The 72089-nt window shown below is 42.0% G+C and overlaps 1 protein-coding gene and 1 pseudogene across 1 annotated transcript; one reads left to right on the top strand and one right to left on the bottom strand.

The window, feature by feature from the left end:
• The first annotated feature begins 16425 nt into the window (after window positions 1-16425).
• Window positions 16426-41187, top strand: LURAP1L (leucine rich adaptor protein 1 like). Its single transcript, XM_073345392.1, has 2 exons — window positions 16426-17408; window positions 40791-41187. Exons 1-2 carry the CDS (start codon window positions 17175-17177, stop codon window positions 41166-41168), a joined length of 612 nt encoding a protein of 203 aa, XP_073201493.1. The 5' UTR covers window positions 16426-17174; the 3' UTR covers window positions 41169-41187.
• A 14828-nt stretch (window positions 41188-56015) lies between these two features.
• LOC140911954 (interferon beta-like) lies at window positions 56016-57472 on the bottom strand (annotated as a pseudogene).
• Window positions 57473-72089: the final 14617 nt, after the last annotated feature.

Raw genomic sequence — 72089 nt, forward strand, 5'->3', positions numbered from 1 at the left:
AGATCGGGTGTCTGCCTCAGATTGAATTTTCTGGAAAATTTCAGCCAAAATGGTAAGTCATTTCCAGGAGAGGCTAGAAGAAAATACATTATTTTGCCCATGTTTAAAAAAAAAAAGTGGAGACCTTTTCTTTGAAATTCTTTAGTGCTCTTATGCTTTGGAGGAGGCACTCAAAATTTGGGAAGGCATGGTTTTTTGTTCTAGGGATGTGCTTTTTGCTGTCCCTATGAAAACCTGCCCAAGTTTGGCCAAGTTCTAAGCCTCTGTAAAAAGTGTAGCTCATATGTTTAATAAAACTTCTTTGATTTTTAGCAACTAAAATCTCCAAAAATTCTATCTTCACTGAGCATGCTCAAGCCTCTCCCCCTGGAGACTAGACAGTGCATGCACCATCCCATAGGGCAACTGAGCATACTCCATGACCTCACAGATCCAACCAGTGATTGGACTGTGCATGTGCCATCCCTATAGAACAAATGATCATGCTCCAGCCGAGAGCTATTGGGACAAAGCCAGACTTTTTCCTTAATGGCCCCTCCCAGTTGCTCTGTGCCAGGGCTGGGTACTGGAACTGAGAACAGGGAGTCTGCATTTCCTGTGCTCTTAATGATCTCCTACTGGCACTGAGATAGCATGGAGGATTTGGGGGTTAGGAAGGGGAGGAAGAGAGGAAATTGGGACTGGCTTAGTAAGGAGACTGAGACAAGGAGCTATGGGGCAGGGAAGGATTTAACTGGTTGGAAAATAAGCCTGGGAGCTGGTGAGCAAAACGGAGGAAGGATTAGTAACCAGGCAGCTAAGGGAGAAAAAACACTGAGATCAGATCAGGAGCTGGGGAAAGGGAGGAAAACGTGAACTGGCTGGGCAAAGAGACTGGGACAAGGAGCCAGGGAGAGGGTTGGTGGAGACTGAAATTGGATGAGGAACCTGGAGAGGAAGATTAGGATTGGGAGCCAGTGGAAGAGATAGACAGTTCAGATGAGGAGACCTGGGATGAGAAGCCTGAGGAATGGAGACTGGAATGAGGTACACAAGGAAAAAGGGATTGGGATAAGGAGCGAAGGTTGGAGAAGACACAGGACTGGGATGTGGCTAGGTTGGAAGAGATGAGGCAGATGGGATCAAACTTGGGTGGAAACAAATAATATGTGATCATGATCATTACATATATGCAAAGGGGGGGTCAAATTAAAGTTATACAGAGTATGTTAATTTTGGAATTTCCTAATTTTTGAGTGCTTGACTTTGCAACCTTAATAATGTACTTATAAGAGGTTTTTGTGTGTGTAATATGATCAGAACATATATCTCCTACAAAAATAAATCATATGCAGTAGTAAGACTTATAGGACTAAATTCTGCACTTACACTTCATGGAATCCCAGGGACTACAATTAAAAAGTAATAGGCAAAATGAGAAAAGATATGTTTTGAGTTAAGATTTGAAATGAGATTGAGAGTCAATGATACAGTATAGGGTTTTTATTGTTCTGATATACACAGTTACCCTTTGAAGTTTTGTCATGAATTGTTGGTTAACTGTACAGCTTGAAAAATTCATTCTCTTGCAGCCTGTGTTCTGGACAATCACAAACATTGTCATCCCAGATCCTTCTTAGCCAAATACATATACTGTAAATATTTCTGCCGTGTGAATGACAGAGCACCACTCCCACACAACACTACACAACAAAGATGCTGGCTAGGGATAATGCATTGTTTTGCAGGCCACAAGCCACCGGTGGAATGTTTTTCAAATCTGATTTAGGGCCTGTTTACATATGGAAATTATTCCAGAATAGGAATAACTCTGCAGAAAAGGATGTGGGGATTACAGTGGATGAGAAGCTGGATATAAGTCAGCAGTGTGCCCTCGTTGCCAAGAAGGCCAACGGCATATGGGGCTATATTAGTAGGAGCATTGCCAGCAGATCGAGGGAAGTGATTATTCCCCTCTATTCAGCACTGGTGAGGCCACAACTGGAGTATTGCATCCAGTTTTTGTCCCCGCACTACAGAAAGGATGCGGACAAATTGGACAGAGTCCAGCAGAGGGCAACAAAAATGATTAGGGGGCTGGGGCACATGACTTACGAGGAGAGGCTGAGGGAACTGGGGTTATTTAGTCTGCAGAAGAGAAGAGTGAGGGGGGATTTGATAGCACCCTTCAACTACCTGAAGGGGGGTTCCAAAGAGGATGGAGCTCAGCTGTTCTCAGTGGTGGTAGATGACAGAACAAGAAGAAATGGTCTCAAGTTGCAGTGGGGGAGGTCTAGGTTGGATATTAGGAAACACTATTTCACTAGGAAGGTGGTGAAGCACTGGAATGGGTTACCTAGGAAGGTGGTGGAATCTCCATCCTTAGAGGTTTTTAAGGCCCCACTTGACAAAGCCTTGGCTGGGATGATTTAGTTGGTGTTGGTCCTGCTTTGAGCAGGGGGTTGGACTAGATGACCTCCTGAGGTCTCTTCCAACCCTAATATGCTATGATTCTAATAAGGCAGGGTGTAAATTTAAAGTGTAATAGCTACTGCAGAATAACTTTGTGTGGACCCTTTTATCCTGGAATAAAAATGCCTTTTTTCTGATTTAGTGTAATCCACTTCCATAGAATAAAGCTCTCTTAATGCTGTTTGAGTATCCATCCATGGAGGTATTCTGGAATAGCTATTCCTGAGTAACTTCATGCATAGAGAAGCCTTACACTACGTTCCATGTTGCTGCACCGCAGGCTAAACTACAGCCTCACGACAAGAGAAAGGGGAAATAAGCATGCACCACTTCAAGAGGGAATAACAATAAAGAATTCAGGGCAAGTCCACACAACTGTTACTTTATTGTTGCTTTCTTTGTTCTCTTTCCCCCACCCCATAAAAGTGTGATGTGGTTCACAGAGGAAACTGGACAACGGAGATACAGAACAGAGATCTTTGCTATGCTGCCCATGTGGGGGAAAGAGAAGAAAGAAAGCAACAATAACATAAAAATTGTGTGGACTTGCCCAGACAAAGAATCAGTTGGAAAGTAATTAAATGGCATCATTTAATTACTTTCTAACTGATTCTTTCTCAGTAGTCCCCACCTCCCCCAGCATGTCTGTGACCGGGTTAGTCAGTCCCCTTATGGGTAGTACAGCCTAGGGGTCAGCCCACCCCGTCCGATAGTGTGGCCCTTTAAGATTTTGTGTATAGGTTGGATGTATAAAAGTACCTAGGAGATACTGGTAGAGAGGAAGTGGTCCTAGGAATAAGTAGTGTTGGGAGGGTTGAGGGGGGTTACTCTTTCTTTAAAGATCTGAAGCCTTTCAGAATGGTGGGGCAATACTCCCCGCTCTCCCAGCTAATTAGAATAAGCTTTGGGAAGGGGACCAGCATATATACTACCTCTGTCCTCATTGTAAGGGATATACTAGCAGGAGAAAATCTGCCTGCTGAACTTTCCACACCTGAAAGTGAGAGGGCTGATTTTGGGGAAAGGCCCAGCTGGAAGAGAGGCTGGCTGAGGGCCTGTAGTTGGCCTGAATTAGAACCCAGTTCTAAGAGGGGAGCTGAGGAGACGTCTGATCTAAGGAGAGAGCTAATAACTTTCTGAAGTAGAGCCCCGCTCCTGGAGAGGGGGCTAAGGATGCCTGCCTTCTGGAGAACTAAAGAAACGGCCTGAAGCATAACCCAGCTGTCAGAGAGGACTGAGTGAGAGGAAGCTCCTCAGTAGCCACCTGAGAAGAATCCACACTAGGAAACCAAACTGCAGAGTGGGAGTAATGAGTCTGCAGCCCTGTGAGAGATGGTGAGTGTGCCCTGTTACAATGTTTAGAGAAGCCTCGGCATATTCATTGATGATCACTGCAATAAAAAACTTCTTATAGAGAATAAGCAGTGGTACTTCCATTTCCTGCTTTGCATACCATACTCCCGACTTGCCATACAATTTTATATTGAAAGCAAGAGTTGTACTGTACATGCTGGAGAAGGAGTGGTCTTGGCACCTGAGTAGGGTGCATTTGGGGCTTTTGATACCAAGGAAAGTGTGGTTTTTGGCTCCCAGAAGGTGGTTGAGCCTTCTAGCAATGTGAAGGGGAAATATCTCCTACATCTATCTCCATTATGGAAAGAGGTAAGGTTACTTAATATCTTTTAGGGGTATGCTCTTCTCTTCCCCCGCAGTAAATTTTGACAGCAATCAGCTGCTTCCCTGCCTCCATCCCATATCCACCATGTTATGCTGCCCATATAGATAAGAACTTTAGATGGATGTCTTTACTAATGTGATAATTAGAGAAATAGTTAATGTTAAAATGTGTGTTGTCATCCATAAGTTTGAATAAACATCCAATTAAGAGGAATATGTATTTAACCCTCCTTAGAGCTATTGTTTCTAGATGATGACACTTTGTTAGGTTACACTTTGACAATAACTTTCCAAGTATGGCCTATCATGAGAGCTGCAATATTAAATGAAAGCTTACATTTTGATCAATACTTGAACCTAAAGTTAATATAAAGAAATACCTTCTTAAAGTAATGCATAATAGCCTGTGGAACTCATTGACATAAGGTATTCAATCGATGCCAAAAGCTTATCAATCAGGATTCAAAAAAGGATTACACATTTTTATGGATGACAAGAATATCCAGAGTTACAGTAAAGATTATAAATAAGAGTTTTTGAAGAGAGAGAAGCCTTCATGCTTCAGGGTATATTGCAAATTCTAACTAAGGAAGTTAAGCAGAAACTTACCCTTGATGAAAATCATCCCATGACTGCCTACGGCAGGGCTTCTTGCAGCTGCTTCAAGGGAAGGTGCTACTGGCCACTGTCAGATGGGATATGGGACTAGGTTGATCACTGTCCCAATCCGATATGTCAATTCCTATGTTCTTAATTCCACAGCAAGGGCTGGATATTTTTTTTCTAACAAGCTCCATAGCCATGGAACTGAGGAATCCACTGGCCCAGAGTACTACTATCCCCTCTTCTGCAGAGAGGAAAGCTGGCAGGAAGGTACTAGTGTGACTCACTTTGCCATTAGGGAGTCAGTGTAAACAGTGGGATTACAAGACAGGGTTTCCTAGCTCCTAGGGCTGTGCTCAGACCTCTCTGAAATGTGCTCACAACAGCCTTTTTAAATGTCCATAGCTTTATTTCAAAAGCAAGTTTATTCACAGAAGGTAAAGGTACAAGTCCTCAATAAAGTGCAGCTAGATTGGTAGCTGAATAACAGTTTAAAAAGTGAATGAGCTTACATGGGGGTGACCCATAGGATCCCAAATTGTGTAGCTCCCCCTCCCTTCCTCCCACGCCTTAATAAAAAAAGGCATTTTGGCTTCATCCTGTACTCCTACTCCTTATTGTCAGGCTCAGATTTTGGGGCACTACTATGCCTCACCATTATTTTTATTGTTACGGTCATGCCTAGAGGCCACAACCAAGATTGGGGCACCAGTGTGTTAGACGCTATAGAAGCAGTGAAAGACAGTCCCCACTCTCAAGCTCTTGCAATCTAAATAGACAAAAGAATTGCTATTCTTCCCATTTTACAGATGGGGAACTGAGGCACAGGGGGTAAAGTAATTTGCCAGAGGCTATGCAAAGAGTCTATGGCAGAGCCATAAATTGAACCTGGGTTTTCTGAAGCCCGGTTCAGTACTTTAACCACAAGACCATCATTGCTCTCTTACTTTCCCATTATACTTTTTCGACTAGTTCATCTTATTTCTTCACTTCCTGTTCCACTTCAGGAGAATGTCTACTGGCATCTCTCCGATTTCAGCCTGACATTTGTGTGGCACCCAGTGAAAATTGCCTTTGTATGGATTTTCTTCTATTGATGTAGAAAAACTAGCACACTAGAAATGTTGCATCCTGTGGTGCCATTGGGAGTACAATGCTGAGTAAAATTCAGATCGGTGGGGTGCTTATGGACACTAAAAAAAGTGATGATGCTTGACTCTTAATTCCACAGCCAGTCCTCATGAGGAGTAAATAACATGAGGTCTCCTTAGGAGCCAAAGCATGAGTGGCATGACAAAAAATATTTATTTTAAAAAGGAAGGCGGGGAGGAACGTGAGAGAAGCAGTGGCCTCATAGGGAGGGGGAATCAAGAAGAAAACCTCCTTGTTGTGGCAGAGGAGGAGGACTGAAGGAGTTGAACTTCCCCAGGTAAATCTCACCCTTCCTGTGAGAACCCATTTGACCAGCAATGGATAATTAATAGTTATCCCATTAGCAGCTGCTGCTCCCTTACCACCTAACCTCCCCCAGGACTTCCTCTATTTTTATACTGAAAGTGCTAGATCCCAGCCTCCGGCCTGCTCTACGCTTAAAAAATGTGGCTGGCACAGCTATGTCAGTGAGCAGTGTGAAAAAAATCATTGCCTGACTGACATAGCTGTGGCTGCAAACACTTCGACAGTATAAATGTGTGTACAGTAAAGAGTCCTTTTGCCAATATAATCTATCTTGTTTTGGGGAAACTGGTATGAGTGATACCAGCAAAAGAACTCTTGTCAGTATAAATGTGCCTCCACTCAGAAGGTTTGCTGCCCCACCCCTTGTGAGTATAGGCCAGGCCTCAGTCTGTACACCATCACTGACTGACGCAGGGTGTCCTGGGAGACTCATACACACTTGTTCATAGCCTTCCAGCTGTTTATATTAAAGTTCATCTGCAGGTTCTTTTGTTCAGTGTATTTCCATTGCAAATACTTGTTGTGTCCTTGTATTACAGAGGTAGGGCCAAAGCCCAGTTTACATAAGCAGTGTCCCTGATTTTTGGGTTGGGCTATAAGTACTGAATAAACCAGAAGAGCAGGCAGCAGCAACAGGGGCAGCTGCATAGCAGCAGTGGCTGGGTATCTGGAAAAAAAGACTAACATGTTAGGGAGAGTACTGCAGTCCTTACTTACAGTGAGTACTATTTATTCATATGTGTAGTCTCCCTGAAGTCAGGGGGACTACTGATGTGAGCTAGTATTACTCACTGGGAGTACTCTGCACCACTGGGCCTCTCCCACATAAGTGTAGATTCTGATCGTTGTAAAATATTGCCAGCATCTACTGTCTGCCATTCTCACCTTCTCCCCTAACAAACTAACTTAACAAAATAAAACTCTGTTTGACTATGTTCCTCTTCATCTAGCCTGTGGCAGTGAGCTAGGGAAACGATGCCATCAAGCACTTTCAGAAAGCACTTCTGATGCCATGTGTCACAATTGACAGAAATACGATACTCTCTCTGCCTACACATGCTTCACAGTGTATAGAGCTGTGGGCATGGAAGAATACAGTGGACCAGTATTTCAACTGCTATGATGACAGCAGTTATGCTTGAGCGCTAGGTGCATTTCATGACTGGGTTGTGCAAAACTTTGCAGTTCTCTTTACTGTATGGATGAAAGAGAGCCTACTGTCTGGTGAATTATCTCTTCCTGTCCCTAATACGAGTGTCTCTGACCCAATATAGAGGAGAACAGAACAACAAAAACCCCTTGGGCAAGCAGGATTTTTGTCATATGAAAGAGCTCGAGAGAGTAATATGGTTGTCTTGATCACGTAATTACTAATGGCTTGATTCTACCCAACTCACCTTACTCAGGTTCAGTAGTCTCTTCTTCCTAGAGTATCTTCATTCATTTGTAACCCTTCTGCCCATCAGAGTTGGCAGCAACAAGGCAGAGTTCAATATCTAGGGGATCCATTCCAATAACACAATACAAACCGGCTCAAGCCCCCACCCAGTGACCTGGGACAAATATATACCACCCCTGCTGGGTGCCTCCAAGAGGCAATACTTCCCCTCTCGCAAGCACATAGTCTGAGTGTAGTAAAAAGCCTTTTAATAACAGAGAGAAACAATGTGGCATTATGTTGGGGAAACATCACCAAAAGGATTCATAACACAACCCATGAGCAAAAACCCACCCCAAGCAAATTTGGGGCATGCCCTTTCCCTTTGGTTCTTGAGTCCAGCAACCCCAAATCAGCCAAAGTCCCAAAAGTCCAATGACCCAAAAGTCTCTGTCCCTGGTCAGGGCAGCCCCAGAGTTCGAAAGTTTATCTGCAGAGCTTTACCTCCCAACCTGGGTGGAGATGGGTGTGGAGGGGGGGAAGAGAGGTAAGGGGCACCTTACATGATCTGAAGCTGGCCGCCCCACAGCTCCATAGGCCTTCGCTCCACTCCGCTCCACCAGCCGCCCCACAAACTGCTTTGCTTGGCTCCACTCCGCAGCCCATAAGCAGCTCCCGCCGTCCCACGAACTGCTCCACTCCGCGTCCCACAAGCAGCTCCCGCCGTCCTATGAACTGCTCCACCAGCCTGTCCACAAGGCACTCCAGCCATCCCGCAAACTGCTCCACAATATATCTTCAGGCTCCCCCACTACTTAACACAACGCTCAGTGATTTCAGCTCTTAGCCAGTTCAGCTCTTTCATGAATTCAGCTTGTAGTAGGGGAGCCTCAGTGCTGGTGCACCATTAGCCCAAAGCGAGCTCAGCAGCCTGTAACTAGACTCCTAATGGAATCAAAATTAGCTCTGATATTCTACAGCAGAGAGAGGAGGAAGTGCAAGTAGCATGTAAGACTCTCACCAACAGGCCCATGCCACCAAGTATTAATACTTGTCCCCAGCCTCTCTCAATCCACAGACTTTTGGAACCCAGGACCCTTGCCTACAGAGTGCTACTTAGTTGATGATGAGTCCCTCCATCACAACAAAAGGCCAAGTACAGTTCCAAGCACAGTTCCCATAATCAGGCTAATAACAATTTATTCTTCCTGCCCCAATAACAGAGACACTGGGGATTCCACAGCAGCCAAAGTGACCATTTGGGCAGCTATGGCCTCATTCTAGGTGGGGTGGGTGTGCCTATGCAAATGAGATCGGCCTGTGAAGTTTTTTTCCACAACTTGCCACACCTCACCACCAGATGTCAGGGTGGAGCTCATCCTGACACTGCTTACACATTTAATGACGCAACTTTCATGTCTGTAATCGTGTGACCAGAGAGATTGAAGTGTTCTCCGACTGGTTTATGAATGTTATAATTCTTGACATCTGATTTGTGTCCATTTATTCTTTTACGTAGAGACTGTCCAGTCTGACCAATGTACATGGCAGAGGGGCATTGCTGGCACATGATGGCATATATCACATTGGTGGATGTGCAGGTGAACGAGCCTCTGATAGTGTTGCTGATGTTATTAGGCCCTGTGATGGTGTCCCCTGAATAGATATGTGGACACAGTTGGCAACGGGCTTTGTTGCAAGGATAAGTTCCTGGGTTAGTGGTTCTGTTGTGTGGTATGTGGTTGTTGGTGAGTATTTGCTTCAGGTTGCAGGGCTGTCTGTAGGCAAGGACTGGCCTGTCTCCCAAGATTTGTGAGAGTGCTGGGTCATCCTTTAGGATAGGTTGTAGATCCTTAATAATGCGTTGGAGGGGTTTTAGTTGGGGGCTGAAGGTGACGACTAGTGGCGTTCTGTTATTTTCTTTGTTAGGCCTGTCCTGTAGTAGGTAACTTCTGGGAACTCTTCTGGCTCTATCAATCTGTTTCTTTACTTCTGCAGGTGGGTATTGTAGTTGTAAGAAAGCTTGACAGAGATCTTGTAGGTGTTTGTCTCTGTCTGAGGGGTTGGAGCAAATGCGGTTGTATCGCAGAGCTTGGCTGTAGACGATGGATCATGTGGTGTGGTCAGGGTGAAAGCTGGAGGCATGCAGGTAGGAATAGCGGTCAGTAGGTTTCCGGTATAGGGTGGTGTTTATGTGACCATTGTTTATTAGCACTGTAGTGTCCAGGAAGTGGATCTCTTGTGTGGCCTGGACCAGGCTGAGGTTGGTGGTGGGATGGAAATTGTTGAAATCATGGTGGAATTCCTCAAGGGCTTCTTTTCCATGGGCCCAGATGATGAAGATGTCATCAATATAGCGCAAGTAGAGTAGGGGCTTTAGGGGACGAGAGCTGAGGAAGCGTTGTTCTAAATCAGCCATAAAAATGTTGGCATACTGTGGGGCCATGCGGGTACCCATAGCAGTGCCCCTGATCTGAAGGTATACATTGTCCCCAAATGTGAAATAGTTATGGGTAAGGACAAAGTCACAAAGTTCAGCCACCAGGTTAGCTGTGACATTATCGGGGATAGTGTTCTTGACGGCTTGTAGTCCATCTTTGTGTGGAATGTTGGTGTAGAGGGCTTCTACATCCATAGTGGCCAGGATGGTGTTATCAGGAAGATCACCGATGGATTGAAGTTTCCTCAGGAAGTCAGTGGTGTCTCGAAGGTAACTGGGAGTGCTGGTAGCGTAGGGCCTGAGGAGGGAGTCTACATAGCCAGACAATCCTGCTGTCAGGGTGCCAATGCCTGAGATGATGGGGCGCCCAGGATTTCCAGGTTTATGGATCTTGGGTAGTAGATAGAATATCCCAGGTCAGGGTTCCAGGGGTGTGTCTGTGCGGATTTGATCTTGTGCTTTTTCAGGAAGTTTCTTGAGCAAATGCTGTAGTTGCTTTTGGTAACTCTCAGTGGGATCATAGGGTAATGGCTTGTAGAAACTCGTGTTGGAGAGCTGCCGAGCAGCCTCTTGTTCATATTCCGACCTATTCATGATGACGACAGCACCTCCTTTGTCAGCCTTTTTGATTATGATGTCAGAGTTGTTTCTGAGGCTGTGGATGGCATTGCGTTCCGCATTGTTCCGCATTCTGCTGAATTGGAATTCATTTGCAAATTGGATACTATTAATTTAGGCTTAAATAGAGACTGGGAGTGGCTAAGTCATTATGCAAGGTAGCCTGTGTCCTCTTGTTTTTTCCTACCTTCCCCCCAGATGTTCTGGTTTAACTTGGATTTAAACTTGGAGAGTGGTCAGTTTGGATGAGCTATTACCAGCAGGAGAGTGAGTTTGTGTGTGTATGGGGGTGGGGGGGATGTGAGAAAACCTGGATTTGTGCAGGAAATAGCCCAACTTGATTGTCATGCACATTGTGTAAAGAGTTGTCACTTTGGATGGGCTATCACCAGCAGGAGAGTGAATTTGTGTGGGGGGGTGGAGGGTGAGAAAACCTGGATTTGTGCTGGAAATGGCCCACCTGATGATCACTTTAGATAAGCTATTACCAGCAGGACAGTGGGGTGGGAGGAGGTATTGTTTCATATTCTCTGTGTATATATAAAGTCTGCTGCAGTTTCCACGGTATGCATCCGATGAAGTGAGCTGTAGCTCACGAAAGCTTATGCTCAAATAAATTGGTTAGTCTCTAAGGTGCCACAAGTACTCCTTTTCTTTTTACACATTTAATGGGCTGTGCAAGTTAGACACTATGCAACATGAGTAAGGGTGATAATCTGGCCCCAAGAATTAGCTGCCCAAGTAGCCTCCATAATTTAAACTGCCTCTACCATCTCTGGTCATTACTGGTAGCTGGTTTGGGTAAGCAGGGAATGTGGCCATCCTCTGCCAGAAGCTTTTAGGGAGTAATTATCAGTGAGGTGACTACCTGCATATAGGGCTCTCTTCTGCTCCACCCTGTGTTTTACTGTATCTGAAACTTCTTAAATATTCCCACAATGTTTAAAGAGAAGATTAAAGGCCCGGTTCTGTTGCCTTTACTGTCATTGGCAGACCCTCTTACTTTAAAGGTATTACTTGTGTACTGATTATTTCCTTAAATAGGGATTGCAAGATATGTCAGGACCTAGGTTACTGAAACTTCAGATTTTTCAAGTTATTCATCACTCAGATTCCATGTGTCTGTGGCTACTCACTGAGTATAAATAATGTGAACATATTGTCTCTAACTTGTATTTCAAGAAGAGTACACTTATGTAATCAGGAATAGCTTTGTCATAAAAAAACAAAGAGATTCTGTTACATCACAAAACTTCATCCTTTCAAAACACAGAGTGCCTTCCAGAAAGTCAGCAAACCATTTTTTAAATCCCTACTCATACACAATTCAGCATGATGTAATGTCATGCTAAATCTTTCTTTTAAGGAATCTTTGACCCCAATTTCATCGGAATCCATCTGGAGCTGAAAGCCAGATTAAGGCAATGGAAAGACTTCTGGGGACTTGTGTACCTGCTGGCACTATATCAGGATATTCTTCCAGCCCCATTAGTACATGCAAGAACCAATGAAGATTTAATTTAAATAGGAACACTTGGCTCAATATGATTAAGCATTCAAAATGCACACCAAAGGGCAAATCTTGCTGTCTTTATGGCCTGGTCCAAAGCCCAATGAAGTTGGACAGTCTTGATATTGATTTCAGTAGGCTTTGGACCAGTCCCTTAGTCATCATTATATGAAGAAAACTCCCACTGACCTCAATAGGAGTATTGCCTCACTGGACTAAAGAAGGGCCTGACCTTACAAACCCTCTTTGCATAGAACTCTACCTGACTTCAACAAGAGTGCTACACAGGAGGATTTGTGGTATCAAGTCGTCTACATGTGTACGGGTCCAATCTTGCAAACATTCCCACCTGGAGTAACATATTGAGTAGTAAATGGGATTACTCACTAGGTCCTAACTGACAGGTTTCAGAGTAACAGCCGTGTTAGTCTGTATTTGCAAAAAGAAAAGGAGTACTTGTGGCACCTTAGAGACTAACCAATTTATTTGAGCATAAGCTTTCGTGAGCTACAGCTCACTTCATCCGATGAAGTGAGCTGTAGCTCACGAAAGCTTATGAAGTGAGCTGTAGCTCACGAAAGCTTATGCTCAAATAAATTGGTTAGTCTCTAAGGTGCCACAAGTACTCCTTTTCTTTTTAGGTCCTAACTGTCACCAGTAGGAAGTGTTTGCAAGTTCAGCCTCCAAGATTGTTTTAGATTTTTTTGTTTTTGTTTTTAATTATTGGACTTCAATGGTGATAGAAACTTAGAATAACTGCAATTCTCATACTGCTATTAACGTTTTGATAGTATGTTGTTTATTATACAAATTAAAGTCTTTTGCAGAAAATTTCATTTCATTGCTATTGTGCTATATTGCGAGCGGGGGAGGGGAGTTCTTTTGCCATTCATTTGCTGTAATCCTATTTCAATCCCCTCTTACTTAACAACCTCTATTCTTTCTTCTGTGCAAAGTCTGCTGGGAGTGTGTGAATAATCAGAACAAAACTTATTTGTGCTCCATTGTCAGTAATTGTCCTCCTCTTAGTCTAATGACTTGTACCCAGATATCTCCTGCAAGATTAGCTTGAGCAATCATTTAAGAGCCAAAGTTGAAGATAACTCCCTTAATTTGTTGGTAGTTCTCTTAAGGGATAAAGAGTTGTGAGTTTGCTAAATTATGTGCCTTGAAACATTTTAAATCACTTTGACAATGTGATCTGTGAAAATCCAGGTCTCAATTATATAAAGGGGCTAGCAGCCTCATGATGTCTTTGTTTACAACTATACTATCCTCTGTGACAAAGGGAATATCATGTTCCAGATCTGGGTAGGTTGCTAGGGCACCAAGGAAAACCATGGAGTAAAACAGCTTGTTATAATAACTCCAGTACACTTAAAATAATTAGAGAAGGGATCACATGTTAGAGTGGTTGGTTCTGTTCATGGTGGCCTAGTGGTACTGCTTTGTATGGTAATGCGGGCTGCTCCCAGACGCTCACTCCTCAGACCCAGTATAGACAGGAGACCAGAAATAATGCTCATGCAGTGCTCAGCCCTGCAAGGTACTGATTGCCCTCAACTCCCACTTTATTCAATAGGAGTTGAAAGGACTTGGCACTTTGCAGGATTGTTGTCTGAGACTTTGGGGTGGGGACAGTGCTATGTGTCATTCAACAACAATCCCTTTGCCAAACAAGGAGTGGCACTGACAGGCTCTGAAAAAAGTCTTGTTACTTCTACCTGTAAAAAAATTGTGACTGCAAAGTGAGGCCCCAGGGGCCTGATCCCAAGCCCACTGAAGTTAATGGGAGTGTCTTCAGTTAGTTCACTGGGTTTGGGATTAGGCCTCAAGTGTGGATAGTTCAAAGCCAGGGGAGGAGAAGAGGATGGACAACATGGACCAATTCACTAGTCTCTGAAAATAGCATAGAAGAACCCTTTAACAGAGGAAAAATATAACCAGATACTTTTTAAATGTAGTAAAAATGCATCCCTAGCCTGCATGTATTATTGTTCCTTATTTAAGGAATAAACTATTTTCTTGTGAGGCTGTTGTTTTTTTTTTTTTTACCAGACCATATTGTCATCCAGAATTGGAGAACAACCATTTTACAATAATGGGCCTAATTGTGTTATTACTTGCACCAGAGTAGTTCAGGAGTAACTCCATTAACTTCTGTGAAGTTACACTGATGTAAAACTGTGGGAGACCAGAATAAGGCCCACTATAATTTGAAAAACTCCCCCACATTTCCTTAATCATGTTTATATATACATGAATGACGTTTTAGATTATTAAAACTGAAAATCTTTAATAACTAATTTACTTTTATTTATGTGGCTTGTTTACTTTCTGCATTTCACTCAGTTTGGACAATGAAAAGAGATGGTTTCACTTTTATCAGTTGGCATCAGTGTTTGAAAGGCAAACTTGTACAGGAATGTTTATTTGTTTCTGTCTTTCCTAAACTGCTTAATTTGGAATTGACAAAAGTTTGTGAATATTTACATTGATCCTAGGTTTGTTTAAAAACTTACTTCTTTGGAACCAAAATATGGAGGCATACTGAAAGCAAACCATCTGTCAAGTTTTAAGATTTGATTTTTCTTGTATTATATGAAAACCGGTTGAATGTGATGCTGAAGCATGATATCCTATGCAGTGTCATATGTGAAGACATCATAATGAAACTACCTTCTGTGGGCCAAATTCAACTCTCAGATACAAAGATATTATACCAGCAGTGCTATACTTAAAGTTGTGTCACACTCTTAATAAAGTCTACTTGCTGAAATGGATAATTTCCAGAAAATATCCTCCAGTCTGATACTTACTATAGAGCAGATCAGTTCTCCAAAATTGTGGAGGATAATTAATATAGACTGGTCAGTAGCTTTAAATTTATTTTTATATTCCCATAAAACTAAAACTGACTTTTTTTGTTGTTGTTGATAACTTGCAGGCTACTCACCTTGATAACTTTTTTAAATTTAGAAATGTCTTCTCTGCATACCCAAAGACTTCTGCATGGGAGCTATATACACATTTGTGGCAGACATGAGAGATACTGCCATTAAAAACCATTTCAAACCTAAAGGGTTTTGAGGCTAAACAATTATTAAATACATAATATGGGGTCTACGCTCAAATTAATGTACCCAACTTCTATTAGTGTCCATGAAATTTATGCACTGTTAGACACCAAAAGGAGAATAAACCACTTAAAAAACAAAATGTAATATTGTTTAAAAGTCCTTTTTAATTTTATTGGATACGTATATGTATGGTAAAATATCCAAATACAGTTTTCCATTATGAACGATAATAGCTTTGAATTTTCAGGTCAATAGAATTCAAAACTACCTTGGGAGATACTAATTCTAACGTCCAAAGTGCTTGTAACCCTCCCGGTTTGGTGTTAGCTGCAAATTTTATAAGCATATTCACCACTTTGTTATCCAAATTATTAATGGAAATATTGAATAGTACTGGTCCCAGGACTGACCCCTGTGGGACCCCACTAGATACACCCTCCCAGTTTGATAACTACTCTTTAAGTAGGTTTCAGAGTAGCAGCCATGTTAGTCTGTATTCTCAAAAAGAAAAGGAGTACTAGTGGCACCTTAGAGATTAACCAATTTATTTGAGCATACTCCTACTCTTTAAGTACATTCTTTCAACCAGTTGTGAACCCACCTTATATTAATTTCATCTAGACTGCACTTCCCTAGCTTGCTTGTTAGAATGTTGTGGGACTATGTTCAAAAGCCTTTCTAAAATCAAAGGGCATATGTGCTGCTATCCTGAGCGGCAAAAAGCAAAGTGGCATTGCCACTCTTGCTGGGCTCCAAATTTGACAGACTGTTTTCTTTTGTTCAAAGTTCATGTGATTGTCAACTTTTGAATGCTTCTGGGTTTTTTTTTCTTTAAAAAAAATTCAGTGCCTGTAATCCTGCACATATGAGCAATTGTATGATTTAAAAAATCCTAGTGTATATAAACATGAATAACTATACATCATGGTTATATGCACAAACACCTGCACACATCAATAAGCAGATTTCAGCTTCCAGTGAATTTTTATGAACAATGGAGAGTTCTTTAATGTCCCTTTACTTTGAACTTCCTTGCTTTTATTAGCTCCTGTCAGAACCTTAAGCACTTTGTCCTCTGAATATAATATATGCTAAGTATTTCAACAGCGGAAACATTAAATGAATGCACAAAAATCTAGTTTGTGCCCCCCTCCCTCCTTTAGTCTAAAAGCGACAGCATGCATGCATCATTAAGAGACTGGGCTGGGCAATCAGAGTGAGTCTCTTCTCTGTGCATTACGGTACAAGGGTTGGCCCTCAGCTGGTCCACCTGCCACTGGGGTTTAAAGTTTCAGCCCATCGGGAAATACAATGACTTGGATCAAACTGCCTGGAGAGAAAGTCTGATTTCATCAGGGAAGTGGATAAACTGTAGCTATATTGGGAGAACATGGAGAGACAGCTCCGTAGGCGCGCACATGACAGGCTGTAAGCTGCTCAGCGTGTATCCTAGAAGCCAAAGCCATTAAGGAAGCAGCAGACACATGACTACATGGGGGGAGAGAAAACAGCCAACCTGGGAGTCTGCTGCCCCTGGACTTGACTCCTTCCAGAGGGACAGATTATATGCAATGAACAGCCCGCCGCAATTCACCAGCTAAAGCAACAAGCAAAAGGAGGAAGGGGCAGCCTCTCTGCTGGGCAAAGCGCTTTTTTGCTTCCGCAGTTTCTTGCTTTGCAGCTGGTGACAGCGTGCGCGCCCGGGGGGAAAGGGGAGGGAGAGAGAGAGAGGCAGAAGTGGTTTGCCAATCAAACAATGCTGCTGGCGACCAGCTACTCCTCATGTCTCCCGCGGGTCACCTGCCTGGCTTGTCCGCCCCTCTCGGCGCTGCTGCGGTGGATCACAGAGACGCTGCTGACATGGAGAGGTTGGTGAGCCCGGGCCACTGCGGCTAGTGCTGGCTCGTCCGCTGCGCCTTGCACCGCCCTCAGTCCGGAAAGCCTTGCTGCGCACCAGCCATGGAAGAGGGTCCCCTGCCAGACCTGCGAGACGTCGAGCTGAAGCTGGGGCGCAAAGTGCCCGAGAGCCTGGCGCGCTCCCTGCGCGGGGAGGAGCCCGCTGCCCGGGACCGGAGCGGCGGAGGGGGCAGCGGCTTCTGCCCTGCTTCAGCCCCTGGAGCCTCCCGGCTCAGCAGCAGCGCCAGTGCCCTGGCGAGACTGGAGACCAAACTTCACCTCCTCAAGCAGGAGATGGTGAGTCTGGCACCGCGCCCGGGGGTGCGCGCTGCACACGGCGGGAGGGGGAGCGGGCGCGGGCGGCTGGAGTCCCCATCACCCTGCTGCGCCCCGCGCCTCTCTGCCCCGTGCCAGCGGCTGGCAAACCAACCCGCGCGCCGCTCACCCTGGACTTTGCTCGGCCACCATTCCCTTTTCGCCAGCCCCGTGCCTGTGAGCGTGCGCAGTGTGAGAGGGTGCCACTGAATGCCTTCTTCCTCACCCCCACACCTCTGCTGACAAGCGGGGCGAGAGAGCCCCCCGGGGTCTCTCTATTGCACACGGATCGGTGGCGCTTTGAGTGGATTATGGACGGCGCTAAATAATGGGTGTCCCCTTGGTGGCCCTTGAGATACTTTACAGTTCAGACTTAACTAACTGACAACTCCTATCCTTGCCCTGTTGCTCCTTGAATTCTTGTAATAAAAAAAAAAAAATACAATCTGGTATGATCTGCTCCACATACTTTGCTGAACTCCCCCATTTCCTGGTAGGGAGAAGTGCTGCTGATCTCTAGGCCCCTGTGCAATTAATTTCCATCACTGCCTACCCACACAAAACCAATTCTGAAAACAGCCCTGTTCCTGCTAGGCCAAAGGAGAGCAGCTAAATACATTCCCCGCTCCCTTTCTAGAAAGGGAGCCACTATTATCTTTCAGAATCTTTAGCAATGTCTAGCCACGCCCCTTACACACTTCATTGATGGTTTCCTAATCCCATGTGAATATGGCCCCTTAAGGAACCATAGTGATAGACTCAAGGTGCTCAGTCTATTTAGTTTAACAAAGAAAAGATTAAGGGGTGTCTTGATTACAGTCTGTAAGTACCTATATGCAGAACAGATATTTAATAATGGGTTCTTCAGTCTAGCACAGATGAGTATAACACAATCCAATGGCTGGAAGTTGAAGCTAGACATATTCAGAGTCTATGCAATAAGGCATACATTTTTAAAGGTGGGAGTAATTAATCGCTGGAACAATGCACCAAGTGTTGTGGGTACTCAATCACTGATGATTCTTTACTCAAGATGGGATTTTTCCCCCTCAAAGATATGCTCTAGGAATGCTTTTGGGAATGTTCTATGGCCTGTGCTATACAGATCAGACTAGATGATCACAGTGGTCCCATCTGGCTTTAGAATCTAGGAAAAGTTGTTATAATCCATGCACAGTCAAAGCAACTCCTACCTCCATGCTGTAGTCACAATTGCATAATGTCACCAAAGTGGCAGTGAGCAGGTTTCTCACCTGCTCAAGAGGCTTTCCAACTCCATGACTTCCAGGATATATGTACCTCATACGATTAGCTGGCAGAATGAAGAAAACTGACAGCCAGTGGTGTTTAGGTAGATTTTAGTCCTCTGAGTGATAACTTCTGATGTCTGGGGTATGTTAGCATATTGGTAAACATTTAAGATAATGCCCTGAATTCTATTTATTGTAAATCTATACAAATACTCCATTTTAATGTGACTAATACTTTTCTAAAAGGATGTGAGCTCTTTACTCCTAAAAATTGTCCTGCCATCAGTCATTCAGTTTATAAGACTAAACTTCTGAGGTCTATTTATTTCTAAACTGAGTATACTGGAATCTCTGTATGCTTCCATAAAAACCCCATTTATAATTTGGCAAAGTGGCTGTTTGTCTGTGGTCTGCCATTGGACCATGCAATATTTATTCATATTTTAACTCAACTCTTATGTAAATGGTCCAGCTATATTATGCTAAGTGTTATGTACTGGGTTAAGTCTGTTTTTCATTAGAAGACCAACTCTGTTAAGCAACTGTTTGTTTTGTTTTGTTTTTTAAGTAAAATGCAGGTTTCACTTAAAATAGGCTGTCCTACCATGAAATTCACAGTGAGCACCTAGTGAACAGCATGCATTATCGCTAGTAGTCAGATTCTGATCTCTGTTACATCAATGTAAGTGTAGAGTAACTCAGAAGTGTGTAGACAGCGGGTATTAAGGGAACCTGGCTTTACAGGCATATGAAAATAGCACCAATACATTTTGTAGTAACTCCCTATAGCACTTCTCATACAGTTTTAATATAAACTCTATAGTAGCCGATAGTGTGGTGTGATATGATGGCTTTGTGGGCTCCCATTTGGGATGAGCTGCATAAATAACTTGGGGTTCTGCTACTCATGGGTAAGGCTATGTTTCAGTCACGGGTATTTTTAGTAAAAGTCACGGGCAGTAAACAAAAATTCATGGCCCTGTGACCAGTCTATGACTTGTACTATGACTTGTACCCCTGACTAACTCTTGGGGGGGTGGGGGTGGGGGAAGGACAGGCGGCCCGTGGGTGCTACATGTGATTGGGGGTGGGGGGCGGGAACGGCCCAGGGGGTCCTGCGGGTGCTCTGGGGGAAGCAGCCCGTGACCCCACTGGTGCTGGGGGGTGGGGTGTGGCGGGGCTGGCAGGCTCCCTACCTGGCTCCTCATGGCTCTCCCCAGGCGGAGGTGCAGCCAGAAGGCTCCGTGCACTGTCTCCGCCCCGAACACTAGCTCTGCAGCTCCCGTTGGCCATGAACCATGGCCAATGGGAGCTGTGGTGGTGGTGCCTGCAATCGGAGGCAGTACGCAGAGCTGTCTGCTGAGAGTTGAGGGATGATGCTGCTTCTAGGAAACCCCCTGAGGTAAGCTCTGCCCAGCACCCTCACCCCCTCCCGTACCCCAACCCCCAGCCCTGAGCCTCCTCCCACAACAAAACTCCCGCTGCTGCTGTGGGAGAGGGGCACAGTGGCCCAAGACTGTCCCAGCAGCAGCCAGTGCGGCTGGCCCAGGGGCTGCCCAAGCTCCTCAGCCAGCCCCTGGGCCAGTCGCGCTGGCCCCTGCAGAAATCACAGAGGTCACAGAAAGTCACAGAATCCGTGACCTCCATGACAAACTCGCATCCTTACCCATGGGTAACATTGCAGTCTCAAACTTATGCTGATACTACTTTTATAATCCACCACATGGTATGCTTTTTGTATGTAGTATTCATTGATGGGGGTGGGCTGGAATGAAGCATCTGGTTTGGGGAGGAAAAAACAAGGCTTAATTTACTGACAGCTAGCGACAACTCAGATGCCTATTCTGTAGCCGGAGAACCTAAATTTTAAGAATGGCCATTTCATATCTAGAGCTATCACTCTTGCTTTTATACCTCATTGAATATGGTTTATACAAAGTATTCACCTAAACCAGTCTTGATACTTACTGTAACGATCACTCTATGAAGGTAATGGTGTCAAATTGTTACTTTAGAAGTTCATTAGGTTTATTTGTTATGTGGTACTTAAAGATGCAAACCAAAGTTTCAGTCTAGCACAGCACAGTTACGGAGTGCTGCATGTGCTGTGTTAGGGCAAGATAAAGTAGGTTACAGAGGAAGTTAATTTGGCATTAGTGAGTGCTGGTGCATGGCTATGAAAATACTCCTGCCTAGTGGCATGAATAGGGCCAGATAGGGGGGTAAGATACAATGTTACCATCCCCTTCCCCTCCTCCCCTGTCACACACTGATGCTGGAACAGTTTGTATAATGGGTGTGCTGAGAGCCATTAAACCAAACTGTAAATCTGTATATAATGGAGACCACTTCAAGCCAGGGGGTGCAGGAGGAACCCCTAGTTCCAGCACCTATTCTGTCACAGACACACACACAGGGTCCTCCACCCCTCTGCTTGTCCACTGACCCCCCATCCAGTCCCCTCCACTGCTCTTTCTCCTGTGCCTGCTCTCATTCCCTCTAATTCTTTTGCTTAACCTCTCACTCTCCTGACTCTTTCCCCTCACTATACAAACATGCTTTAATCTCTCCATTTAAAACAAAAAACAAAAACTTGACCCCTCTTGCCTCTTCTGTTATTGCCCATCACCCCTTCATTTCTACATTCATTGATCATGCTGTCTGCAATCTTGTCTGGAGTTCCTCTCCTCCAGTTCCACCCTGGACTCTCTCCAATCCAGGGCCATGGCATCCACTGAAACCACTCTCACCAAAGTCTGTAATGGCTGTTTCCTAGCCAAAGTCAGAACTAGTATACCATCCGCATCCTCCTTGACATGTCAGCTGCCTTTGACACTATTGACCATGCTCCTCTTCTTGGAATTTTGGCCTCCCTTGCCTTCCATAACGGTCCTCTCTTTGTTCTCCTCCAACCTCTCTAATTATTCCTTCAGAGTTGTGGCATACTGGCATGTACTGGCCCATTTATGTTCCTATATAAAATCTCCTTGGAGGCTCTCTGTAGTTTTGTATAAAACATATTGAACACTAAGATTATTCTTATATGGTAACATAAAAAGAGAACTTGCCGTGTTACGCTGCTGATTCATATCCATCCCAAGTCAGTACTCCACAAAGTTATTACAACCCAATAGCTGATCAGTGGCTTCTAGTGATCTCAGTCCCCTTCTTAGTGAACCAGTGTAATCTTTGCAAATTGACTATTGTTGACACTCTAGGAAAAGTGGCCAAGGATTGGTTAAGGCCATGGGCACAGAGTTGTTTTCTCACACACTAGAGGTTGCCTGGGCTGATCAGAGTTGAGGCCCATTGGTGAGAGTGTGAGGAAGCTTGCATTACTGATGTCCATGAGTCACCTGCTCTGTTAATTGGAGGGCTTTGATCTCCAGGACTGTGAAGACTTTTCCGTCTACATCAATCACTAAAAGAAAATATAGTTCAGGGAACATCCAGCACCACAGGAGTAATCCATGTACTCTATACACAAATGATCTGGGGGGGTAAATGGAAGGATCTGTGTTCAGGAGATCAAAACTAAGGGCAGAGCCAGGCACTAAATACTAACTGGGCACCTTTTTATTCTTGATTATTCAGCCTTCTTTCCCTTCGAATACAGCCTCAATAGCAGTATACTGCAATAAATAGCCAGGATTAATTCCCAGACCCTAACTGCTATTGTAAGCAATTATAAAATATTGCTTTCCTCAAAAGCCTTGTTTCTCTTCTCACAATAATCACACATAATTAACCAGGGAAAACATGATCTTAAAACACATGAGAGGAGTAAAAATAAGCAAAGAGATTCTTAGTGGAGACCCTGCAAAAATCAAATTTCTTGTATCTTAGAAGCAAAACAAGAAATCAGACAAGACAGGTTGAGGAGTATTTTGCCTTGGCTGTGTCTACAGTATGTGCAATATGCATCAGTAAAATAATGGGATCCTTTTTAATTTTTCAAGGGAACACGACAAAGGCAGTAGCCCTAGCATTTTTTTGGAGAAGACAAGGCAGGCTAGTAATGTTGGGAGTGTATATTGCACTTAACAGTGGTCTCTCATGGCTTATTTAAGGATGATATTTACAAGCTTAGCCCAGCCAACCCTGGATGTCCAATATGCAGTGCTTTTTGGAAGGAAGGGATAAAGAAGTGGAGAGAATTTTGGGGTTGCCCAATAAACTATTTGAGATGTAGACAGTACAGACAGGGTGGGGGACACATTCAGAAGTGGTGTGTAAGACATTACAGGAGTTAGATGCATAACCTATGTACATGCATGCCCAGCTACTAAGTGGGTTGCAGACCACTGGTGATGTATACAGATCATAGTTTGAGATGTTCTCTTCTAGTTCTTTTTTAAATTATGAGGTTAATTGTGATGGTTGATACTTTATCTAGGTCTTCCCAGTCAAAATGAAGCAGAGCTATTAGTCTTGCCACCTGCTGGAATTCAGTAGGCAAATATATTCATTTTCATAACCTAGCCCTTCCTGCTCCTGGAGTTCCATCTCCTTTCCTTCTCCTGTTTTCTCTCAGGTTGAGAAGCTTTGAGAATGTGTAGGATAAAGAAGGTTAGGGGCAGGGCTGCTTTAACTTTCCTGTTACACCTTTGTATTAGTTGCTTAACTTTTCCCATCTAGCCATTAGTATATTGATTACACCAACTTCAGTGTCACTTATTGTCATACTAAGTGGGACAAAGTTAGGGTCTGTCTAATGAGTAAAAAAGGTGCTTTTTAAAATTGAGCTAACATGAGTTGAAACACCCCATATCACCTAATTATAGACACAGTCTAGCCCCTTTATAATGGTGTTTGCTAATTAGAACTTTCATCATCTTCAGTGGAGATATGGCCCAGCATGTGTACACAGCATCACAAAGCTAAGTGCTGATTTTCTATTAAGTTGGTTATTAGAATTTTTTGGTTAAAATTTGACTGTAAATAAAATAGCCAACTGACGCAGTCTTAAGTCTGGGTAGGAGGGGCTGCTTCACCTTCGTTCCACTGATGAGCAACCGCAATGAGTTGTTGTTGTTAATTATTTGTATGCAATGTTATTGTAGCCATGTTGGTCCCAGGATATTAGAGAGACAAGATGAGGTAATATGTTTTTTATTGGACCAACTTTTGTTGCTGAGAGAGAGAAAAGCTTTTGAGCTTACACAGCAGAGCTTTTCTTCAGGTCTGCAGTGTTGTAGCTGTGCTGGTTGGACAATTTTAGTCCTGAGACAAGGGGGGTGAGGCAAGATCTTTTATTGGCCCAACTTCTGTAGGTGAGAGAGACAAGATTCAGGTTCTGAAGAATGGCTCTATATGAGCTTGAAAGCTTGTCCCTCACTAACAGAAGTCGGTCCAATAGAAAATTACTACCTCACTCACCTTGTCTTAATAATTATTTGTATTACAGGGAGATGGAACAGAGGTGAAGTAACTTGCCCAAGGTCACACAGTAGTTCACTGACAGAGCCAGGAATGGAATCATAGGCCTTTTGATTCCCAGACCAGCACCTTATCTGCTAGCCCACGCTGTCTCCACTATGTCTGGGTCTTCTTTGCCAGCAGGAATGTAGCTGTGATGAGGAGCTTGTAGTCTTGAGGTGGAAGGTACATAGGTTTGGGGAACCAGTATAGAGATCCTCACATCTGACAAGGATGCACAGAACACTCCACAGGGAAAACATTATCTCATATATACATATAGACCCACACACACATACATATCCTACTTGTTGTACAACATAGTCAAGTTCCTCACCCCTACTGCTTATAAGGGCTTGTCTACACTACCGATCGAGGTCAAGCTAAGATATGCAACTTCAGCTATGTGAATAGCATAGCTTAAGTTGACGTACTTAAATCTAGTTACCGCGATGTCTTCACTGCGGTAAATCGACAGCTGATGCTCTCCCGTCGATTCCGCTTGCGCTTCTTGTTCTGGTGGAGTACCGGAGTCGACTGGAGAGCGCTCAGCGGTCAATTTATCACATCTATACTAGACGTGATAAATGAACCCCGCTGGATCGATCGCTGCCTGCCGATCTGGCGGGTAGTGTAGACAAGCCCTAAGACTCCTGCTGCCTCCAAAACTCTATTAACGAACAATATGGACAAGCATTTGTGAAATCCACTTGCATACCCAAACCTCTGCTTCCAGCCTGTAGACCAGCTGTTCTTAAAACCACTGTGTTAGCCAATAGCATCACTATGAAAAATTTGAGGTAGAAATGCTTCTAGATATTGGTATTCAAATGAGTACATCAAGCACTTCACCATGCTTTGAATTCTGGTTGTACTCCCAAAGAAAGTAGCTTCTCAACTGTATTGGAGGTTCCTATAGCATCTAATGTTTAAAACAATTTACAGAGATAAAGACATGTGACTTTCTTCCATGATTGTTATTGTCTGACTGCGTGGAGGAAGTATTTTGGCATCAGAGCTGTTTTAATCCATCATTGCTATCAGTCCCAGGGTTATTCAAAGGAATGTTATACTGTGCACAAAATATATTATCCTCAGATCTCTAAAGCTTGTGCATGAATCCCAAAGGCTTTTTTCAAATCCCAAATGAGGTCACAAAATAAATAGATTTTCAATTTATTGAGGAAATTTGCATACAGTATAGATGCAGAATTTTTGGTCAGGATCAGTGATGAGCTGCCAAAATCTTAACAACCGGTTCCCTCCTCACCCCACGAGGGGGTCGTGGCCCACCCCCACCCCCCAGGACTCCTGCCCCATCCAACCCCCTAGCGTTCCTTGATGCTCCCCCCAACCCCCGGGACCCCTGCCCCATCCACCCCTGTCCCCTGACTGCCCCCAGAACCAGGCAGGAGGGTCTTGTGGGCCACCGTAGTGGGTGCCCATCCCACCCCTAAGAGCCAGAGGGACCTGCCGGGGGGCAAGGTGGGAAGTCCCGGCGGTGCTTACCTGGGGCAGCTCCCAGGAAGCATCCGGCAGGTCCCTCTGGCTCCTAGGGGCAGGCTAGCATAGCTAGGGGGAAAGTAGGGGGAGCGGCTACTCCCCCACTGATCACATCAAAAGTGGCGCCTTAGACACCAACTCCGTGGGTGCTCTGGGGCTGGAGCACCCATGGGGAAAATTTGGTGGGTGCAGAGCCCCCACCAGCAGCTCCGCACCCGGCCCCACCTCACCTCACCTCCGTTCCGCCTCCTCCCCTGAACGCGCCGCCCCACTCTGCTTCTCCACCCCGCCCCACCCCACCTCGCTTCCTGCGAATCAGCTGTTCACGCGGGAAGCCTGGGTGGGCCGAGAAGCAAGCGGCGGCTTCGCGCTCAGGCCTAGGGAGGCAGAGGTGAGCTGGGGCAGGGAGCAGTTCCCCTGCGCACCCCCAGGTTACCTGCTGCAGCGCGGGCAGCCCTCCTTGAGTCCCCCCACCCCAGCTCACCTCCGTTCCTCTCCGCCTCTGTGGGCCTGAGTGCGAAGCCGCCACTTGCTTCTCAGTCCTCCCAGGCTTCCCACGTGAACAGCTGATTTGTGGGAAGCCGTTGGGGGCGGGGGCATTCAGGGAAGGAAGTGGATTTGAGGTGAGCTGGGGCCGGGCGGGGAGCTACCCACCAAATTTTCCCCGTGGGTGCTCCAGCCCTGGAGCACCCATGGAGTCAGCGCTGAAGGCACCACTTCTGGCCAGTTGTTAAATTTAAAAGGGCTTCTAAATTTAACAACCGGTTCCAGCAAACCGGTGCGAACCAGCTCCAGCTCACCACTGGTCAGGATGGATATGACCAACTAGGCTAAAAAGAACTCTTTGCAACTATCCTGAAACTCAAAATATATAATAAATGTGATGGGTTGAAGGAGTGAGCTATGTCACTAATTTATTTTTAAATATAGTAATTCAGATGGATAGGAAATGAGGAAGTCTTCTTGTAACCCTCACAAAATGAGTTAGATCCTCGACTCTTCAGCCTTTAGCTGGTTTCCAGGTGACAATCACGCACACTCTTGATCGTCATGAGAGTGCTCATTAGTTGCATAAATAGTTCCCTACCATCTAAAGAAGAGAGAGAGGGGAAACTTCATCTGTTGTGTGGCAAGTGGGATAATAGAAGAAGGAATGTGGTACTCTAAGAGTAAGGAAGGCAGAGGGGCTGAGGCAGAAATTGGAAAATGTATTTAGGTACCTAATTTCCAGCTCCATGCCAACTCAGCTGCATATTGGGAGTGCAATTGGTGAGTTTTGGGGCCAAAACTCCACCTATCCTTCACCCACTCCCCACATACCTATGGACTTAAACATGTGAATTGTGCTGTGAATCATGCCTCAGTTTGGATTAATACTAGAAATGCATGACCTTCCTCCCCTCCCCTATCTGACTTTCTGTATCTAGTGTGATTATTTCTCTGTTTTAATTACTGTTCTGTTGCAGTCCACCATCTCCAGAAGATGAAGCCAACTGATGTGTGTGCTGAGAGCAAGGTGTGGGTGAGGACAGAATGATGACGTGTGCTTTTTTTATAGTTTGGGATTATGGAAGGACCAAATCCAGCAACTCCCTCCATGGTCAGAGAGGTCTTCCTAATAACTGGATCTGTGTGGTTCAGCTACACAAGAAGAGGGTGCACAATCCACAGCCCACAGGGTCTCCTTGGATAGCAGCACAAAATGGGCAGGTGGGATTGGGGCTGGAGTGCGACCAGAAGAACTGCTGCAAGAATCCTCCAGTCCTCCTAATTCATAGCAGGGGGTGCATTGCACATGCAGAGGGCTACTTCAGCCACCAGAGTGAAGCAGCCTCCCTACAGTGACTATGTAGCTTGCTCCTTGGCCTAGTGGGGAGAATTCCAGCTTCCAGTGGAAATATTTAGCACACAATCGACTATTTGGTGTGGGTCCCTGGAATTAGTACTATGTGCATAGTAAATATTTCAGGTCAGAAGAGAAATTGTAAGGAATGCAGGAGTGAAAAGGGAAGCCTTTTTTGTGTACTGGCAAGAAAAGAGTAGAATCAGTGCATGTAAATAACGCACAGCTTCACACTCCATTTTCCATCAAATCTAGAAAGTATTGTCCATGCTTTCATAGGCTTTGTCTACACTACACAGCTCTTAGTGACACAGCCACGTCGACATGGCTGTGTCGCTAAAAGTCGGGCAGTGTAAACACTGTTTGTTTGTCAGCACTTCCACCCGCTACAAATGGTGCTCACCTTGTCGACAGGAGAGCGCTCCTGCCAACAACGAGCCGTTTACACTGCCACTTGCCATGGCAAAACTTCTGTCTTTCGGGGCGAGGGGGGCCTCTTTAAGCACCTGTGAACAACAAAAGTTTTGTCATTCAATTGGCAGTGTAGACAAAGCCTTTAGTGTTTAGCTATAAAAGCAGTTTAGTAGTCCCTGGAATGGAGACACGGTTGCTGCCTCAGTATCCCTCCCGCCCCTTCCCTCCCCCTGAGTCAACAACGGCCTTCCCTGACGGGTATCGTGTTTTGGGATTCAGCCCTCCAGCTGAATGCAACAAGAGTCTTAGAGCAAAACAAAAAATCCAAACAGTCGTCAGCCCTTCCCCCTACCCTTTTTTTAGCCTAGCCTGTGATTTCCAGACATCCTTCACAGCACTATATCTCCAATGATGTTGATGTTCCATGCTGAACCAGGACCAGACCATGCTTGCTTGTACCCTTTTTTGTAAAAGGCTACTGCTTGGGGGTAAGACTGTCCAATAAAGGGACAGTAAGATAGGGGCATAGTTAGGGCAAGCTGGCTGTGGCGTATTCCAGATAAGAAGGTGTCGTGCTGGCGGGTTAGCAGAAGCAACCAGAGAATATAGAAAGGTTGATATCTTTAGCCTATGTGCTCATCTTGTGCCCTAAAAGTTAGCAAACTAAATACGTCAGGATCTTTGACTGATGCTAGTCTCCCAGGAGACATCATTGGCCAGTAGTGTGTGTGTCTGGGTTTTTGGTTTGTTTTGATTTGTTTTTTTATCTGTGCTTCGCACAATGACTGTGACAGTGTTTCACTGATGTAGAGTTTGTCTAGAAAGTCATGCTTCTATGTCCTCCAGAATGGATTACTTTAATGAGCTCTGGGACTACCTGTGAAGAGAACTTAAAAGCTACAGCTGGTGTAGAATTCAGCAGCTCTCTTGGTTATTGGTGTTGGTCTAAGGCAGCATTTTGCACCAGCCTGTCAAAACTAAACTAGCTTCCCATTTGCTTCTGGATGCAATTAAAAGTGAAGACACTGACCAAAGGACCCACATGTCATTTGGCTGCTGGCTGTTTGAGAGGGAAAGAGGTGATCTGTGCTCAGCCACATCAGCTGAGATCAACTAAGGTGCTTGAGCTAACTATTTATAGATTTAAATACCTGAAAGAGCTACTGGCAGGGCATTCTCAGTGAAAAGCCTTCAAATCAGGAAATTCACTTCCCTTTTGTGTCTGGAAGAGCCAAAGTTTATTAATACTCATGGCATGGAGCAAAGCCCATGAAACACACATGGACAATAAGCTGGTAGAGGAGTGAGGAGCACCGGGTTGGGGAAACTTTGTCCCATGGAAAAATGTCAACAAAACTGAAAAAAAATGTTTCTGCTGAAAAAATTAAAACTTGAAAGCCAAAAACTTTTGGCTTTAAACTGAAAAGTTTTCAGTTTGTGGTTACTTTAAAAAACAAAACAAAACAAAATGTTGAATTTGAAAAGTTGCCTGATTCCCTCTGTCTTTATGAAACACAAATACCGTATTCAAAAACTTGCACACTTCTAATGCAATATAATTTAAAATGGATGCCAAACACCCGATAGAAACTTCTGGGAATGTCAGACCCTGATTTTAATTTTGCATCTCACATGCATCTTTTTAATTAGTTGTACTGTGAAATCAAATATGAACACACTAGTACTTCAAGAAAGTTTGAGATTTGGATCCAATTCCAGTTCTTAACTTTTGGACTCTGAAGTGGATATTATATCATATTATACTCTCAATATATACCTTTAATGTATATATTTTTTAAAAATTGCCTTAGTTTGAGAGTTACTTTTGACCATATGGCGCACTACAGTCTTTCATGGTGAAATCCAGGCAACAGCTTCAGATTTGTATAAATCCATACTGCATACTAAAGATGATCTTTCAATTTCTTTTCTTTTGCACTCTTAAGTTTTTGACTGTACACAGTGTTTGGATCTAAGCCCATTAGATTAAGAGGGATCAGCAGAACAGGAATCAGCACTTACTTAGCAAACTCAGAAGTGAGCAAATGTTTTCCCATTCAGGCACCCAGTACTACACTAATTAAATAGGCTTATGTCAAGACAGGCAGGGATAATGCAGAGACTTAACTGTGCCATATTTAAAATTCAGTGAAAAAAACTATGTATGTTATTGAGCCAGGATGCCATCTGATGGAGAGGGAGGGGGAGAAGTGAAGCTGTGTGTTGCTGCTGAGCCAGATGTCCAGAGCATATGATAATAACTCTATCCTGTACCATCTGCTCTAACACTTGCTGACACCAGCAGCCATTTCTTGCCACTGGCTGTTGACCTAAATGTTTGCACTTGTATTATCATGTCTGCCAACATATTTGGGTCCACATCAACTTTCTGAACATTTTGTTTCACCTCCATGTGATGTGAGACATGTTTATAACATCAAAAGTTGTTTTTATAAACGGCAGCATCTGCATACTTAAAGGGGTTTAGAAAAATCTGGGCTATCATAAGTCAGGACAGCAATGAAGCTTTCCACTCCTCTCACCTCCATACACTATTTTTTTCCCTAGAACATAAAAAAGAAACATTTGAGGCTCTTCTAGGTGCAGTGGTCCTTCTGGTGCCATATGCTAGACATCTGTCTTTATCACGCTTAATTCTGGGTCTTGCAATATTTGAAGTGATGAATTAGACCTTAGTTTATGGTAATTTCCACATATGTTCAACCTTTTACACAGGACTTAATTTCCGCTATTGTAGAATGCATGAAAAAATAGCTAAGATTACCTGACTCTCCTAGTGGTTTGCATTGCTCACTGTTAAGCTGTTGAACAGAAGATGAATATATCAGTCTGATACAGTATAACTGTCATAGACATAGTGTGGGTTTTTTCCTTTTCTTATTTCTTCCTCTCGCACAATAGAGAATTGTCAGTATATTTGGGGCATGTGTGTTTTAGTTGTCATATGTAACTTCAAGATAGAGAATGCAGTTTGAGGAGGTATAGTACAGAATTATTTTTCTGTGGATTACAACAGGTTCATTTTGTGAGTAGCACAAATATTGGTAAATATTTGGCAAAGAGAACAGCAGATTGTAGTAAAATAACCCAAATAAATAAAGTGTAATTTAAGAGGGAGAAGAGACCTCGAGAAACTAACATGATGGCAGCACAACTTGACTGTGTGTGTTTCTTTTCTGTCAAATCAGAAGTGGATCACTTAATGAACAAAGTTTTACATTTGTTTGTGTTTCTGTAGCATATTAAGACAACTATAAATCATTAATAGTCTCATCTACTGTATCAAAACCATGAGTAATTATGCTATTAAAATATTCATGCTTAAAACTATTTTGCAGACACCCTCAAAAATGTTTTGGGAACCGTTTGTGGGATGATTTGAGCACTTAAGAACACTTCATTGAGCAAGTTGCTTTGCCTGCTTAGTGTAAAAGTAGTCAGTCTGACGTGCCATGCACACTTCCTCATTAAAAATAACAGGTGCTTGATTCTGTGCCATTTTCAGGTGCTCTGTTTTCTTACTCTGCCTTTAAGTGGATTTCTGCTTACAGTTTAAAAAAGAAATCTCTCAAAAAACTGAAGCCAAAGCATTTGCTGTCTCTCTCTCCTGTTTAAAGGCCGCTCATCGGAAAGTTTCATTATGTTGCTACAACGTGTTACAAAAGCCCTAAAAAAACATTTTGTTGTGAGCTTTGAATGAATAGTTTCTCTTGAACTGCAGCAGACTGAAAGGAGATCATCGCAAGGCTGTGGTCTCCCTCTAAACCAAGGTCAAGGGCTCAGACAGCAATAGTGAAGCCTTAATGACTGCTCATTTTAAAAGAGCTATGACTTAAAACTAATTGTGATATATGCTGGGTAACATCAACTAACGTTTTGGGTACTTTGGAGGCTTGAAAGAAGAGGTATTAAAAGGCAAGAAATGGAAGCTGCTAACTCCCTTTTTTTCTCCCAATATTTTCTTAAGCTATTTTTTCACCATAATCATTCTTTCTACATGAAAAGAAGGTAATAAAAAAATGCAAAGATTATGTGCTTCTCCGATTTGCCAAAATATTTTAAATATGAGTAATTATAAATGTTTAAAAGTACAGTTGATAATGGATAATTTACAATGCCCAAGAGTTTAGCAGCTCCAACTCCCACCTATCTTTCACTAAAAATGTAATTTGTATGAACTACAGCCCTCAAAAATGAGATAAGATCCATTGTAAATCTAAAAAACTCAAGGCGATAGGGAAATAAAAAATACTGTTAGCCATGCAACATAACCTAGATCAGGTCAGAAGCAAAGAAGAAAGAAATGCAAAATTTGTTTTCTAAATCACCACCAATTTAACTTCTAGTGGTGAAGGTTGGTTTTCACATTCTGTTTGCAGCTCTGGCAGAGAATCCCTGTATGACCTTGGGAAGATCACATAGGGGAGCATTTTCAAACTTCAGGGTGAGAGGTTAGGCACCTAAATTTTGTATATTTGCACCTAAATAAATGGGCTGATATTTTTAAAAATGAACTGTGCTCCTGAAAATCTAGGCCTCTGATTTTGGTGCATCAGTATGAATTTAGGTGCACTAATCAACACTAAGACCTTGATTCAGCAAGGTCTCATTAAAGCCAAAGAGACTACTGATGTGCTCAAGTGGCCTGGAGTTCCAGGAGCTCCTCTGAAAATCATTCAGGTTGCTCATGTAACTAGTATCCTAAGGGGCTAACTTTCAAACTTTCATGCTTAAACATTTCCATGCCACCTTTTTCATAAGTAATAAAAGGGGTCATAATATTTCTCTACCTCCCATGAGCATCGTGAGGCTAAATTAGTTAAAGATAGTGAAGAGGTTTCAGATCCTCAGATGTAATGTACTATACAAATAGAAGGTAATATTAATAGCAGCACTCAGCGTTCTGTTGGGAAAAAGACTCAGCTGACTATATTACATAGTGAGATATTAGTAATAGAATCACAGTGAAAGGTATGTAAGACCCCCTACACTATAATCTTTACAGGATGTGGTGGTTGTGTTTGTACAGCACCTGGCACAATGGGAAACCTCTCCTGTCAGGAGCCTCTGGACACTATTGTAGTATAAATATTAAACAATAGCTCATGGAGTCCATTCACCTACAAGTACAGAATTTAGTGCCCTGCTTGTGGTGATCATTTTGTAAATGAAGAATGCTGGTTTCATGGTTTATTGGCCAAATTCATCCCTGTTCTAAACAAATGTAACTCCAGTGACTTCAACAGAATTGTGCTCACGTACACTGGGTCTGAACTTGAGTCTATTAATTTCTGTAGAGTTCAATTTGTGATATACGTCGTCTGCCAAGGACTGGCCTATGTGTTGCTGTTGGTGGGTTTGTTACGCTGTCTGTGGTTGCTCTTTTAGCTGGTCAGACCACATATTTTCAAATAGCATGATGCCATCTATATATTGCTTAGGTGTAGATGATTTCTTCTGTTACCCAGAAGAAATTTAATGAATTCACTAAACTACACTAAATTGCTACCACGTGAGAATTTTTGTAGTGGGAAAATTAATATCAGGAAAAACAGAGTATGCTTTATTGTTTTTGCTAGGAAATGGAGAAGACTCATAAAGCTCAGAGAAAGGTAACTTTTTCGATGTTGATTTATTGTTAAAATATTTTTTAAAAGACTTGATAAACTTGAAATATATTGAGATTAAATTCCAAGGAAAGCAGGTCTAACCCAGTAGAAAAAAATAAAGAGGGAGATATCCATAGATGGTGCCAGAAAATTGTTCAATATGAATAACAGAGGAACTAGAACAATTAGGGTAAAAAAGTTGAGACTCATGTATTTTACACACCTCATGAAAGGAAAACTACAGTAACTAATGCTAATATTTTAGCTGAGGTAACTACAGTGGTTGCATTTAAAATATTACTTCTGTTTTGAAAGATTATACTGGTTTGAGATTCTCTGTATATAAAATGGGAAATATCATTGGAACTGGGACTATTTCTCAAAATGGAAGAACATTGCATCTGTGGCCAGTTTACCTACCCTCTGCCCACTAATCCTTCTCCCCAGAACTACTTCTCACACTCCAACCCTTTGAGCTGCTTTTAAGCAGCCACCATGTTTTGCTAATCTTTCCCTTCCCCCTCCACAAAATGTGGGATGTCTCTCCAAAATTATAAGGGACAGGACTGGTACTATTCAGCTGTAGACCAGTGATGGGTTTCCTTCCCATATATCTCCACAAAGTTTCCCAGCATTCATCTGTTTTACTTGGGATGCACTCTGGGCAGAGGATTTGGCTTTAGGGCAACATCGTGTCACACTTCCTTGTCCATCTTCTGTTTTATATACTTGCCATCCATGCTGTAGGGCACACACAATAAAGCCAAGTGTTGTGAAATTTAAAATTAAAGAAATTATTTGTAATTAAAGTACACTTATAGCTACCATTAGTAATGCCGTAACTCTGCTCTTGGCAAAGAGAGTCACATCGCTTCATCAACTAAGATAAAGGAGTGGTAGAATATTGAAAAAGGTCAAAAAATATTTCTAAGGATTTAATAATACCATGTATAGAAGGGAATTTGTAGTGTGCTGTATTCAGAAAACCATAGGCTGAGCATTGATTGCCAGTGGCCTTTTCTAGCAGCTATAGACATTATGAGCTTGATTTTAAAACTGATCTAATCCGAATCAATCCCTAACTCACTGTAGCTCACTCTCCAGGAGAAATAATAGTTTTCTACTATAAACTCTTTAAAAATATATTTTCTCATTGAAAAAAAACTTTCTTTGCAGAACAATCTTATACGTAAGTTGCTTAAACTGAAAAAGGAAGGGGGTCACCTGATTGTTTTCATAATTTTGTGTCACTCCCTCCAACTCATTTATCTGTTTTGATGTTGGTTGATGTTTACAGTTAGCTAGGAGAGCATTTGAAGAACCTTCCCTGGGCATGACATCAAATTAAGTGGCAGGGCATAAGGGCCAGCCTGTAGCCCCGGTTGCATGCTGTGGAGGAGGATAGGACAACAACTGTTTGCCAGAAAACTGGTACCTACTCATCTGAACTTTTCCCAGCCCCTGCTATGCACTGCTGTTAACTCATAAGAGCAGCTGTAGAAGCTTTTCTAAAGTAGTTTTAGATATGAACCCAACCTGTTCGGTTTGTCTCTGTGAAATGCATCTGTTACAGCGCTGTAATAAATGGAGCTGTCAAACATGATGGGATTATGTTTCCTTTAGTCACATTAATTGAATGTTCTTGCATTTTATTTGTTTACCACTAAAGTTACATTGGCTAAAACCACATGACTGCATCCCAACTAATGTGATTATGTCTGAACTAAAGTAGATATAAGTGGCAAAAAGGCCATAGATAACGGAGTGCTATCTGATGAAATAAACCCCATTGAGGAAAGACAGTATTGTGTGGGCCACCTTTTGTGTTTGCCTTTGGAAAAGTACAACCTTGGTATGAGCCACTTGGGAGTAAGTGGTGGTTTGTAAGGAGCGTGTGCAAGTCACCAAGAATGCAAAGAATTGCTACTAAGTAGGCTCTTCTGCACAAGAGCTGAAGCTGTGGATGTAATTATGGCAACAACGGGCTTCCTGTTAACTAGTTTTGAAATACATAAATCTTCTAATTTATCAAGAAGAAACCATTACATCAGTAACTTTATTGATGCTAGTGTTGTTTGGCACTGTATTTAACTAGCCTTCGGGGAAATTCCTGTTTCCTAAATTTGCTCAGTTTCAACAAGCTTGCATTACATATTGGGGGTCATTTGCTACTGTCACAATAGCAGGCCAGTGTCCAGGCAGATGTCTTGCAGTAATTTATTGATGGGAGCAGAGGAGGCTGCTTAGGCCAGGGGGCTGGGAAATCCTGAATCTCTGATTTCAAAACATCACATAAAAATAATGATGCGTGGAAAATATGATTAAAGTTGTGGTTGGCAGTATTGCCTTGCAGAGTCCCAGATCCGTTAACTTAATAATACTTGTGATACTGCCGTGAGAATAATTCAAAAGTCATTCTAAGATGGGGGAGGGAGAGGAGGCATGCATAAGAGTTAAACAGGCTCTGAAATACAGGAATATAAGATCCAGAGAAGCTTTTGAAATGTCTGCTGTACTAACAGAACAAGGATTTATTGAAAGAGAGGGGGTTTTGAGCAACTATATCAAGGTAATATAATTTAGTATATTTTGAAGGATTTGCAATTTAAAAATACGTTATGTATGGAAAAATCAAGTCCAATAAGTAGCCTTGCCAAAATAAGATAAAGCACTCAATTCCTCAGAGTATGAATTCCTTTCCAGGCTGTTGTGGATTAACAATGGTGATGCGGTATTCCTGTACAGAAATTTATGAATTTGGAGAACAAGATAAAATGCCTGTTGCCTGGCATGACAAATTTTATTCGTTTTCTTTTTTATGTCTTAGTTGAATGAAACTCCATATTTAAAATAGACATTTACAGTAGTATATATCATTTCGAAATTAACCATCACAGAAATTGACATGTTAACTCATATGGAGCAAACACATTTACACTGTATAAAAAAATGTACATTTTCACTAAATATATTAATATTTTAAATATATATAGACATATTTATATACAAATATAGACATACTAAACTCCATGTGACAAACATAATTTATATATTTAGAAAATATTAATGTACTAATAATTTATACATTTTCCTTTATTTGATTTTTGTAGACCAATATTTTCAGGTGCATAGGATTCTTATGTCTATTATATTTTATGAACTATGGCCCTGGTGCCCACATGAATAGTTCACTTGAAATCAGTGGGACTACTCACACACAAGCGAAATATTACACACATGCATATGTTTCCGGAATCAAGGACCTATATGGCTATACATATATAAATCTTTAATCTGCAGTATGCAATGGTTGGGATTCTCAGAAGCATTCACCTCAGCTTAACTCTGCTCCCACTGAAGTTAATGGGAATTTCACCATCAGCTTCAATGGGACCAGAGTAAGGCCAATGCTGAGTGCTTCTGAAACCCCACTTTACATTTATGTACCAAACAATATATATTTTAGTATGGCAAAATGTAATATGGCATCGAGGAACAAAGAATGTAGGCCACGCTTACACAATGGGGGACTCTATCCTGGGAAACAGCGACTCTGAAAAAGATTTGGGGAGTCAGGGTGGGTAATCAGCTGAACATGAGCTCCTAGTGCAATGCTGTGGCCAAAAGGGCTAATGCTGTCCTTGGATGCATAAGAAACAGAGGAGTCTCATGTAGGAGTAGACAGGTTATTTTACCTCTGTACTTGGTACTCGTATATCTGCTGCTGGAATACTATCTCCAGTTCTGGTGTCCACGGTTCAAGAAGGATGTTGATAAACTGGAGAGGGTTCAGAGAAGAACCATGAGAAAGGTTTAGAAAACCATGAGTCATAGACTCAAGGAGCTCAGTCTATTTAGCTTAACAAATTAAAAATTAAGGGGCAACTTGATTATAGTCTGCAAGTTCTTCCCTGGAGAACAAATATTTAATAATGGCTTCTTCAGTCTAACAGTGAAAGGTGTAACATGATCCAATGGCAGGAGTGGAAGCTAGACAAATGCAGAGTGGAAACAAGATGTAAATTTTTAACAGTAAGAGTAACCATTTGAACAATTTACCAAGAGTTGTGGTGAATTCTCCATGAGCAATTTTTAAATCAACCTTGGTTCGAAACTCTGCAAAAGACATTTGGGGTCAGATAAAACTTCATTAGACAGAAGGTTAGCTCTTTAACTTTACACACTTTCTCTAGATTAAATTTATGATTTTGGTTTATATTTAGCCCTTCTGCTTCCATTATCCCTACTCACTTGAATCTTTGAATCTCTGTTCTTTGTTAATAAACTTACTGTTTTAACTTTAAAATATTTAAATGCTGTGATATTGAACAAGAAGCTGATCCTAAATTAAAGCATCCATGCTGTTGTTCCTTTTGGGGATAGCTGACCTGGTAATTCTGTGAGTGTTCATGGATAAAGGGCTGAATACTACAGGGGCTTGTGTACTGAGGTACACTTGTTAACCTGCAAGGCAAAGAAAGATGGCATAGCCTAGAGAAGAGAGTTTGGGTGGCTGGGAAGGACTGGCAGTGCCAGGGGAATGCTCCTTCTTCTCATTGGAGGCAGGGAGGTAACAAGGTGACACTCAGTCCTAGGCATCCTGAGAACCATTAAACCCTCACAAAACTTTCACAGATAACGTGAAATGAGGTGATTTTTATAAGTAGAATATGTTTACATTATATGAAGACTATTTTAAAATATAGCTTAAGAATGTATGTTTCTTTGACAGGGAAAAACTGGCTTTTTGCAAGGGAAGTACTATGCATTACATCCGGGTGGGCAAACTTTTTGGCTCAAGGGCCACATCTGGAACACCAGACCAGGGCAAGCCCCAGACCCTGCTCCCCCCGCGGGAGCTTGAGGGCCGGATTAAAACATCTGATGGGCTAGAATCAGCCCATCATCTGTAGTTTGCCCACCACTGCATTACCTTAGTACAGGAATTGGGAGAAACTGAGGATTTCTCTGCTTTGCACAAACCAATTATTTCAATCTTTCACAGACACTGAGGCCAAAAATCAGGATAGAGAAATTTTTACTTAACTTTACCTCCAGACACCTTTTTTATACTGGTCTGGAGACAGGGTCTCTATGATAGCTCTAACTACAAGTACACAAATTTTAGGGAAGCAGAGAATCACCTCACTGGTGTATTTAGATTGTGATTAGTAGCACTTTAAAACTATTGTCATCTCCCACCTGAGGATTGATTTGCACATCGACATTCCCGAAATTGCCAGCCTACCTTCGTGCAACCTGAACCCTTGCTGTCATATTTGATAATTCCAGGAACTGTTACTATCAGATACTCTTGCCCCTCCACCTGACCTACCGCGAATATCATTATCTATCAGTATAGGCCAACTTCATGGTATCATCTGGGAAATACTGTACCACTGTTAGAGGAAGTTAGGAAAGACTGTTCTGATAACGTCAGGTGCTCATGAATTTAGAGGTGCTGGATACATAGACTAAAGTCTTGTTGGCCTCTCTGACCCTCATATTCAGTGCATTTCTTTCATGTGACAATTGTGGTTTTATTATTTCTAAGTGAAGAAGAATCCTGCAGTTCTGCACAGAACCTTGGCAACCCTGCTTCTGGTTCTGATCAATCCTGGCAAGGAATATATTTTTGTTTTTAACAACCCCTCTCATGGTAAGGCAACAAATAAACACCTGTGCTACATCATTATTCCCTGGATTGCTCAAATTCCCACATTCAAACAATAATTGTAACTTTTAATTGGGTTTTAAGAAAATAAAGAAACTAAACATTGATATTCCCACTGAAATGTACCACTACAGCAGTCTATTGTGCTCGAGTCACAGACATTTCATAGTTTGTGCCAACCAATACAGTTAAATTGTTGTCAGAATGTAGATAAGATGCCATGCAGGCTTTTTATTTACTTTATTTAAATCCATCACTAGTGAGCTGCTGGATTAATAAACTTCACCTGACCTGATTTTAAAAATAATCTGCAATGCCAGCAATGTAATTATTTTACTTTCAGTTAATTATTAGGCATTGGTGTGTGTGTGTTACGGTGGTGCCTAGAGACCCCAACCATGGTTGGGGCACCATTGTGCTAGGCACTGTACATACATGTAGTAAGAGACCATTCCTACCTCCAAGAGTTTACAGTCTAAATAGATGAGAGACAAAAAGTGAGAGGGGAAACTGAAGGATAAAGAGGAAGAATGACTTCAAGCTCCAAAGTCACGCAGCAGTTCAGTAGCGGAGCCAGGAATTAGAACCTGAACTCCTGATCCGTCGGCACTGCCCTATCCAATGAGCAATACTGCCTCTTTTTCAGTGATAAGTTTCATGATTAGAGGAAACTTTGCTCAATTTTTGTTCCCCCTACTGCTTTACTCAGCAAAGCTGGTTAGTTCCATTCTCTTGCGGCCACCAGAACTTACAATTCTATTTAAAACTTGCTTGGCTGCTTGTAAGTCACAGAACAGTACTGTCTTTGGCATATGTATGTGTTTCTGTGCATGTCTGGTGGCAGTAACTGAGATTACATAATGAATTTAGGATTTGCAGCCCAGCTAAGCTATCTTTTTAACTGTGAAATACTTATACTGAAACTTGCAACCTGAACTCGGATATGCTTTGAGAGTCAGTGTACTGCAAGCTTTCCTCACAACTTATGCACAGTTGAGGACTCAGTCAATACTCTGAGTTACAGTACCAATAAGAGAGGCTCTGGATAAAGAGAGTGCAGGAGAATGTAAGTTTTGTACATATAATATGTGTCCTACATTCAGTGTGTTTACAGGTACAAGGTTGAATTTATGTCCTGTTTCTTTGAGACCTGAAGGAAATGAAAACACTCAACACTGTTCCTTTAAATGGTAGCGGCTCTTCCAATAACATTTCACCAGTATTCCAATGAGTCCTGTGGTGGACTAATTTAAAAATGAAGTAAGATTAGTTTCTATTAAATGTCTATAGGGCTTAACTCCCACTGAAGTAAATGGAAAGGATCTCATCGACTTTAGGTGGAGTTGGATTGGGCCCTATATTATTGGATCGCCCAGGACAATTACAAAGTGCAAAGGTACTGATTGTAAGTACATTATAGTGGAATACGGACATGGAATAATATCTCTCAAATGTTAGTATCCACTACTGCTTTATTAAAAATATCAAATCCAGATTTCATGCTTGAAATCTGCTATCATTTACTTTTTACCTCTCCGTTTGGTCACAGCCTACTATGGTTTAAATTGGTTTCACACCCATTTGTTTAAAAAATACAGTAAAATTGATTTTTGTTGTTGTTTTACTGTGTAGGTTAATCTCCGAGCCACTGACGTCCGGCTCATGCGCCAGCTGCTCATCATCAACGAAAGCATCGAATCAATAAAGTGGGTGATTGAAGAGAAGGGAGCCATCATCAGCAGAGGTAGTAGTTTGAGTGGCAGCCTTTGCAGCTTGCTGGAAAGTCAGGAGACCTCCCTTCAAGGCAGCTATAACAGTTTACAAGATTGTAGTGATGGACTGGATGGAATATCAGTGGGGAGTTACCTGGACACTTTGGTGGATGATGTCCCAGGTCACCACACCCCTTCAGATATGGAACAGTTCACTGATACTTCTGTTCTAGAGGCCTCACAGACTCTGCACAAGCATCCCAAAATTGAGTCTGATGAATACTACTGTTTTGGTTAATAAAAAGAAGTTCCAGAGGGACATGTGTGCACTTGTATTTATCTTCCTTCTTTGCTGCTATTTTATTTTATGTGCAAAAAAAAAATCCTTTTTAAAAAGAAAAATTACTTTGAATCCGCTTTAGAATTTTGCTGTTGCTTCTAACTTTTCTCATTCTGGGTAGTTTGTTAGCTTTTTTTTCCTTTTCTTTATCTTAATTTATTGCTCTGGGTTTGGGTTTTGTTTTATAATCCCATATTTACAACTTTAAAAAAGATGAAGGAAATAAGCTTTTATCTTCAAAACAAGACATCAGGGATTGAAAGTACCAGTTTATATTTGTTTGACAATAAAACACCTACTGATACCTGTAGTTTGTAGTTAATCTTCTTGAGGAACTAATAGTCTTCATTTCCAAAACTGAAGGAGTTTATGGTTTCTGGGTCTCTAGTCTTTGGCCTTGAACCTGCTAACACCTATGCAAGAGATTAACTTTACTCAGGTGAGTAGCCACATTTCACTATGTCACAGGGTGCATGTTCCTTCTGATAAGGACTGGGACTAGTCCTCTGAGACAAGGGAGCTGCTTCTCAGTGGGGCCAGTGTAGCTCAGTTGAGTACCCCTGGGACAAATTCTGTTGGAGCTATCAGTCTCAGCTGGTGTATGGCTAGGAGCATTTTGTATGACGCAGCACTCAGGAGAATAAATGAGGCTCTTTGCAGGCTCTCCATGGGGTCTGAGAGGCACAACTGCCTGGAGTAGAAGTTTAGGTGGGGTGGCTGGAAATTGTAGCCAGAATCTCCTGAAGAAGATAGAAGTTAAGGTGGGGTGGGTTATAATTGTTTGGCATGAGTTTAACCTTGGAATGAGAAGGACTGTTTAAGCTCCTTATTTGCCAGGGGACTCCAGGGAGATGGGAATCCAATTGTCCAGCATAAGGAATAGGAGTGGCACAAAGCTTTTAAGAGTCCATATGAACAACCAGTTGTACCTTGTAGAGCTTTCACTAAGACTATCGTTTGGGGTGAGACTGTGAGCCTGTAAACTAATAAAGAAGCCCCAACTGGGGGCTTTCCCCTCAAAAAAGTGGTTTCTCTAGGGATTTGTGAAACCTGAGTTCATACATGCTGTAGAGGGGCATTAGGAGTCCTCGATCCTTTACAGGATACAGTAGGACTTTTTACAAGAGTAAAGCTAAACATATGCATAAGGGTATTCAATATTGATGTTTTAGTTTACAGCAGAGATATATCTCAATAAGTTACCAGGATGAGAAACTTTCCTGTTTATCAGCCCATGACTGCCTAATAAAATGGCAATGGATAATTCCTGTCATGAAGTTTAATGCTGCCAGTGCATTGTAATCCACAAAAATCATGCTGGAACTAGTGGGCATCTGAAGTGGCCCACAAATATCCCTTTGCAGGAGACTCCTATGCTATAGATGCCACTGGTTTGTTTCCAGCAGGACTATTAGTATATAGAATATGGAGGACTGAATTAACTTTTCTGATACATGCTCAGACAGTAGACTTTTTATGTGTAGGGGGATATGGCTGGAGAAACCCCTGACGGAATCCTAACCTTCTTCAGGCCTTGTTCTGTGTTCTCCTACTTGTCAGTTCATGGATGCACTAAGCTGGCCAAAAATGCACCCTTAACACTAACGCAAGTGACCCGATTTAGAGAGAGTGAAAATCTTCAGAAAATACACTGGAATTTACATGTATTTCCATAATGTAAATAGGCCATTCCACCATGGGTTTTTGTAGGATAACACAGCAAGCATATTTGGGGTGGATAAGTATTAGGATGAAAGACCTCCAAAGAAAATGTAAATGTTTGAGGAAATGGTATTGATGAGTCAGTATGTGGTTCTTTCACTTTGAGACAACACTAAACTGGTACCACAGTTAAGAGATGCTGTGATGTTGGAGGTTCCCTTTTTTAGATGAAGTGTAAGCATTAAATCCTCAGTTGGTGATGTCAATGGTGCATACATGTTTAAACCTGCTGAAAAAATGTTCCCCTTATATGTAAAACTAGTAGCTGAAAGCCGATACGGTCTCACAGGTGCAATTCATAAAATTGTGTGTGTGTGTTGTTTTTAAAAGACCAAAAATGGTTGAGGACTTAAAAATTAGATAGTAATAGACCACAAATCCATGATGATTGAATCTGATACTCAAAAAAAAAAGGCTCTCCATTATGCTTGAAGCTATTTCTGTCACTTTACGCTCACTCAACAGATATTCTAGACTTCAACATAATGTTTGGGTTTAGCCTTTATTGAGACAAACTCACATTGCATTCAATAAAACAGTATCTACTGGGGTATCTGGACTGTTTGCCTTTCTTACAACTTTAGTCTATAAGGACCTGGGTACTAGCTTGCTGTTCTCCAATATTTTCTGTCTCCCTTGCTTTCTATGGAATACATACACTGCAATATGATTTGCTGCAGGGTTCTAAATTAACTGTCTCAACTCAGGAAAAACACATGGGCATCGTTGCCAGAGCAGGGAAGAGAGTGTCGACACATATTTACACACTTAAATATGGATGCAGGAGCCTAACTTTAGGCATCCATTTTTTTAAACTCTTCGACTATGTAATTCAGTTGCTATGAAATATAGCAATTGCCCTGCTCAATAATACCCAAAGGTCCATCTAATATACCTATTGCTCACAGTGGCCAATCCCAGCCAGAGTAGGCAGTTAAGGGTTAAGCAGCCCTCTCCTAACCCTGATTAATTAGTTTGCTCTGAAGCTTGAGAACTTAGATCCTTTCCCAAACTCTTGTTTATTTTTTCAATATTTACTATTATAATTCTGTTTATTCTTGTTATCCTTGTCCAGTCCTTTTTTAATTCTTGCTAAGGCCTTGGCCTCAGTGATATCTTATGGGTTCCACAGGTGGAGAAAAATTTTCCTTTTTAACAATTTGACATTTGCCACCTAAAATCAACCTTTTTTTTAATGCCTCGAAAATTATTTTCCCTGAACTAATAGGCATTTAGTGAATTCCGGTGACACATTTACAATCTGTGACTTGTTCGAAAAGAGTGATTCCATAAGAATGGCCATACTGGGTCAGACCAAAGGTCCATTAATCCAGTATCCTATCTTCTGTCAGTGGCCAATGCCAGGTGCCACAGAGGGAATCAACAGAAAGGTAGTCATCAAGTGATCCATCCCCTGTCGCCCATTTCCAGCTTCTGACAAACATGCTAGGGATAAAAACGAGGAGTCCTTGTGGCACCTTAGAGACTAATACATTTATTTGGGCATAAACTTTCAGGGGCTAGACCCCACTTCATCAGATGCATGGAGTGGAAAATACAGGAGCAGGTATAAATCCATGAAAAGATGGGAGTTGCCTTACCGAGTGTGAGGTCAGTCTAACAAGACAATTCAATTAACAGCAGGATACAATCCCTGCCCATCCTGGCAAATAGTCATTGATGGACCTATCCTCCATGAATTTATGTAGCCCTTTTTTTGAACCCTGTTACAGTCTTGGCTTTCACAACATCCTCTGGCGAAGAGTTCCACAGGTTGACTGTGTGTTGTATGAAGAAATACTTTTATTTGTTTCAAACCTGCTGCCTATCAATTACATTTGGTGACCCCTAGTTCTTGTGTTATGAGAAGGAGTAAATAACACTTCCTTATTTCCATTCTCCACACCAGTCATGATTTTATAGACCTTTATCATATCCCCTTAGTCATCTCTTTTCCAAGCTGAAAAGTACCAGTCTTATTCATCTCTCCTCGTACAGAAGCTGATCCATACCCATAATCATTTGTGTTGCCCTTTTCTGAACCTTTTCCAATTCCAATATATCTTTTTTGAGATGGGGTAACCACTTCTGCATGCAGTATTCAAGATGTGGGCATACCATGGATTTATGTAGAGGCACTATGATATTTTCTGTCTTATTTTCTATCCCTTTCTTAATGATTCCCAACATTCTGCTGGCTTTTTTGACTCCTGCTACAAACTGAGAGGATGTTTTCACAGAACTATCCACAATGACTCCAAGGTCTCTTTCTTGAGTGGCGACAGCTAATTTAGATCCCATCATTTTGTATGTATAGCTGGGATTAGGTTTTCCAATGTGTATTACTTTGCATGTATCAACACTGAATTTCATCTGCCGTTTTTTTGCCCTGTCACTCAGTTTTGTGAAATCCCTTTGTAATTCTTCACAGTCTGTCTTGAGTAATTTTGTGTTGTGTGCAAATTTTGCCACCTCACCATTTACCCCTTTTTCCAGATCATTTATGAATAAGTTGAATAGGACTGGTCCCTGTACAAACCCCTAGGGGACACCACCTCTCTCCATTCTGAAAACTGACCATTTATTCCCTATGCTTTGTTTCCCATCTTTTAACCAATTACCAATCTATGAGAGGACCTTCCCTCTTATCACTTGACAGCTTATTTTGCTTAAGAGCCGTTGGTGAGGGACCTTGTCAAAGGCTTTCTGAAAATCTAAGTACACTGTATCTACTGGATCTCCCTTCTCCATGTTTGTTGACCCCCCTCAAATAATTCTAGTAGACTGGTGAGGCATGATTTCCCTTTACAAAAACCATGTTGACTCTTCCCCAACAAATTATGTTCATCTTTGTATCTGACAATTCTGTTGTTTAATATAGAAATTTCACTTAGCACACCACTTTTCCACTTCTCCCCCTCCCTCCCAGCTGTTTGGCAGTGTCTGGGTGGGAAACGCTGGGAGGTAGGCGGAGGAGTGGGGATGCAGCATGCTCGGATGTGGGGAGAGCTTGGACTCTGTCATGCCTTTCTTTGCAGCAGTATGGAGGGCTGCGGGTGTAGCCACTAGACAGGTCTGTGCTGCAGTAGGTGACAACCAATGTATGAGGTGTATAGGAACCCCATTTATCTCTACCACTAGAGCACCAGTGCAGCTATTCCATGCCAACCCAGCAGGCTAAGGGGCAAAATATTCCACTGAAAGCCAGATTTTTGAGCTTTGTTGAGAGGTGGCACCATTTTGCCCCATATGTTCTGTATTTCTTGCCTCATTTTCTTGCTAAGGATATTTGCATATCATAATCTTCCCTTTTCTGTGACCTCATAACTTCCATAGCAAGTTGTTTCTAATGTCATAAGCAGTGGTGACGTGGTAGATAAGCAGCAGTCGACGAACTTAAGATGTACAATGTATAGCATGTCCTCAAGCTTAAGAAAAAAAAAAAAGCCTGAGTATTGATTTGTTCTTAATCCTTATTTACAACCTTCAACCAAATTTTCTGAATTTATGTGAACACATTGGATTAGAATGAACAATCTTGGATCCTTGGATAATTAGGGTAGATTAAAGACATAGTAATGGTAACCAAGTGCTCCACCTAACAAAAAGCAATAACTTGGGAGTTCTCAGGACTAGTTAGATACATGGCCAGAATAAGGTGTAGTGATTCTTTCCCCAAGTACATGGTATCAATCTAGTGCTCAAGATAATGTTAAAAGGTGCAGTCCAGGTACCCCACACTACTACATTGCCCAAGGAAATGTGGTTCAACAACAAGGGGGCAAAGCTATGCACCAGCTAATGCATTCCAAGTTGCTAATACATAGTCGTCATCTTCTGCACAGAAGTACAATGTATGTGCATGGCCATGAACAAAATGATGCTTGTTTGACTAATGGCAAAATTGTCAATTCCATATCCCTGCCATCTTATTTTATCCTTTTGTCTGACCACTTTTCCTTGCCTAACTCTAAAGCAAAGATCAAGCAGAGTGCACGCTAGCTACTCTGAAGCACCAAGGTAAATTGGTTTGATGTCAAAATTGCAAAATGGATATGGAGTGAGGCTAACCCAGATATGATCCCATACTTTATTGCATTTGATAAAGTGCCACACAGAATTGAAAATAGTGGTGTATTACACTATAATACAAACAAGTAGCATCATGTTTTTTTCTATATTTCCCAAACTTGGATGACCTGCTGAGGGGGAAAATTGCTCTAATGAAAACACTGGAAGTTAGCATATAAAGTGTAGATACTTTACTTTGACAGAATGGGCAAGAAAAATATTGGCCCAGCCAAAGCATAGAAGCAACTTGATGTAATCTCTCTTCAAGAAGGCCATTTTAACTCTTCACTTTTACAAACTATCTTCAGACACTTTATCTCAACTCCCAGTCAGTAATGACTAACCTGGGAAAAGCAAAGGATAGAAAAAGCAGATGGAGATCACAATTTTTAGTGTCTTTTTTTCTTCATGTTCATCCCTGTATATTTATACAAGGCACCCAGTTTACTGTTCCACCATTTTTGTTTTGGAGAGGATGTTTTCTCCATTCTACTAGACACTGTTATATTTATTGCCCTACCACCATCATAAAAACTGTTTCACAAAGCTAGAGGTTTTATAAAATCCCAAATGCTGTTGGGCTGTCCCGTCCATAAATAGCTTTTAGAAAATAACAGATCTTCCAACCAGGTCTAAATAATTATCTTCTATATTTCCCTTACTCCTACTGTTCATCTAACAATTATGACACCACAACAAAATTCATGGCATATTTACCACATCATTTCTCTTCCTTTTCCTTTCTCTTGGTCTGTGTCAAGGTTGCCTGTACTTTTCCTTTTCTGGACAGCTTCATCTCCCTGTTAGACCAAAACCATGCTAGATAACTAGTAAGGGCCATCAAATAAACCCCTTTCATCCCTTGAGTGATGAGTGATTTCCCTTGAGTGGCTTTCCAACGTTAGGGAGCTTTTTGGCTAAAAGACAAGCTCATCTTGGGCTGTATTCATCTGAACTTCTGACAATGTGCAACCCTTCAGCACAACTCCTTTCACAAAAGAACAATTTCATATCTAGTGGGGGTGATTGTTTTCAATTACCTGACTGTGTATTCATGCGGGTGATGGTTAAATGCAAATATAGTTGCAGTATGTATACAACTGACATTTGCAAAATAATAAAAAGTTAAACTATCTTCTATGTTGAAATGTTGTGACTTTCAAAAACATATACTAAATATACAAGTCAGAATGCATCAATTCTCCCTATGTATAAGTCTGTGTGGTATACATCTGCTCCTTGAACATCTGTCAGATACTTCTTTGTATAATGTATAAGAAAATGTAAGTGCACTGGTACGACACACAGGATCACAACACAGACTGACGTATAAGGGCCAAATTGCACCTGCAGCTGCAGCTAGCGAGAGATGTTAAGAGTAACAAGAAGGGTTTCTTCAGGTATGTTAGCAACAAGAAGAAAGCCAAGGAAAGTGTGGGCCCCTTACTGAATGAGGGAGGCAACCTAGTGACAGAGGAAGTGGAAAAAGCTAATGTACTCAATGCTTTTTTTGCCTCTGTCTTCACAAACAAGGTCAGCTCCCAGACTGCTGTGCTGGGCATCACAACATGGGGAGTAGATGGCCAGCCCTCTGTGGAGAAAGAGGTGGTTAGGGACTATTTAGAAAAGCTGGACGTGCACAAGTCCATGGGGCCGGACGAGTTGCATCCGAGAGTGCTAAAGGAACTGGCGGCTGTGATTGCAGAGCCATTGGCCATTATCTTTGAAAACTCGTGGCGAATGGGGGAAGTCCCGGACGACTGGAAAAAGGCTAATGTAGTGCCAATCTTTAAAAAAGGGAAGAAGGAGGATCCTGGGAACTACAGGCCAGTCAGCCTCACCTCAGTCCCCAGAAAAATCATGGAGCAGCTCCTCAAAGAATCAATCCTGAAGCACTTACATGAGAGGAAAGTGATCAGGAACAGTCATCATGGATTCACCAAGGGAAGGTCATGCCTGACTAATCTAATCGCCTTCTATGATGAGATTACTGGTTCTGTGGATGAAGGAAAAGCAGTGGATGTATTGTTTCTTGACTTTAGCAAAGCTTTTGACACGGTCTCCCAGAGTATTCTTGTCAGCAAGTTAAAGAAGTACGGGCTGGATGAATGCACTATAAGGTGGGTAGAAAGTTGGCTAGATTGTTGGGCTCAACGGGTAGTGATCAATGGCTCCATGTTTAGTTGGCAGCCGGAGTCAAGTGGAGTGCCCCAGGGGTCGGTCCTGGGGCCGGTTTTGTTCAATATCTTCATAAATGATCTGGAGGATGGTGTGGATTGCACTCTCAGCAAATTTGCGGATGATACTAAACTGGGAGGAGTGGTAGATACGCTGGGGGGCAGGGATAGGATACAGAGGGACCGAGACAAATTGGAGGATTGGGCCAAAAGAAATCTGATGAGGTTCAATAAGGATAAGTGCAGGGTCCTGCACTTAGGACGGAAGAACCCAATGCACAGCTACAGACTAGGGACCGAATGGCTAGGCAGCAGTTCTGCGGAAAAGGACCTAGGGGTGACAGTGGACGAGAAGCTGGATATGAGTCAGCAGTGTGCCCTTGTTGCCAAGAAGGCCAATGGCATTTTGGGATGTATAAGTAGGGGCATAGCGAGCAGATCGAGGGACGTGATCGTCCCCCTCTATTCGACATTGGTGAGGCCTCATCTGGAGTACTGTGTCCAGTTTTGGGCTCCACACTACAAGAAGGATGTGGATAAATTGGAAAGAGTCCAGCGAAGGGCAACAAAAATGATTAGGGGTCTAGAACACATGACTTATGAGGAGAGGCTGAGGGAACTGGGATTGTTTAGTCTGCGGAAGAGAAGAATGAGGGGGGATTTGATAGCTGCTTTCAACTACCTGAAAGATGGTTCCAGAGAGGATGGTTCTAGACTATTCTCAGTGGTAGAAGAGGACAGGACAAGGAGTAATGGTCTCAAGTGGCAGTGGGGGAGGTTTAGGTTGGATATTAGGAAAAACTTTTTCACTAGGAGGGTGGTGAAACACTGGAATGCGTTACCTAGGGAGGTGGTAGAATCTCCTTCCTTAGAAGTTTTTAAGGTCAGGCTTGACAAAGCCCTGGCTGGGATGATTTAATTGGGGATTGGTCCTGCTTTTGAGCAGGGGGTTGGACTAGATGATCTCCTGAGGTCCCTTCCAACCCTGATATTCTATGATTCTATAAGCAGAAGGACATAAATAGATAAGACAGAGGTGCTATAGTTGTTACCTAAACACAAAATATTATACAAGGTGAAGAACCTCCACAAGCTATGGCAAAGGTGCCTCCAAGTCACAGGAACGATGTTTTTCATGCTCATACTCACAGAGTAAAACATACTCTTCAGTCTAGATTTGTTTTCATTTCAGGTCATGGAAAAACATCAAAGAAAGGGCTAAACCCTAAGAGGCACTAACCTCTTCCTGCAAGGTACTGAGCACTCTGAACTCCACCTGAAGTAGTGGGCCCACAGCACTTCTCAGAATTGGGCCCAAAGACTGAACAAATAGAAATTTTCCATGACAGAAAACACAGTGACTGTAACATGCTGCATCTTAAGGACAAGATGGCAGCTGCACTAGGCAGGGAGAAAATCTACTTTTAAAAGTGTAGTATTTAGAAAATAGCTTCTAATTTACATTGATACATGTGGAAAGAATAGCTAGACATAATAGGCAAAACTCTGCCACCCCTACTCACACTGAGTAATACCTCCCTCTACTAACACTGATTTCAATGGGCCTTGCTTGTGGGGTATGGGACTAGTCAACCTAAGGGTGGCAGAATCTGGCCCAACATGAGAACAATGGGCCAGATCCTCAGCTCATGGAATGCAGCATGGCGCCATTGGCTGTCCCAATATCCTTAGAGGAATCCAGATAACCCAGAGTAGAAATCAGTTACAGTGATTGGTGCAAGAGGGTCAGAGCCAGAGCCTGACAATAAAATTCATATATATACACAGAGAGAGAGAGAGAGAGATCAACACTCAGAGATCATCCAGAGCTCTGAGATAATAATAGAGAGCCCCTAACTAAGCCAGCCCTGATTACGTAATGGGCTCCACCTGAGAGAAATTAGGTGATTCTAGGTTTAACTGCTGAGTGGGCCCAGCTAAGGAAGGGCTGGAGGAAAGAGAATGCAGGGAGTCAAAAGGGGCCAGCAGGTCCTTGAATGAGCAGGGGTGTACCCTGAATAACTGGAGAACAGATTGGGAGACCTAGAAGGGAAGTAAAGAGGTGAGGAAGGAAATGGTGCAGGGAAAACTGCAATATGGGTAGAGGATTTGATGTAGCTGTGCAGTACAGGGCCCTGGGCTGTAACCCAGAATTGAGGTTGGGACTGGATTCCCCTACCAGCCCCAAGGAAGTGGTGTACAAGAGTAGCTGAGCCCAGTGAGGGAGCTGCAGGTTGAATATGACCTTGCTGAAGAAGAGCTGTGGAGAGAGTGGATGCTTTTTATTTCTGTTCAGATAGTTTTGAACTTTAGTGTGGTTAGCTGACCCTGGAAGGAATGGGCTAAAGACTGTGCCCTGGCTGGAGGGATGAGTTATCTGAAAGAAACCACCACAGCCCCAGAGTGACTGGTGATGAGGGCTGCTACCCCATAAGGACACTGTGATGCCAGGCCTGGCCCTGAGGAAGTGCATAGCAGTGAGTAAACCCTGTTACAATGCTTTTTCTTGCATTGCTTTAACTGCAGCATGTCTGAAACAACTATATTTTTGTAGCTTTCCTTGTCCACTCTCTTTTCCTACACCTCATGGCAAGCACTGTATCTCCACCTTAGTCTACATCCAGCTCTACTTCCTTCAAAGGCAGGCTTGCTGATGATAGCACCTTTGGCAAACAGTAAATGGCTGACTGTCCTTGGCCACTTTTATATTGCGTGAGTACATGTGCTGCCAGGCCCCTATCTGCAGAAGGGATTCTTTCAGCAGCAAATTAACATGAAGTGATTTACTTTGTCCATATTGGATACAAGGTTAAGGGGGTGGGGGGAATCACTCCAGGTTGCACTTACTTTTGAAATCTTTACTTCCATATTCCATAAGTCCTTTGGAAGAAATTTCATACAAAATGAAATCAAAGATTGCCTACTTGAAACTTCCTTTTTTTGGGATGGGATAGGTATTGCTGGTAAGTCATATAAATAATTGTGATGCTAAAAATAGAATTTACTTAGCTCCTGGCCTAGCCCAAATTTGGTTGGTGGGTTTATTTTTATTTTTTGTTTTTGTTTCTTAATTCTACATAGATTGTGCTGCCTCGGAACAATAAATAAACTCCAAACTAGAAAAGGCACATTCCGTGCATTAAGGACTGGCTTCCTCTCTCCTTTACTTTCACTGAGCAGTACTTTTATTCCATGAGTCATCCCCTGATTTCAGTGGGGAACTTTACTAATAAGATACTAAAGTGTGTGCTGTAGCAGAATTGATCCCTTGTTGCCACATTTTCAAGAGCTCTGTTCCCATCTGGGTGCTTTAGTGAAGTGGACAGACTTTCAAAAGTGACCCATACCTGCTTAGTCACCGTTCTAGCCTTTTGAAAATCAGATGCTAAATGTTTGTCAGTGCTCTAATTATGTTCTGCTTCAAAAGCAGAAGGAATGTGGGATCTTTTACAGCGGAGTAGTTCTGAGACATTGTAGCTCAGGATAATAGAACAGACTAGATGCTGCAATTCAGCTAATTAAAATGATTATAGTTGCTTGCTGAACTACGTTTCCCAGGATTATTTCAATCTAAGATCACAACTCTTCCTCTTTTGGAGGAAAGTCTGGAAAGTCTTGCTAGAGTGTCTTAAACAGCATAGTGTAGAGCCCATCCAACCAGGTATGCATGTATGTCTAAACGACTCAGTTTCATTAGCCCTGGTCTAGCTACTCTCTCCAAAAACTGTAATTTAAATTTTCCTGTAATTATATGCTTTCTTAAATACTCTTTTTTTTTTCACCAGCTCACTACCTGTAGGAGGTCATGACCTGCATGGTTCAGGATTGCTTGTGCGTTTGTCACTCTCAAGATTTCAAAGCCAGTAAATAAATTACCGATGGCCTCGAGGCCAGAGCGGGGCCGGCCCCCCACCGATGGCCGCGAGTGAGTCACACAGATTGAAACAAATTCACTGCCTCAGTTCCCTCAACACACCAGGCCATTCTGTGGGCCCCAATCAGGGTTACTTTGGGTCATCCAGCATCCTTCTGTTGCAATGCAGCACTTATATGCACAAAAACAGAGCCTTCTCTCCCAGCTCAGATGACCTGACCTTGGCCAGTTCATCCCCTTCCTTCCTGTTGTCCAAATGTCCTGTGGGTCTTCCCCTGTTGATTTCTTTTAGAACCTTTTGTTTTTGTCATCTGACTCTTTGTCGACCTTCAGTAACTTTCCTCTCCTATCCCCCATTCTCCTAAACACCAACTTGGCCAAACTGCTTCCCTACTTAGGATAATTATGTTGTCATTAGAACATCGTTTTAAAATTGTTTCCCAGTGTCCTCAGCCTAGTGAGTTCCTGCTGTAGGTCCTGTCCAACAGGGTGGATACACATCAAAACTGGTTTCCTATGATTAGGAAATGTCATAACAACTTCAGAATATCAACTAGTATTGTCAAGTCTTACAGACAGACCTCCCCGCACACAAACAAATCAAGCCATATGAATCAGGCATGTGTACACTCAAGTCAGCAATTCTATCGCTCAGTTTTCTGACTGACTGGTGACACCCCTCCTCACCCTCCAAATCAGACTTGTGTGCTCCTTGCCACCAAGAACCAGTTTGGTGTACAGAGTGTATAAACTTTCAGAATTAACATGAACAATGCCTAAAAATTACCGATATCCAACATTCAAAATTATAGTAATACCCCTGCTAGTGGTTCAGATCAAGTTTTGTATGGGTGGATAGTAGTTCTGTAAATACTATTTGGCACTGAAAGGACGGGGACAGGGAATCTAGTGGGACCACAGCTGAGACAGATGATGCAGTTCTCTGTGTCTGGAGAGACGTTTTTGATCAGTGGAGAGACCATAGAATCTGCTGAGTCTGGAGATGGAATGACAGCCACTTCCATGAGGAAGTTGAGAGATGAACCCGCCCCTCCTGCCCATGATTGAAAGGATGTGGGAGAACCTCAGAGGGAGATATTCACAAATATTTCCTCTTTTGATATGCGAGCTGGGATTCCCCACAGGCATGGTTGCTTGTTATGATTTGGGTGATAGTGTTAAAGAGCTCAACAGAACACTCCGTTCAGCATGGCCCTCTTTTATTAAAGGTGTGATGGAATGAAGGGGAATAGTTTTTCCCCCAGAGCTGAATGGGTTTGGGGTTAGACATTTTCAGAAGAATTCTGTATTTTTCCTGGGTAGTAGCTGACTGATGTATGCCACCAAATGGGGAGCTGCATTTTAAAGGTGACAAAAAGAAACTTTGATAATCCTAGTACAAAATGGTCTGTTCCTGCTCTCATTATGCACATGTAATTCTGTTTGTGGTGTTCGCCCAAGAATGAATTTAGCCTGGGCACACACAGAGGTAATGGGATCAGGTGGTGGGGCCACAAACCTGACCAGTGCATGTGAGCACAGACTTAATACTGGGGGAAGTGCTAGTAAATATATTGTGGGTAGGCGCTGGATATATACAAACCAGATTTGATTTTGGTGGGGGGAGAGGTTATGTGAATGCACATAAACCTGTTTGATGAGGTATAGGCAGGCTAATTACAAACTAAAAATTGATGTGTATTAAGGGGTGCATGCAATCTTGTTTAGTGGGGGAAAGGGGACCAATCTAGCGTCTTCCAACACAACCATCTACTACACCAAACATCCAAACTGACAAGCTTTTTGGGGGAAAAGTAACCTGGTAAAAAGCAGAATAGGAAAAGGTGGCAGACTTCAGGTGTGGGGTGTGTGTGTGGTCTGTTTGAATGGAAAGGCTAATTATCATTCAGTAACAATTATTTTTAATATGGAATTACCGTGAACGGGGACACTGATTCATCAATGTATTTAAGCATGTTCCTAACTGGAAGCACTAACATCAGTGGGATGGTCCACATACTTTGAATTAGTCACCTGCATAAGTACTCTTTGAATTGGGTTTTTAAGGCTGAACAATGCCAGGGCTTTTTTTATTCTCCTTTTTTCTTTTTGGTTCAATAGGTATTTAATTCAAATCATTACTACTATAGGTTGCCATTTTAAATAAAATAAATATTTATTTATAAGTAACAAATATCTATGGTAAATACATAAATAGGAAGAATAAATAATAGACTGACATAAATATCCTGTTACAAATACTGTAAAATGATCTGAAAATATTTTCACGGTACAGAGAATAAATAGTAACAACAGCTTTTAAAATTCCACTGCATCTCATTTTAAATCATGTGTAAAATATTACTTGATTTCGATTAGTACTTCTAAAAATGTTGGTATTTAAATTTCTAAACTTCTTTGTGAGTATGTCCTACATTTGAAAACCCCATCATTCCATATGGATTCTCCTGCTAGCACTGAGGCTGAACGGCTTGTCTTTTATGAAATAATTATCTCTTCACATTCATCCTGGGAAACTGTAGGTGCTTTCTTCCTGGTCAGAGAGTCCCATTTTCCATCACTGCAACCACACATCTCCAGATGCCCAACTTGCTGATGAGTCTGTGTTGGAATCTCTGAATGGAACTCTCACCTCAGGTAGCTTCTGAGAGATTTTTTGCAAAAGTGGCAGGAAATATGTTGAAAAATTTCCTGGATTGCCACCTTGCCATTCCTCTTCAGGGTCACTCAAGGCTTGAAAGCCCCTTGGGGCCACCTGAAATGTCTCTCTCCGTTCTGACATTAGAGGGAAATTATGCACATCTTTTTTTCTTTGAAAGTTTTTCCAGTTTACAATTGTTATACTGTGGTTAAACTGCATGTTACGGTTCAGAGATGAGATTTGATCAGAGAGGAGTTGAACCACAGAAATATAGAGCAAACACATAATGTCAACAATGTTTAAGGTCTAACCCTTAATTTTCTTGTAACTTTTTTGCATCAATATCCTTCATTTTGCAATTTAAATTTTGAGTAAATCAACAGAGTATTATCACATAAATTGTAATATGTTGGAATTTCATTATGGAGTGAGTGTATTGCATAATACAAGGTCAAGTATTATGGAGTCTTAGAAGACATTGTGGGAAAGATCAATAGAGAGGAGGGAATCCACCGCACGGTACAATTTCATCCAACTGTTTTAACTTCCGTCACTGCATCCTCAGATGGAATGAAATGAGATTTGGTTGAAACACAAAGGGAAAAATACATTTTCCATTGTATTAATGTCAATACATTAAATGAAAATATCTTTCCATGCCTCATAATCTCACAAGTCTTATGCTCAGTTCATATATTTTATAAATGTCTCTAGGAAACTTGTCAAGCTGTGGAATATGATGAGAACAGATTAATAAATAGCAACCATGATCATAATAGAAACACACTACATATGTGGAAGTCAGAGTACTTTGCAGGTGGAGGGAAACTATCATTATTTGATGATCAAAGTACTGGTGAGGTGGCTAAGGATTCCAAATATGTGTACTTTGTTGCATGGACCGCCAATTATGTAGGAGATTATGAAGAATCGCAAACCTAAATAACAGAAGAAACACAGAAAAATAAATCCATGTAATTTGCAAATCCATTTCCAGCAGAGGACGGGAAGAGCCTGAAGCTGCTGCTATGGAAATCAATTACTATTTGGCCATTGACCCTGTAGAAGAAGGATCAGGCCTTGTATAAACAGTGTTATAAAATATCCGCTATCTCTGTTCAGCTGTATAATTGACACTAATATTAATTCATTTACTCCAAGGAAAAGATTTGTACTGTACCTTAGTTACTAAGCCTTCTAGTGAGTTGTCAATCAGTACAAAACGTCTGGGTATTTCCATGCAAATGATCTCCCCGGCACACAGGCTGTATTGCTTTTCTGAAAGAAAAGCATCTTTCCCCTGAAAGTATCATTTCACTCTCCCACTGGTGAGCTGGAGGTCCTCACTCTCCGGGTTGGTTAATTCCTTCTCCATTTGTGCTCTAAACATGCCTTCAGCCACTGAACTTGCTGGTAAAGTGCACTTTGGAACCTGACTATGGAAGTCCCATCCCAGGCACTTTGTGTGAGGTTTTTGCTAAAGATGTTGAAGATCTCTTAAAGGATCTCTTGGGTTGCCACCTTGGCATTCTCCTTCTGGGACACTGGAAGTTGGGCAAAATCCTGGGTGGGCTTGAAAGCTGCCCTTTCATTTATGCGTTGTGAGGGGAAACTTCTACTCATTTTCTCCAGAAGCTCCAATCTTATTTTTGTTCATTTTGTTCTGCTGGAAGTGAAGCATGATACAGAGCTGACATGCGATTTCAGTAGAGAAGAGCAGTACAAGGCAAACATGCAACAAACACCTGGTGGTCATGATGATGTCTATACAGTCCTTTTCTTTGTGTGGAACCTTGAGACTGGAGTTTGAGGGTCCTACGTGGACTGCTGTGTCTTTCCTTTATGTCTCTGAATTTAAGTATTTGGCTGGAGAATGTTTCTTTGATCATTTTCTATTTACAAGATTTTCCTTCTTGGAGGTTTCAGAGTTTTTCTTTTTTCTAGTTCTTTTACCACGTTATCTCCCTTTTTTTGGCGGGGTGGGGGTGAAAGTGACCACCAAGACAATACACAACCCTGTTAACTCATTTTGAATCCACATACATACAGGTGTTAAATCATAGAAATTAATGTATGATAAAAGAAGGCCATCCACAATTCCAAAGTGGTGTGGAAAAGACCTTCAAGTCATCAGACAGTGCACTTCCCATTCATAACCGCTTTCATTTGAGAGACAGAAATAGTTTAGGAATATTTAAAGTTTGCTAGGCATGGAGGAAATAAAATGTGGGAGGAAAGGGTTAGGCCTCCCAAAAATATTGGCAAATCTCAACTTTAACCATTTCCTCCAATTTAGAAGGCACATTTAAATCTAGACAGCACAAATCATCGGTATCTTCCTTCTGTGAAACCACAAGAGAGAGTGCTCTGAGAAAATGAAACCTTAACTCATTGTTATTTCCAGGTCTAAATATACATACTGGAGCTGAGTAATAGATGCAATTGAAAGTTGTGAATATCATGTCCTGTTGATTACTCCAAGTAGCTGACAATTGGTGAAAAATTGAGAATAATTCAAAAATCAGGATGAGCAATTAGTACAGTAAGACATGCTAGAGAGGTACCCACATGGATGACTAGGATTTACAATGTGGTCAGAAGGAGGTTATGCATATTTTACCAAGTGTGTCCCTGGGATGAAATAATTCAATTTTTTTAAAAATGAAATTCAGTGTTCACTATTTTTTTGCTGGTTCCTTCTCTTTTAACATTTGCCTTCCCCTTGGCTTGGGCAGGGAAATTCTTCTGGCTTGTTTAATTCTCTTCACTTCCTGTGGTCACGTTTCATTTTCTGGATCTCAAACCCTAGAACAAACTTGTGCTGGAGTTTCCATCATGGCAGGGAAATGTGTTTTAATTTAACAAGAAAACAATGTTCACTGAAATTAAAAAAGAAAAATCACATGAAGAAACCATGAAAACATTTTTGTGCCTATTAATTTGGTTAGAGTCTCCCAAGTCTTCCTGCACTTTTATAAGAAATTTGAGATTTTTAGATTCAAAGTTTTGAAAGACACTCTTTGAAAGACAAAGCAGACTTACCAGAGTCCCCAGATTGTCATGGGCAATGCTCTCTATTCTCCCATGACTTTCCAGGGGTGTTGGGCATCTGTATTCCACACCAGGGTGAAATCCCAGGGGAAGATATTGCGGGGTACTGAAAGCAAATAAACAAAACTGCAAATCCAGTATATGAATGAGACCATGCTTTTGGTTGCTCTTATTACTGGAAGCTTCACCCTCCCAGCATCCATTGTTCGAGCCTGGGGCAGCCCTGGCAGGGTGGCTGTAATGGAACCACACTGATAGGGACCGGAAGGGAGGTCTAATAAAGCCCTAGAAGTGAAGCAGACACTCAGGCGCACTGCGTGGAAAGATTTTGTGTTCTGTGCAGAAGCCATTGGGTCATCTATTTCTATGATGAAAGCTGGGCAAACTATTTCCTCCTGCCTGCTAGTGGAATGATAAGGGAGAGCTTAAGTGAGGATGTATTGGTGGTGTTTTCCTCCCTTTTTATGCACCTGTGGTTGGCTTTCCCACGGGAACAGCTAAAGTCATAGATAATGGATAACATCAAATGGCTCTTAAGTAGATTAAAAGATTCTTCCATGTAGCACAGCTTAAAAACAATGTGATGGAATGATTGTCAGGAGGTTCTCCTCTGGACTATAGAGGTAATGAGGAAGTTAGACTTTGAAGAAGAGTTTATATTATAGGAGTCAATTTCTGCTCCCACCTGTGGGTGCTCGACCCTCGCTTTGCCCCCAGCCCCACCACCACTCCCACAAGGCCCAGCACCCTCCTACTCCCTCCCTGCCCCTATTCCAACTCTTTCCCCAAATCCCCACCCTGGCCCCGCCTCTTCCCTTGAGCACGCCACATTCCTGCTCCTCCCCCTCCCTCCCAGCCCACCACCAAACAGTTGTTTGGCAGCGGCCGGGCAGGAAGCCCTGGAGCACCCATGGAGTCGGCACCTATGATTGCTGGAATCACCTCTGGAGTCTTTTTTAAAAATTGGAGTCACATTAGCTATCCTCCAGTCACTTTACACACACACACAATGCCAAATTTGTCATTACTGGTGAAAAAAACATTTGCCACTCTTTCATTCAGATTGCTGTTTGCAATAGGGAGATCCTTTTTGCCCTCACTTTTTGAGACAATTCAGAGGCACAGCTCTACAGACATATAATGAGAATTTTAGAAGAAAAATGAAAACTAAATACAAACTGTAAGGTTCCCAGCTTTCCAAAGCTCTTTCATCTGTGTGCAGAATGGACAGAAGGAGAGGAGAGACCCTTATTAAACTGCTTCAGAATCATTAAGAAAATGGATTTTATCCTTCTCTAATATAAAAAGAGTATTATTTAGCTGGATTTACTTGTAAGAATCGGAGAATAAATAAAGTGCATTTCAGGGTCAGCATATGTAGTAAGAAAAATCTGTTAATGCTTGTTCACTAGTATTAAGCTTCACATTTTGCCTGTGCTCTTATTACCAATAAAGCCATTTAAAACTCTAAAGGAGGAAATTAATGTTTTTCCTGTTTAATGCTGGTTCCCCTATTAAAATACAAGTATTTACTTTGTAATGTATCATTCTCCAGGGCTAAATTCAATACAGAGATTCAATCTGAATGCATTGGGAGAAAAAACACTTTCATTCTCTTGATTAAACTGAGATACAGTATGGTGAAGCAGCCAAGCATCAAGATTCTGCTCTGCCATTTTAACCTATAGACTGGATGGGCAGAGATCCATGGCAACAGAAACATACAGCAGTAAAGGGAATTGAAAGGGGTAAAGAGTATTTTTTTCATAAAATGTTTTCCTTTTAGTTTTGAGCTGGCATGACTATATATGTTGGTTTGCCTCAGTGGATGGCTGTCTAATCACTTGGATCAAGATACTGGGCTGGAACAATAGTTCAAGCCAGACAAATTCAAGTTAGAAATTTTTAAGTGAGAATGATTAGCCATTGGAATAAACAACCAACAAAAGTGGTGTATTCTCCATTTCTGTTTATCTATAAGAGTGGATGACTTTCTGGAGGAAATGTATTAGCTAAACACAAGTTGTTGGGCTCAATGCAGGGGTAACTAGGTGAAAGTCTGGCCTGTGCTATGCAGGAGAGCCGACTGGGTGATCACATAGACTTTCTGGCCTTAAAACATCTCTTAAACTTTCCTCATTCCCATTAAATGAAGCAATCAGTGGGTTAACATTTTTAGCTTGGGATCAGTAACAAAGAACTAATCTGTCAGTCTTGTCACTTATTTCAACAGAAGCAGGAATGGGGTATTTTACTATCATTGCTGCTACCACAGAGTGTTTCTTAATGGGCCTGATTCTCATTTACACCCAGGCCCTTTTACAATGCTTTGGCATTTATGCCCACTTTAAGGCCCTTCACTCTGCCAGAGTAGTGTAAAGGGACATTAGTGTAAACGAGAATCAGACCCATGGTCCTCAAATACCTTTCTGAAAATATGTAATTCCATTTTTGGCTCAAATTATGCTCAGAATGTTTGTATCCCTAGGCTAAAGTTTGTATTAACATATCTAGTGATACGGTTTCTATTAGTGTCTACAATGTAGTTAGTAGAGAGAAGGAAAAACAGTGGACCTGATTCCATTCTCACTTGCAATGGAGTAAATCAGGAGTAGCTCCACTGACATCAGCAGTGTTAACTTGGTGTAAAACTGGTTTAACTGAGAGCAGGATCAAGATTGGCATAAACTCTGTAATCCCCTCCTTCTTAGTACACAGTCTATCGTAGCCTACGGAACCCCAAAGCAGTAGAGCAACAGATAACGTTGGTTGGTTGGTTTTTTTGTTTTTGTTTTTTGGTGACTGTTCTCTGTCCTTGGAAAAACTCATTTAATAAATTCTATGTATTCAGAAAAGGTCTACAAAAATATTAGAAGTCAAGAAGGCCTGAATTATGAGGAAAGATTCAAATCATTATACGATTGTCTAAACAAAGAATACATGGAGCCACAGCATTGTCCACAAGTAACTGCAAGGTATAAACACCAGGCACAGATGAGAAAATTAAACAGACTAAAGGAAACGTTAGACTAAATATCAGGAAAGTTTTTCCCAAATATGAGATCTCTAGTCTCAGGAATTGTTTCCCAAAGGAAGTTAATTCCGTACTTTATGACTAGACTGGATGAGGCACTTGAAATTATACTGCATAGTAAAGAACAATTCTGCACTGGTAGAGAAATGATAGGATCCCCTAATAGGTTCTGTCTGTCTCTCATTTCTATGATTCCATGTTATGGCAAACCTGTTTTACAAGGGCAAATATGCAACATGGTGTGCAGAAGCTGATTTAGTTTTAGGCAATTTTACAGATGGTTCCAGCATTTTTCTATAAAAACTTTGCTGAAGAGGGAACCCTCAAATTACTTCTCACAAACACTAGAGCTTGGGAGGTAGGAGAAGGCACACTGCCACCAAACAGAGAGGAAAAGTCCCATTTTTAACAATTTTTGTCAAAAAACAAAATGTTGTGGCTTCATTTAGAATTCCACCAGTTTTCGGTTCAAACAAATGTATTTTTCACAAGAGAATATATCTTTTTAGTGAAAATGCTCTATTTAGACCAGGACACTTGCAATATTTTCCATCCCTTTCAGCAGAGAAAAATTTGCTCTTGACCAAATTTGAGACTTAGACTCATTGACTTTAAGGTCAGAAGGGACCATCATGATCATCTAGTCTGACCTCCTGCACATGGCAGGCCACAGAACCTCGCCCACCCATTCCTGTAATTTAAAGCCATTTAAAGACTTCAAGTTACAGAGAATCCACCATTGACACTAGTTTAAACCTGCAAGTGATCCATGCCCATGCTGCAGAGAAAGGCAAACACCCCCAACGGTCTCTGTCATTCTGACATGGGGGACAATTCCTTCCCGACCCCAAATACGGTGATCCGTTAGACCCTGAGCATGTGAGCAAGACCCACCAGCCAGACGCCTGGAAGAGAATCCTCTGTAGTAATTCAGTGCTCTCCCCATCTAGTGTCCCATCAGCAGCCACTGGCGATATTTGCTGCTAGCAGTTGCAGATGGGCTACATGTCATGGCTACACTATCCCCTCCATAAACTTTTCAAGCTCAGTCTTGAAGCCAGTTAGGGTTTTTGTCCCCACTGCTCCCCTGGGAAGGCTGTTCCAGAATTCACTCCTCTGATGGTTAGAAACTTTGTCTAATTTCAAGCCTAAATTTGTTGATGGCCAGTTTATATCCATTTGTTCCGGTGTCCACATTGGCACTTAACTTCTATTTCTCTCTCTAATAGAGAGAAATAATATCTCCCTCAGCCTTCTTCTGCTTAGGCTAAACAAGCCAAGCTCTTTGAATCTCCTCTCAATAAGGTAGGTTTTCCATTCTTTGTATCATCCTAATAGCCTTTCTCTGCACCCGTTCCAGTTTGAATTCATCTTTCTTAAACATGGGAGACCAGAACTGCACACACTTCTTATGAACACTTGTGAAGTCAATGGGAGTTTTGCTACTGACTTAAACAGGAATTGATAAGGATCTTAATGGGGGACACTTAAAGGCTGACTGACATTCTTAGGGCTTGTCTACACGGTCAGCTAGTGCACAGCAAGCAATGGTATGAATATACAGCGCATTAACTTGCCATGCTTTAACTTGCTTTGTGGACCCTGCAACTGTGCACCAAAAGTTCCATAGTATGCTTTTATGCACTTCTCTTTGAACTGTATCAAAACATACTGTGGAACTTTTAGTTTATGGTAGCAGGATCTACGTGGCAAGTCAGTGTGCAGCAAGCTGGTGAACTGTAGATTCACACTCTGGATTGCTGTGCTCTAATTTTCTATGTAGACAAGCCCTCTGGTTCTTTTAATCCACCACTTCCTTATGGTGGCAGATAGTCTTGAGGAAAAAGTATAAACAATGTATCTCCCATTATGGCATTAAAATAGTGTACCAGCTGTGAAATAAGCAGACTTGAAGGCATTTGTTTTTCCATTATCCTTTGGGTCTTGGTAATAGAGCTAAAGAGCTAATAAAGGGCTGTGGATTTTTGTTTTTTGTTTTTTTTAAATAAAGCCACAGCTAGGGTTTGGCATAGAAGTGGCATGCCTTGATGTTATAGTCACTGCTAAATGTAATGAAGGTGCTAATTTTAGACTGTCTTCTCAGATTTAGTTTTTGGCATTAGGCCAAGGTGAACATAGCATTCTTCAACTATGAAGGAAATCCTAAAATATTAACTTGCCTTCTTGAATGTCCCCTAGAGTTATGCTGAAATGACTTCAAGGAAAATAGAGAGCTGGCACTGTCATCCACCCCCTCATAGATGTAAATAATGGATAAAGAGTAATTACTGCATGGATAGATTTATCGTATTACAGTTAAAAAGTTCATTTCACTAGTAGTAAAACAGGCCGGAGAAGGAGATCCCTTAATAAAAGGGGTGAAATAAAAATTACATGTGACCAGGCACATTCATTCCTACTATCCCTCCTATCCCTCCAAGAGGTAGAAAAAGGCTAGGTGACCCACCCCCACAAAAAAGGCCTTCAGGGGACACACATACTACCTCTGTGACAGGGCCAGGCTAGATGGCTCGAGGAGAGTGATAGAAAGCAGATATATTAGCCCCAGGTTAAGTAGGTTCCTTTTCCTGGGGTAAGTAACAGGGAAGGTTCCAGAACAATCAAACTTTCTGGAAACAATTAAGGCAGATAGGCCTATTAGAACACCTGCAGCCAATCAAGAAGCTGCCAGAAGCAATTAAGACAGGCAGGCTAATCAGGGCACCTGGGTTTAAAAAGGAGCTCACTTCAGTTTGTGGTGTGCGTGTGAGGAGCTGGGAGCAAGAGGCATTAGGAGCTGAGAGTGAGAAGGCATATTGCCGGAGGACTGAGGAGTACAAGCATTATCAGACACCAGGAGGAAGGTCCTATGGTGAGGATAAAGAAGGTGTTGGGAGGAGGCCATGGGGAAGTAGCCCAGGGAGTTGTAGCTGTCGCACAGCTGTTCCAGGAGGCACTCTAGACAGCTGCATTCCACAGGCCCCTGGGCTGGAACCCGGAGTAGAGGGCGGGCCCCAAAGCTCCCAACTCCTGATCAGACACAGGAGGAGTTGACCTGGACTGTGGGTTCAAGAAAACGGCCACACCAAGGGCTGCTGTGAATCTCCAAAGCAAGCAAATCCGCCAATAAGCGCAAGACCCACCAAGGTAGAGGAGGAACTTTCACACCTCCTATAAGAAATTATAATGGTAGTGATGTCTAATTCAGGAACAGAACTTCCTCCGATTCTGATTTATGCAGAAGTAAAACCTCAAATGTACAGAAAGGTTTGGGGTCTGAGTTAAAATCCCCAATTACATTAATGGATTTTAAAGACAGAAGGGACCATGATAATTATCTACTCTGATCTCCTGGCCATAAAACTTCACCAACCAATTACTGACGTGAGCCCAATAACTTGTAGATATCTCTGAGAAAGTCTTCCTGTCTTAGTTTAAACTCTTCCAGTGATCAAGCATCTACCACATTTCTTGGCAAGCTAGTCTAATGGCTAATTGCCCTCACTGTTAACAGTTTGCACTTTATTCCCAGTTTGAATGTTTCTAGCATCAACTTCTAGCATTTAGATTTTGTTATGCCTTGATCTCTTACATCAAAGAGCCCTCTGAATGTCCTCATCTAGCAATGCCCTCTTTGCAATGTGCTGCTTCTGCTGGGATTCCCTACAGGTACATTTTGTCATTGCAGGAAATACGGCTCTGATTTGTCATCCATTGTACAATAAAGAACAACGCTGCTTTTCACTGACTTCAGACCTTTCTGTCAAGTATCTCAAAGCACGTTACAAAGGTGAGTAAATAGTATTTCCCCCATTTTACAGATCAGAAAACAAAAGAACAAAGTGTCATTGACTTGTGCATTGTCGTAAAGCAAGTCAGTGGAGGACTAGAGAATGGAAAACAGCTCTCCCAATTCCTAATCCTTTCCTCTAACTATGCTGCTTTTATTTTTCTCTTCTATAATATGTAATAGGGCATACAAGCCCCATACTGGACAAGAAGGGGTTAAAGTGCTGCTCTGGGCTCAGCCAGTCCAGCCCTGCCTTGCCCTGCCATACCTGCAAGACATGTACAGGCTGGAGGAGGAGTTAAAAGGGATGCAAAAGAGCTCACTTGTGGGCCAACCAGGGAAGAGAACAGACCTTCAACCCTCAGCTACTGAGGAAAGGGCTAAGGGAATGCAGGATCTTCCCCAACAGAAGGGAAGGGAATGGAGACCCTGATCCTGATATGTCCTGAGAAGGAGATATTCCCCTCTCTTGCTAACACAGTTAGTTAGTGCTAATTCCCCTTGCTTTTTTGCTTCTGGACTACCCTGGAAGAGGAGGGATATGGAAATGACCAGGTCGGAGGGCCAAGTCACTGGAAGATGCAGGCTGCTGCAAAGCCAGAGCAGACAGCAGCAGCAGACTCAGCAGAGGGAAAGCTGACGCATCATGCCTGGCCATGAGGAGGTGCCAGTGGTGAACTGACTCCTTCACAGATGATTTCCAGAAATGGCAGATGGAAATCTTTGACTTTACTTCCAAGACTAGATCAATGTACTATACACTATCTAGTCTGTTTTCCAAGCTACTGCAATTCTGTCTTTGAAAAACACCCCAGAATAGGGCTGTGTGTATCAAAGACAAGGACTGACAGACACTATGAAAAATGCTGGGAACCAGCCAGCAACGGAATTATCTCAGGGCAGAGGTTCACAAAGACGTTGTTCATGGACAAAACCACTCACTAACCTCCACATCTGAAAAGTGGGTGCTTCAGAGACTCCACCAAGATGATCCAGGCAAGATAGTCTGTGGAACATCTAAACTGGTAAAGTTCAGGAAACCACAACATAAAATGTATCTCCGACCTAGGTGACAGGTCATGTATTGATCTGAGTCTTTTTGAGTTGCAAAAGCTACGAAAGGGTGTACGCTTGACTAGGACATCTGGGAAATATATAGCCTCCAATCCGTTAGCACACTGTTTCTGGCCTGTTATAAAACAGGGCCTCTGTCTTTGAAAGACTATCTTGTTACCTCACAAATAAAAAGCTTTTGGAGAAAAGAAACACAAAGAGATAGGAGTCCCATGCTTTTCTTAAAACTGAGGTGTCAAAGTTTCTAAATGGTATCAGTTTTTCCAGCTTTTAAAAAGCAGGGGGGCGCTACTTGAAGGCTTGAGGATTCATACCATTTCTCAGCACTGCCTCTCAAAAAGGAGAACTGGTTAATGGAACAAGGTGAAGAGCATTTGAAATGTCAGTAGTTTAATAATGACAGGTTTCAGAGTAGCAGCCGTGTTAGTCTGTATTCGCAAAAAGAAAAGGAGGACTTGTGGCACCTTAGAGACTAACAAATTTATTTGAGCATAAGCTTTCGTGAGCTACAGCATCCGATGAAGTGAGCTGTAGCTCACGAACGCTTATGCTCAAATAAATTTGTTAGTCTCTAAGGTGCCACAAGTACTTCTTTTCTTAGTAGTTTAAACTGGGTTACATGGGATACAAGTTTGTGAGGCAAACAGTAAATATTAATCTGCTGGAGTACCATGGGCTGATTTTATAATTTTAGGTTTCATAGCGGGAAAAGGATTGTGCTAGTATTTTTGTTACCAAAGTTTTTCTAAAACAAGTGTAAATGAAAAGTGTTCTTGACACTCACAACTAAATTTCCAGCAAACGTGAGATCAGTAGGAAACATCCGTCACCTTTTTATAGAAAGAAACTTCTCTTTAAAAGAAATGTTCTGGGTTATCGCAAATATGTCTTTCTCAAAATACTTATGAGCTTACTATAGCAACAGAGAACATAAAGACATCCTTCCCCAAAACAAATAGGCACTTTTCACCAGTGTAGATTTAAAAAAAGAGAGATTAATGTTGACTGCACTTAACCTTTCCTTCAGACATGCATTAGGATTTGGCTGGCAATTATAAACATCTTCAAAATAAAAAATCCTCTCTCTTTCTGAATTTTCTACATGATGAGATAATGTTAATATGCTAAAAGCCCCTTGTGGAACCAGTGGGAGCAGGTTTTGCAAAAAAAGCATAAAAAGCAAAGAATATTTATACTTTAATGTTGGCCTTTTAATTGTGATTTTGTTTTGTTTTATTGGCTATATACTGGAAGGAAAATTTTCAAAAGGAAAATACCTTTTAGTTGCTGTAAAGGCACCACCCAACAAGAATAGCTGAGAAGAGAAAACTGGAGATAATCCATCATGAAAATAAAGTATTCCAAAATTGGCTGAAAGCTTCATTTTGATATTCCTAAGTGATTTTTAATTCCTTCTTTTTTTTTTTAGCAACATTAATGCTGACATACAGCACCAGATTCCAGCTCTGGTAACTGAAGTCCTTTGTTTATCCACAGATTAGCTACAGCATGGACAGAATCAGTGCAAGCTTCTCAACGATGTCCTGTTAATGTGGCTCAAACCCGAGAACTCGTCCATAGAAAGATGAGTGTCATTTCATTTGCTTCCACCCCTGTTCAGGATCTAATCAAATGCCCATTGAAGTAAGTGGGAAAAACTCCCCTTGACTTTAATGGGTTTTAGAGAAGGCTCTTAATCCCAATCTTCAATGATATAGTTGCAAACTTGCTCCAATTGTGGTCATGGTTTAGTGACTGTTAACTACTGACGCTTCCAGCTGATTTCATACAGGTCACCAAATTGCTATGGGATGACAACCTTTTTCTTACTACTTATGCTTATTACTGGTCTAAGCCACAGCTGAACTAGCTATCTAGGATAAAAGGCAGCATAACCTAGTAAAATCCCATGAGCTATCCAATCCCTCTGATTTTTAATTCCTATATATATCCAGATAATGATAGTGGCATTGAAAATATATACAGTTATGTAACTGTTGTATGTAACCCAGCACTTAAATCCATTTCCATACCAGGTGACTGGAGGATAGGTAATGTGACACCAACTTTCAAAAAAGGCTCTCAAGGCAATCCTGGTAATTACAGGCTGGTAAGCCTAACTTCAGTACCAGGCAAATTGGTTGACACTGTAGTAAAGAACAGAATTACTGGAAGTGTAGATGAACACAATTTGTTGGGGAAGAGTCAAATATGGGTTTTGTAATGGGAAACCACACCTCACATTTTTTGAGGGGGTCAGCAAACATCTGGACAAGAGCAAGCCAGCAGATATAGTGTACTTGGACTTTCAGAAAGCCTTTGAAGTCCCTCACCAAAGGCTCTTAAGCAAAGAAAACAGTCATGGGATAAGAGGGAAGTCCTTTCATGGATCAGTAACTGGTTAAAAGACAAAAAAAAAAAAGGGTAAGAATAAATGGTCAGTTTTCAGAATGGAGATTGGTAAATAGTGGTGTCCCCTAGGGATCTGTTCTGGGACCAGTGCTGTTCAACATATTCATAAATGATCTGAGAAAAGGGGTAAACAGTGAGGTGGCAAAATTTGCACACAGCACAAAATTACTCAAGACAGACTGTGAAGAGTTACAAAGGGATTTCCCAAAACTGGGTGACTGCTAGTCTTTGGGGGAAAAAATGGCAGATAGAATTCAGTGTTGATACATGCAAAGTAATACACATTGAAAAACCTAATCCCAACTATACATACAAAATGATGGGATCTAAATTAGCTTTTACCATTCAAGAAAGAGCTCTTAGAGTCATTGTGGATAGTTCTCTGAAAACATCCACTCAGTGTGCACTGGCAATTAAAAAAAACCCAACAGAATGTTAGGAACCATTAGGAAATGGATAGATAATAAGACAGAAAATATCATAATGCTACTATATAAATCATAGTACGCCAACGTCTTGAATACTGTGTGCAGTTCTAGTCATCCCGCCTCAAGAAAAGATATATATTAGAATTGGAAAAAGTACAGAGAAAGTCAACAGAAAGGATTAAGGGAAAAGAACAGCTTCCATATGAGAAGAGATTAAAAATCCCTGGACTTGTCATCCTGGAAAAGAGACAACTAAGGGGGGATATGGGTAGAGGTCTATAAAATCATGAATGGTATAGAGAAAATGAATATGGAAGTGTTATTTACTCCTTCACATAACACAAGAACCAGGAGTCACCCAATGAAATTAATAGGCAGCAGGCTTAAAACCAACATAAGGAAGTACTTCTTCATGCAACACACAATCAACCTATGGAATTCCTTGCCAGGGGATGCTGTGAAGGCCAAAATTATAATGGTGTTCTGACTGCCAGAAGCTGGAAGTGGACGACAGGGGATGGATCATCTAATGATTGATTTTTCTGTTCATTCCCTCGGAAGCACTTGGCATTGGCCACTGTCAGAAGACAGGATACTGTGCTAGATGGACCATTGGTCTGACCCAGAATGGCCGTTCTTATAGTTCATTAATATATTACAAAGTGTTCTAACTTCAAACCAAGGGAGTGTGCAGAACAAGATGTGAGGAGGGACTGGGAGAAAGAAAATGTATGTGTCTTGTGTGCTGGAGACATTGAGGTATTAACCCTGTACGACCAAAATATTTTTAGCTATCTGGGGATTCCACACTAGGAGATCCTTCCAGTACAGAGCTGCATTTCACTTTTATTTGTTTATTTTTAATGTAAAATGTTTACAAATATTCTGATACTTTTTAATGTCCTGGGGAAGTAGATGCAGAGCAGATGAACTACAATTCTGCCTGGCCCCCTACATGGGCCAGGCAAAATATAGTCCTTTATTAGGGGTTTCCTTGTGCTCTGTAGTTTCTCTTTCTCACCCCACTCCTTCACTGTGGTAGCCATGCACTGATCCGATGTCCTAGTGAGGGTAGCAGCCTTTTGGAATTCTATCCTACAGGTACCATTAAACCCACTGACTGGTCTGCTGCTTTCTATTGGACTCTTGCTTCTAACTCTATGGATTAGTCCATCAAGTTAATTCATCTTTTCACCTTTGACTGAGTACTGCACATATTTTCTTATTGCAATCCTATCTATCATGCACACACCCACTTGTACATATTGTAAGAAAAACCCCATGTGGCAAAGCACATACAAATATTTTACAACATGAAAACTATGGGATCTGTGTAGTAACAGTGACAAAAGCACAGAGAAAGAACTTGCCAAAAATAGAGACCCTCTGCAGTGATGCCTTTTAAACTTTATTAATGCCCTGTACAAACATCAGAAGCCATTCCTATAACTTTCTGTTCCAGAAAGTTTAACTGAAGAACAAAATGATGACCTTCCTGGATTCCTTTTTGTCAAAATTCTTTTTATAATTCAAATATCTCCTGACAGCTCTCATTGTATTACCAAGGCCTATGCCTTTGTGCAGAATGGGGTTTGAGATGGTTTCGCTCAGTAGTTTTCAAGCTTTTTTTCTGGTGACCCAGTTGAAGAAAATTGGTGATGCCCGCGACCCTGTGGAGCTGGAGATGAGGGTTTGGGGATGTGGGAGGGGCTCAGAGCTGGGGCAGAGGGTTGTGGTGCAGGGGTGAGGGCTGCGGGGCAGAGATGGGAATGAGGGGTTCAGGGTGTGTGAGGGGGCTCTGGGCTGGGGCAGGGGGTTGGGGAGCAGGAGGGACTCAAGGGTCTGGGCTGGGGGTGCAGGCTCTGGAGTGGGGCAGGGATGAGAGGTTTGGGATGTAGGAGGGGGCTCTGGGTTTGGGGCGGGACTCAGGTACGGAACAAGTAGGGACTAGCCTGCCTTAGCACTGCTAACAGGACTTTTAATGGCCCAGTTGGCAGTGCTGACCAGAGCCACCACAACACAGTGCTTTATATTCCGTGACCCAGTACTGGATCGCAACCCACAATTTGAAAGCCACTGGCTTAGCTGGTGGATTTGTAAGATTAGAAATGCAAGCATCAAGGTGTTTTCTTGTGTTTTGGAAGAGTAAGGTGGTCTGTTCTCCATTTTTTCTCATTATAACATGAAGATCCTGCTCTTTAGCACACTTGTATAATGCAAATTAGTCTGCAAAAACAGATGTTTTCTATTCTGTACATGCATGGATAGTTCACACATCAGCAGAAAGGAGAACGTGCTGTGAGCCTGGTTCTGATCCTATTTATACGATGCTAACATTGGTGTAGCTCCAAGGAAGTGATTCAATTCACATCAGTGTAAGTGAAAGGAAAATCTAACCTTGTGTGATTCTCAGCTATTGTGTTAATGTGGTTGATAGCAGATGCGGGTACTGTGAGTCCATGCACAGAGGACTGGATGTACTAGAGGCTTTAGACTCATGCCACCATGATAACTGATTATTGTTCTGTTTATTCAGGATGCACGCAGACCAGGCCCACCAACTACAGCACTATTCATAGCAGTT

The sequence above is a fragment of the Lepidochelys kempii genome, chromosome 5, assembly GCF_965140265.1.
Source record: "Lepidochelys kempii isolate rLepKem1 chromosome 5, rLepKem1.hap2, whole genome shotgun sequence".
Taxonomy (NCBI): Eukaryota; Metazoa; Chordata; order Testudines; family Cheloniidae; genus Lepidochelys; species Lepidochelys kempii.

Bases quoted from the DNA above. Each gene is read 5' to 3' on its own strand.
- LURAP1L (XM_073345392.1), top strand. From the start codon at position 17,175: ATGGAAGAGGGTCCCCTGCCAGACCTGCGAGACGTCGAGCTGAAGCTG. The intron at 17,409-40,790 runs GTGAGTCTGGCA...TTTACTGTGTAG, and splicing joins ACCTCCTCAAGCAGGAGATG to GTTAATCTCCGAGCCACTGA.